Consider the following 72,089-nt stretch of genomic DNA (forward strand, 5'->3'; position numbering starts at 1 on the left):
GTGTACAAAAATCAGTATTTTTACATACCAGCATGGGACAGCTGCAATTTGCAATGTTAAACACAATTGACATGAAACAGTAAGTTTAGTAAAATACATCTAAGACCTATGTCCTGAAAACTTTTATAAAGCACTGCTGTGAAAAAGACCCAAATAGACATGCCTTGCTCATATACTCACTGGAAAATTGAATATTGTTAAGATAAATATTCTTCCCAAAGTGATCTACAGATTTCTACTATAAACCCAGCAGAGTTTTGGGTAGAAATTGACAAACCGGTTCTAAAATGTTTCAGAAATGTAATCATGAACAAAATTGGAGACTTATGCTATGCTACCTCATTTCAATTTACCATAACAGAAATTATGTGGTACTGGCAAGGGAAACAGATCAATAAAACAATATAAAGTCCATAAATCAGGCTAACACTTAAAAAGCCATTTGATTTTTGATAAAAGCACCAAAGCAATACAACAGGAGAAGTGTTTTCAACAAATGGTATAGCAAAAAATGGCTTAGCTCTATGGGAATACACAAATCTGCTTTCAACCAGACACCATACAAAAAGTAACTCAAAGAGGATTATAGATCCATGGATGTAAAATCTAAAATTATAAAGTCAAAAGAAAAAATGATACTATATTCATGACACAGTAGACGTCCAGTGTTTCTTAGGACACAGAAGACCATTAAAATGATCATTAACTTACAGATTTATTTATGCAAATATATTTTGGGAGAATACAGTCACAAAATATATCTGACAAGAGATTTATATGCAGAACACATGAAAGATAAAACTCAAAAATGAAAAAACTGACAACTGAAAAATATGGATATATGAATGACCAGTAAGCAGGTGAAAAGTAGTCATCAGGGAACTGCAAAAAACCACAATGAGAGCACTATGTACCTATCCAAATGGTGAGAAACACCAATTCCAACTGTTGACAAAGCAAGCAGAACCATCATCACAATGTATGTACAATGACCCTAACACTTCGGAGAAAGCTGTGTCACCTACACTCCTGTGTATTTATCCTAGAAATTCCACTCCCATGGATTTTTACCCAAGAGAAATGAAAATCTCTACCTAAAGACTAGACACCAGCATTGTTCACAAAGCCCCAACATGGAAACCAGTGTATTCACAGAGGACTAGTTAACCATGAAAAGCATCACATTACATGTAATGATGCAGGTTAATTTAAAGAATGTGCTGCCAAGGCTTTAAACAAAGGCCTAAACACTTTATGGTCCATTTCTATGAAGTTCCAGGACAGGCAAAACAATGCTGGAAAAAACTGGGTGGTTCTGGCGGCTGAGATGACATGCATGTGGCATGAGGGAACTATCAGATGGCAACAGTCTGGGTTAGACAGATGCATGCATTTGTCAAAACTTACCCAATTGTGTTATTAAAATTTGCAGCTTCATTATATGAAAATTTTTACCTAAAAAAAGAGCAAGCAATGTTAAATCATCATGGTAGCTTTTCAATGACTTCAAACAGTTCTAAGGAGACCCAGAAAATTGCCTGTTCAGTTTAGTTCAGTAACTGACAATTATCAAACTTTTAAATATATATCACATACTGTGCTAAATACTTTGTGTGGCATTCTCTAATAAAAACCCAATGAAAGTAGGACCCATTATTTGCCCATTTTACAGATGAGAAAATTGAGGCTCAGCAAGGGTAACTTGTCCAGTATCAAAACCCTGCATACAATTTGGATTTTTTCTGTTGATGATTATCTCCAGCCCACTCAAACTTGCCAGAAAGAATAATGTGCAATCTACACAATAAAGACAATTGCTATTTGGCTGAATTCTTATCGCCTGATAGTGGCTTGTATGTTTGAGTTTTTACCTAGGAGTTAAATCACTTTCAAGTGTATACAAGAATGAGTATTAGAACACTATTTGGAGAGCTTGTTTTTTTAAACCAGGCATCCTTTCAAAACTTTTTTTCTTCATATAAAATCATATATGGAAACCTTTAAAAAATACAGTTCAAAACAGAGGGTTGAGGGCCCCAAAGACTTACCTGTTCCATTTATCCCATACTTCCAACTTCTCCATACACTGTCCTACGGGAGGGAGCCCAGTCACTTAACTTCCAGAGCTTAGTCTCTCAAGTGGGAGATTCACTGTGGGATGCGCACACATTCCTCTCCACACTCATGCAGGCACACACAATTTTACAGAAAGATACTTGTAATATCCCTCTACTTCATGATGCACTTTTGATACTTTTTGTGATAACCACCAAACTGATTTAGTGAGTGGATAGTTCAAGAAGCATCTTTTGAAAAACTGCTCTAAGTGCTGCCTATACTTCCTGAACTTGTCTTTGACATCACCAGTGCAAAATGGAGAACCTCTGAGAATATATGCAGGCAGGGGCTGAGTAAATGACTTACAAAGAACAAGGTCGCATGGACAACACATCTGTACTCTCCATAAAGTCTTAAGTTTTACACCAACAATGAGTTATCCCAATTCTTCTTTGGAAAATAGAAATCTCACTGAAGCCTTTCTAATAAAAATAAGGTTGGTGTTTAATTATTTTTAATTGAAATTGGAGGCAGAGACTGATGAGGTTGTAAGCAGACATTTTCTTAATAAGCTTACTTGCTTTGGATTTCAAGTTGCATAATTTTCTAGGCTAAAGTTCCTTTGAAGGAGTAATCAATCCTTTTCTTTTTATCCAAAGCAGGGAGGAAAGGTCATAAATGAATGTGAGGTAGCGTTGAGATTCCAGAAGCTGCTGTTGTGATACAAATACCCAAACCTAAGCAGGCCTGCCACTAGCTGCTGTGTCTATACTGCTCTTCCAGCAAGCTAAGGCGGCTCACCACACCCTTTCAAAATGCTGTTTCATAGTGGTTTGGCCAGGTGGTACTACTATCTTCTCATTTCAAAATGCAGAGGCCAGTCCTAAAGTTCACGATCAGAGTGTAGCACCACCTAACCTAATACTGGAGAAGACAAACACCTCAAGGGCAGAGTAACAAAATTCATAGGTCAACCTCAGAATGATTTATATTTTATCTGGCTCCACAGAGGTGGTGGAAACAAAATCAACTACAAATAGACAGGAATCCTGAAATGTAAAATTTTTTTAATACATTTTAAAAGCACACAGAGGTCTCTTGATTTATAAAAAAATAAATACATAACATGACACAATTATTCATGATCGTGGGGCTCTCATGAGGTCAAATTCTTTAATGGATGTGATGTGTCAATGTAAACACACATGATCTGTTACACACACACAAGCATATTCCAGTTGTAAAAGCAAACTCCTTCAAGGATCAGAATGAATGTAGATCAGTCTTCTACAGCAGAAAGCAAATCCGGAGCAGGGTGATGAGGTTGGGGGCCCCGGCCTGGTGTCTTTAACCAGTCAGCTTCAACTCCAGGAGCCAGGGTGGAAGGCACAGTCCTTCAGTGCATAATGCCATCCTGCAGGGGGCCAGGCCGCTGACCACCATACCTTGGGCAATCCCTGCAAAAACACCAGTCACTACTGTGACTGTACAGCACAGGAGGGACTTTTTCCTTGCTTGTGGCACTGTCCTAAGTTTGGCGCTGTCCTCAGAGAAGAGATGGTGCACTCATTAAATATTTCCATTATAACACTGAATGGGATTTGTGATCCTGGCTGTGAGCACGGAGCTGAGAGAACACGAGAACCTCACACTGAGCTGAGTGCTGTGAGTGTGCACTTCTGACGTGGGCGAGGAAGAAGTGCTGTCTCCAGCCGACATGCTCTTCGGGTGAAGAAATCTGGCCTAAAATATTTGAGGATGCTGAATCAAGAAGGGATTTGGGAATCAAGTTTTTGCCTCTGTAAAGCACAACATAAAAAACAACAACAACAAAAAAAAAAAACAACTCCAGTCTTGTTAGTAGATAGCTAAATTTTGATCAAAACCTGAAATGTTTTTGTGTAATTGTCAATAGGCTGGAATGTATCTGATACAGTTTAATTTGTGGATGTTTCTTTGGCTATCTTTCAGTTAGATCTAGAAATTGCTCTGACACGCTCAGTCTGTTCTCTAACTCACTTAATTCCTTTAATTTTTATTTCCTCAGAAAAGAATTAATTCTTTAGTTTCCTCAGAAAATTACCCACAGCAACCTTCCTAATAGTGAGGGTGTATTTCTGAGTAGAAGAGTCCTTCGGCCGAAATGGCATCGCCAAGGCCCACAGTTCGAACGGGATCTTTACATACCAACACTGGTGTGAAGTAGAAGGATATTCCCTCCCTGTGCCATTCTACTACTGGCTCATTTGGGTTAAATATGACCCTGGAGCCCTCCTCTGAGTGGGAAGTCAGGAACTCTTGGGGTGCCCTCAGAGATACTCGGCTGGCGTCGATGGTTTCTGTCGCACAGGCCTGTGTCCCAGCCACACGTGCACCTGCAGCCACAGCTGCCAGCTGGTTGGCCCAGTGCCCGTCCACAGTTGCCAGGATGTGGTAGACCAGTGTATGAAAATGGATCCTGGTGAGGTCTGAGGCTCTGCTCTTACTCCGCCCATGTTCTTTCAAGATCCAAAAGAGGATATCACTGACCATGCCCACATCAGGAACACCATTCCAGGAGGAGAGAGAGGAGTGAGGTCCAGATGCTGACTGGCTCAGAAATAACAGCTCCTGTTCATTCAGTCCAAGGGAAGTCACAGCAGGAAAGACCTGCTAACAAAAACAAAATGGTAGGTCTCTTTCTGATGGACACCTAGCTCTGAAGACATCTTAGGACACAGCCAAAGACTAACATTAGCATTTTTCTTCGTTACCATAAGACCCTGCCCTGAAGCCTGTGGTGGGGAGGTGACGATCACAGTGCACTGTTTTGTCTGGTAAACCGCTGTCTCCACCTTCATCATCATCACTTGGGTAAATAAGAAAATTGCAGTGACACTGTTGGACACCAGCCTCTCTTCACATGTGAAGCTGAGACAAAGCGGGGAGATGCACTTGTTTTCTGTGGTGCCAAGCTTTCACCTTGGCACACACGGTTTTCTTGCTACTGAGGGGACTTGCTTCTCAGTTCCTGAAGGTCAGCAAGGTTTCGGCTGGTGCAAAGGTGAAGGCCCCAGCTGCACAGCCAGGGGCATGACGGCTCTGTGTAAACACCATCAGAAAGCAAGCAGCAGTCTCGTGTGAGGGCTAAACCTCTGAAGCATTTGTGGGTCAGGAAGGCTGCATTTAGCAGTAACATTGTGAAAAGTGGTACCAAACAGGAACCACTGAACCTGTTATTTAAGGGGAATGACTATACCTACCTCATGCTCTTTTTTACTTAGCACTTTCCTTAAAGCCCGGAATGCATCTAAGGTGAATATGCAAGAGGTGAACCCTGTATGCAGCATGCAGATAGGGCGTGCGTGCTAACTATCTTTCAATTGATGACCTACACCTTTGCCAGTGTAACAGCCACTTCCATTTACTCCATGTTCAGTGCCAGGCACTGAGTTGAAGGTTTTATTTAATTCTTACAGTAACCCTCTGAGGGAAGAAGGGGTGACCTCCATTTTGCAGATAAGCAACTGAGGATCAGCTAGATTAAGTGGACAGTTACATAGAAAATCAAGTAAAAATGGCTTGTTTTTAAAAAGGGAGAAGAAATTCGACCTTAAAGAGAGAAATGCAAGTAAAGCCATACTTAAAAACACCAGGAGTGACACTAATGTAACCAGGGAGTTTGGGTGGGAAGATCTATCAACGTAGGCTCCTGACTGTATCAAGGTACCCCCCAGAGCAGTGGGCATTGACAAGAGGGAGACTGCAGGTGTGTGGGGCAGTGGTATATGGGAACTCAACATTTGTTCAATTTGGCTGTGAACCTAAAACTGCCTAAGAAGTTAAGTCTATCAAAGGGAAAAAAAAAAAAAAAAAAACACTTCTGAAATACCATTTTTCACCTGCCAGATTGGTAAGAATGTATATATTTAAAAAAATTTTTTTTTAAAGATTTATTTATTTATACAAGAACTGAGGTACAGGTCAGAGGCACGGGAGGGTGAGAGAATTCACCAAAGAGAGGGGGGAGCAAAACAGGCAGACAACTGAAATACACTGCTAAGGGGGGCAGCTGGTGGGACAGAAGAGGCTGCCACACCATGTGGGTTTCTCCCTGGCTGGCTGGGAATCGAACCCGCGCAGCAGAGGCTGCGGACAGCTTCACAGTGCAGTGCTCAACCAACTGCGCCACCAGGGAGGCCCCAAGAATGTATATTTTTAATTGTATTTCAGTGGCAAGGATATGAGGAAATAAGCACCTATAGTTGTACAATCCTCATATGGGTAACCTCAAACTTACAAATGCTTTTTAAGCTCTAATCCTGCAGCTGTACTTCTGAGAGTGTACTTCTATACACATAGGTACTTGCTCATGGGCAAAACAAATTCATGTACAAGGTGATTTGTTGCAGTGGTGTACGGAATAGCAAATGATGTAACAACACAATGCCCACTAAGGGGGTTTGGGTTAAAAAAACAGGCACACCCACATATTCCTTTTACCATGTGATGACACAGAAAAGATCTCCGAAATGTATTCATTGAACAAAAAGCAAGTGCACAATAGAGTGTTTAGAATGCTTCTACTTTTTGTGGGTAAAAAGGTAAAATAAGGATATATTCCCACATTCGCTGATGGATGTACACAGTAATTCTGGAGTCTACGGATGAAACTAACAGGGAGACATGGGCACAGAAGGGAAGAGAGAAGGATATGTTGTTGTATATCTCTTAATGCATTTTGGGCTCTAAATCATATAAATATATTACCCATTTAAAAAATGTTAAATAACAATAAAATGTAAGGTTTAATAACTTGTCTAACTTCTCAAAGCAGTGAGAGTGCCAAAGTTGGTACTCCAACCAAGTTTCCCAAGTTGTGTTCTTAAAGCCTCATGGTCCTGGCCTTATCTAATCATCACTGTTGTCCAAAGGCAAGAGCTGAACACCTGATGCCTGGTGCTGAGGGAGTCAGTTCCCCAAGTTTTTTTTTCTCTGAGCTTCCTGAAGTTCACCTGAAAGCAACCAAGCCGGGTTTTCAGTTTTCCCCCTTGAGTTCTACTGCAATCACTTCTATCTTCCCCCTTTCAGAGGGAAAAACATGGCCCATGAACGCATCGATGACACTGCAGGATTTCTAACCTAGTAGGAGAGCCTGCCCCACAACAGCACTGGCTCCTTATCTGGATCTCCATGGACCAAGGTCTGAGCGACATGATATCCACAGCTTGGTGAGGTGGCCCTGAGCCGAAACACAAAAGTGGTTTTCCGCAAGGGCCTGTGAGGGTTAAGGCCAGAGAGTCCTCCATGCTCAGCCCATGCGGTTACCTGATGCACAATGTTGCTCATGAGCTCCCTGTTGGTCATACTGGCCAGCTCCAGATGGATGGGAATGCCGGTCGGGATGTCAGAGATGGAGGCCACGACCTGCAGAGAGGTGAGGACAGCACCACCGTTAGAAACAAGAAGTCAGGCAGAAATGAAGATGGGACCAGGTCCTGAGAGCAATGCCTCCTGGCACTGCCTTCTCTGCCTCAGCGAAAAGCAGAGGTTTGCTTTTCCCAACAGGGAAGTAAGGCTCCGCAGAGCATGAAGAGTGGCTCTGCACACTCCCACAGCCAGCCCCTTCCTGGGGACTAAACCCACAGTACATGAATCTGCAGGAATGCAGTGCAGCTGATGTGACATGAGATGATACAGGTAACACGAAAGACAAATTACAAACACAGCAGCCGTGTTCAGGTTAGCCCAGGATGCAGACTCGGGCAAGCGGTTCCGACCTGTCCTACTCAAGCTGCTGCCCAGGACTGAAAGAAGACTGTGAGTTGCCTCGCTGGGGCAGGAAGCAGGCTTTGGAGCCGGGTGCCATGATTTGTCCTTGGGACATTGGGGCTGCGGGTCAGGCAGCACAAGCTGCAAAACCAGGAGAGGCAGGAATCAGAAGGAAACACAGCTGAAATCTGTGAAATTCTCTAACAGTGCTATTACCTCAACGAGTCTCTTCCTCTGGAGCTCCTTGCTTTGTCCCTCCATCATGTGCAATCCAGAGAGGACCACCAGGTCTGGCTGAAACTCCTCCAGGCTAGACACAAACACCTCCAGCATATTCATGGCCCCGTTGGAGAGGTCGTGGGAGAAGATGAATCGGTTGGCATGGGGAGCTTTTAACTGGCCCCACTCCTCCCCTAGAAAAGCCCAGTCAACACAATGGGAAGAAAAGGAAGAGGCTTTAAGTCGCTTAGCTGGTGGAGGTGCAGGGTGAGGGGTGTACTTTCAGGGGCCTCACTGGAGCCTCGGCTCTGGGTAGGCTGGTCCTTGGTGATGGACCCTGGCCACGGTGGCCCAAGGTGTGCACAGGACTGCATCCAGGAGGATGGTGGGCAGTAAACAAACAAACCAAAACCCCAACCCGACAATAAAATAGTAAAAGTGCTATGTGCCTTTGTTCAGGGCTGCCAAGTAGCTCCCCTCCAATCCCAGGAAACCTCTACTGTCCACTGAGCTCCCAGAGACAGGGAGGGAGGAGCACCGCCTCCACAAACCAGCACACTATACTGGGGCATGCGTCCCAAAGCATGTCCACTTCACAGCCACTCCCTGAGATCCCTCGCTCAGCCACGGCCTACATGGGGGTTTACAGGCACTTGATCCAGAGGTAAGAGTGTCTGGCCTCCTCCAAGTGAGTTGCTTGGGAATAAGGACTGTTCGAGACTGAGCTCAAGAGCTACATTCCCCTAAATCGTTGCTGACTGAGTCTGAGGAGCATTTTCACTATTCAGAGCATCCACAAGGTGGACTAAGGAAAATGATTAATCATTTTGCTTTGAGTTCTCTCTTCTATTCTCAACTCTACTTGCCACAGATTTGTGCCCCAGTTCTTTAAAGGGCAGGCAGGATGTCTGACTCTTGTCACAGTGCCCACTTGACATCTGCTAATCTGACCCAAGCAGAGGGAGACAGCCCCACCTTTGTGGGTCTTCTGGCAGGGTAGTGGAGTCTATGCACTTACAGGAGAGGTTCTCAGCACTGGCCACGCCATCAGACTCTACTGACACAGTGTGTGCTGTGTGAGTGGCAACGCCCCAGCGCTGGAGACTGAGGGGCAGATAGGTGGAAACTACTGCTTAAGACCCCACGCAGCAAGTCGCAGAGGAGCGTGCCACTGCTGAGTCCTGAAGCAGGGAAGCAGTGTGGCGGCCGAGGGCTCTTGGAGCCCACCTGGTGAGGCTTCATGAGCTCAGGCGTTCCCATGCAGGGCTCACACCTTTCTTTACAAGACTTGGCAGAAAATCTTGAAGTTTAGTGAGCCTAAGGGTTGCCTCTGCTCTGCTACCATGTAGGGCAAATCCTAAACGAGGCCATCCCTGAGCACCAGAGGGAGCAGGTCCCCACCAGCATGGAAGTGGAGGGATTTAGGTCCCAGACTTACACAGCTTTCCTTCCACTAAAGGGTCCGTCCCATTTACAAAATCGAAGTCTGTATGTGGCAACCTGGTTTTTCATTGGTTCCCAGCATACATATTGCTATTTCCTTCTGAAAGTTTCCCCTCAAACAGGGTTTCCTCATAATGCAGGTTGATCTACCAACTGCAATTGGCAACCTGCTTCCCCCTTTCCAGAGCGTCCTCTTCCAACAGAACCCTGCCTCTCTGGGGAAGCGTGCATGTGTGACTCTTCACAGCAAGGGTGTCAAGGTTGGGAGAACCCATCCTTCCTCTGCTTTGGGTTTAGTTTTACTGAATCTAATCCTGTGAGAGATATCTGAGTCATTTGTATACAAATCTGTGAAAGCAGAAAAAAATGTTACCTACTTACTAAACTCCAACACAACAGTTATATTTGCTAACATACCACATTCCTTTCTTACCTCCTGGCCCCTGTCTCATTATTTGTTCAGAGGAAATGCCCAGGGGTCATGAGAGCAGAATCTCAACTCTGCTTCATCTCTACAAACCCAACACAGGACAGCCTTCCCTGTGAAGGCTTTCCTAACCCTGCCACCCCCCAAGAGATTTGATCACTTCCTTCAAGCCACTGCTGTACCCTATTACAGGACTTGGAACATGATTTAGCAATAATTTGTGTAAGAGTCCATCTCTTGCAGTAAATGGTGAGCTGAGGACATCGTCCCGGTCTTCATATCATCATATTGCTACTGCCTCACTGTTCCTGGTATATAATTATACAACTGAATTAGCAAGACGAGTGAGATCAGACTGATGACTTAAATGCCTGTGACAACAAATATGGGTATAAATTTCAAATGCAACATTTCTTCAGCAACGAGACTCTGGAGAGAGGAATACACAGGACATTAGGATTCTCCACTTCTAGGCAAGACCTGGAAGTGGGCTTCACAGAGTGAAACACTAAGAAGCACTGCCTATCTGAACCTAGCAGGAAAGAGCCACAACATTCAAAGTCAATTCATTTCCACAGGGAAAAAAAATGACAGAAGCAAAATCAACAGACTTCAGCAAGGCAAAGACAAGCAGGGATGTGAAGAGCTGGTCACTGGCTGTTTCCACAGACACAGGGCTGATGTAGAGCTTGAGAAGCAAAATGACCAAAACTCAGACAGGGTGAACCTGTAATGACAGATGCTGCCCTCTTTCTCACAGAGCACTTCATTTCTGTAAGTGCTCCCTTCTCTCAATTTATCATCCTGCCCTTGGGTTAGTAAGTTCACAAAAGCTATACAGTGACTCATTGGATCCCCAGCCCAATGCCTGAAAATAAATTCCTTGGGGGAGGGCTGGAAGGAAAAAAGAGGTGACAATCCTCTCTGGGAATTGACTCATCCATGAGGAGAGTAGCTGGGGACAGAGCTGACCAGAGGGTGGCTACCCCTAGACTAGGTTCCCTCCTGGGGCTGATAACAATGTAACTTCACAGGAATTTTAATGAAAGTCCACTGTTACATACTGAGAAAATGGGGCATAGAAAAGAAAAACTGAAAAGTGAGCTTGTCATTCCAAGGGTAGAAACAACTTCCTTTCAGGATAAGCTGTGCTGTCTTAATTGCACCCAAGGCACTGTTTGTCAAATATAACAGCAAAGTCTCCTGGAGGAAACTAGTCTCCACTCTACTCACCAGGAAAAGTTACAGTAACCAGGCAGGTCCCAAGTTCATGGTGTGAGTGCTCACAGCGAAAGTGAGATGAACCTGGACCTGCGAGTAGCAGCAGGCACCTCCAAGACACATCTGCAGTATTCCAGTCCCTTCCAGGCAACAGCCATTCACGCCTTGCGTTTAGGCCCTCACGGTACTGAGACACGATGATCTCTCATCCTCGCTATTTCAATCTGCAGGCAGTAAGACTATGACTTCCCATTTGGGGAAACTAAACTGGAGAGAAACTCAAAACTTGAGCATCTTTAAAAGTGAACTGTCTATTCCAACATTCTGTCCCTGATTTTCAGACCCTTCCTAACTTCCTCATTCCAGTAAGTACCCCAAAGAGAACAAGAAACAAGAAGCAATTCTTTGTACTTAGAGAAATCACTCTATTTCACATCTTATTTTAAAGGTAATGGCTCTAGAAGGCGAGATGCTCCTAATTGTCTGACTTGGAAGCAGTTCACTGAAGCGTGTGAAGTGCTGCTTTAAGGAACCAATTGGTAACATGCTGAACCAAAATTCAAGAGTCTGAGTTCTGAGTAAAGAAAAGCTATAAAAGCAAACATACAGAATCAAATAAACAGAATAAAATATGTTCAGGTATTCAGGATTCTCTCAGAAATTAGATCTGCAAGTCTGTATAACACAAAATCTACTGGGATGGGCTGATTTGATTTATAAAATCAGAACATTATATAATGGGAAATAAATTAAGTGTTGTTAAATACAAAACACTTCCACTTTCATACACACACAAGGAAAGAAAATGCTTCAAAAGAAGTTTGCAGGTGCCTGGAATCAATCTTAATCAGCTTGTAACAGCTGACCAGCAAGGCCGAGGGCAGAATCCAGCAGAGCTGAGCAGATGTCATTGCCCTTCTCTTTTCTCAGTAATAAGGAAAAATATTGGGCACGCGTGTTTAATGCATTTTCATTTTTATGCGTGACACCTGCTTTCCTACAAGCTGATTTCTCTTGGGTTAGGACTACTGTGGACCTGGGAGTTTTGGGCAGTGCTGCAAGATGCCAGCACTCTTCCTCCAGACCATGGCCAGTAGCAGCTCAGCAGTACCACGGGGTCAGACAAAAAACGGGTCTGGTCTGGTCTGGCAAGAACGGAACCCTGACAATTTTCAAAGATAATTTTTACACCCCAATCTGACAATACACAATCCCCTGACTAGTCTTACACCATTACTTACTCATTTCTCTTACCTGCTTGGTACTCTAAAATGAGGTGGAATTCATCCACTTCCTGCAATGACTCTGGTGGAACAAATACGTTGTCATCAAGAAGTTCGTGCAGCTTTGGACCAACTGGACCACAAAGAAGAACCTGGAGACAAACAAAACGAAGTCTATGAGAAGACCCATGCCTTTACCCATGGAATCTGGCATTAACTGAAAAGGTATATCCAAGCCATGTCTATTCACTTCAACAAAACAATGAACTCCAAATCTAATTTTGAAAGCTTTTAGTATGGAGGAAGGTAGTAAAAGGCTATTATCAGGGGTCAGGACTCCAGAGGATATGAACCCAGAAATGAGAGGCCGACAAAAGACTCAAGTCACACAAGTTATACAGGTACCAATGCAGCCTCCAAATTCTATATACCCCATTAGGGTCTGAATGTTTCTATCCCTCCAAATTCATATGCTGAAGCTTAACTGCCATGTGATGGCATCTGGAGAGAGGGTAATTAAGATTAAATGGGGTCATCTGGATGGGGTCCCAACCCAACAGAAAAGGAGGTGAGATCTCTTTCTCTAGTATATGCACTAAAGAAAGGGCCATGGAGGACACAGTCAGAAGGTGGCCACTGCAAGCTTTCATCAGACACAACCCTGATGGAACTTTGATCTTAGACTTTCCAGCCTCCAAGTTGTGAGAAAATAAATTTCTGTTGTTTAAAACACTCAGCCTATATTGTGGCAGTCTATCCGACTAACACAATTCTCCTCCACTTTCTTACTCATAACCTGTATAGTAAACAGATAGGGATGTTATCTGCTGAAAATTGCCAATGAAAACAAATGTTTGAATTTTATACAGCAAAGAGCCTCAGGATGGCAATACCCTCAACAATCAGACGGCCTAATCTGTGGGATCAACCTCTCTACTACAGTTATGTTAACAGGCTTGCCTTCCAAATATGAGAATTAAAGAGCATCTCAGTTTGGAAAGTATGGGGGAAAGTGTGCTGTAGCTTTTCCAAAACGTTTTTCTTCAACTCCAAGTTGGGCCTCTCTGTGGCTATTCTTTCTGGAAGCCATTTCACATCTGCTGTGTGTACCATGCCAGTTCTGTGCCCCACTCACAGTCAGGCTAACAAAGTTGACACCAATGCGCAATGAGGGCTTGGGCCAGGATTTAAAGGAAGTCCCTAGAGATGACCAACACCATTTCAGATTTATACGCCCTACCCAGAAGCCTCGAGAGCATCTGGATTTGCTAATTAACTGCTTTTTTTTTTTTTTCTGAAGAGGCATGTTCACATTTCTAAGAAATCCTAGCTTCTGGGTAAAAATATATCTGCCTCCCTTTGACCTCTCCCTTTCTAACTTGACACATGCCCATATTTGCCACTTCTGAAAAGTCCTGACCCTACAACTTTATTTTGTTCCCATAGGAAAAATCTAGCTCTAAGCTAGATTTTCAGTTTTCAGGATGAGATAACAAGGGTCAGATCCACCCTCCTAGCCAGACAAAATAAACAATGTTTTTAAAAAATTTGGACACTGGGCAACAAAGGACAGTGATTTATGTATTTATTTTATTATTTAAATTTTATTTTTATATTCCCCTTACAATTACAACCCCCTTATTTTGACCCTAAGCCTCCTTTCCCCGCCCCCTACCCCACATAGAGTGTCTCTGGTTCATAGTTGTTTGTTGATTTTGATATTTTCTTTCTTATAGTTATTCTTTTCCCTGGTCCCTTATTTAAGTTTTCAAGATTCCTGCTATGAGTGAGACCATCTGGTATTTTTCTTTTTCTTTCTGGCTTATTTCGCTGAGCATCATTGATCCTTCCAGCTCCATCCATGTTGCTGCAAACTGCATGTGTTTATCTTTTTTGAATGCGAGTAATATTCCATGCTGTATATGTACCATATCTTCTTGATCCAGTCATCTATTTTTGGGCATTTGGGTTGTTTCCAAAGCTTAGCTATTGTAAATAGTGCTGCTATAAACATAGGGGTGCAGGTGCTCTTTGGAATTGATGTTTCTGTGAAAGGACAGTGATTTCTAACCAACAAGAGGAAACTGAGTATGCTCTACAAATGTTCAGTAAATTACCTTTTTAATTTCCAGATACACAAAATTTGAATTAATCACCAGCAGACTTGCATTACAAGAAATACTAAAGGAATTCTTCAAGCAAAAGGAAATGATACCAATGGAAATACAGAACTACACAAATGAAGAACACCAGAAATGCTAATTCTGGATAAGGACATAAGGTGTTGTTTAAATATATTGGATGATTAGCTGCTTAAAGAAAAATATTAACAAGATAATCTTAATTTTACAATATATGTAGATGTAAACTACAAAGCAGTAATAGTACAAAAATGGAAAGCAGAAATGGATGCACATTACTGTAAAATTCTTATGTTACACGTGGCGATACAGTATCACTTGAAAGTAGACTGTGATAAGCTAAAATTGTACACTATAAACCCTAAAATACCACTAATATAACAAATTAAAAATAATAAAAAAAAAAGATAATGTGAAATAGAAGAAAATAACCCAAAAGAATGCAGAAAAAGAGGATGAAGAGGGGGGATAAATAGAAAACAAATGCCATATTTAAAAATCTAACCTAATAACATCAATAATCTTACTAAATGTAAGTAGTCCAATAAAAAAAGACTGTCAAAGTGGATTAAAAAGTCCCAATTTTATGCTGTCCATAAGAAGTACATTATAGTTATACACACATGTACAATGTATATATGTGTACACTATATTATATACAATATACATATTACATAAACACAAACAGGTCACAAACAGAAGGAGTGAAAAGATACATTATGCTAACACTAATCAAAAGAAAACTGGAATGGCTACTTTAGTCAAAACAGATTTTGGGGCAAATATTAGGATTTCTTTATCTCTGGCAATGATAAAGGGATCAACTAATGAAGGGGATGTAACAATCAAACATTTATGCAGCTAATAACAATTTACAAATACACAAGAAGCAAAGTTATAGATCAGGCAAGGAAAATATACAAATCCATAATACCATGGAGATATTAATACCTCTTAATAATTGATAAATCTAGAAGACAGAAAGCAGTAAAAAGACAGAAGACTTTGAACAACACTATCAACCAACCTAGTCAAATTCAAGTAAACAAACTGGTGAAATAGAAAAGAAGAAGACACTTAAGAACACTTCACTCATTAACAGCAGAATATACATGCTTCAAGTGCATGTGGGCCTTCAAGAGAGATCATACTCGAGGTCATTAAAACATTTCAATACTTTTATTAAGAGTCAAAGAAACATATTCTGACCACAAAGGAATTAAGAGAAATCAATAAATGAATGTTATCTGGACCCTTGCCCCAAATATGTAGAAACTAAACAACACATTTCTAAATAGCCTATGCATAGATGGACCCATTGCAAGAAATGTGATTAGAAAGCATTTTGACCTGAATGAAAATTAAAACAGTGATTGAAAATCTGTAGGATGCAGCTATAACTGTATTTAAGGAGAAATGTATAGCACTAAACACCTATAACAAAAAGTAACAAAGGTCTCAAGTAAATGACCCCAGCCTCTCCCTGAAGAAACTAGCACAAGAAGAAATTAAACAAACCAATGATATACAAAAGAGGAAAACAAGAGAGAAAAATCAGTGAAACAGAAAGCTCATTATTGAAAAGATCAGTAAAACTGATAGACCCCTAGACAAATCAATCAAGAAAAAAAAAAAGAGACATAAATTACCAAGATCAAGAAAGATAGTATTACTGCAGTATCTACAGATCTTGGAGAAGGAAATATTATGATTAATTTTATGCTAATTCCACAACTTAGATGAAGTGGACGAATTCTCTCAAAGATAAAACTGTTTAGAAACTCACTCAAGAAAGAGAAAAAATGAATTTTTCTATATCTATTAAGCAAATCAAAGTTGTCATTAAAAACCTTCCCACATGAAAAACTCCAGGGCTACAGGGCTTCATTAGTGAATTCCATAAACATTTAAGGAAGATACAAGACCAACTCTACATACTCTTTTTTGAAAAAATGAAACATTTCCCAACTTATTCTATGAAGTCATTGTTCCCCCAATGCCAAAAATAACAGACATACACAAAAATAGCAAAATATAGATCAGCATCCTTCTGGGAAATTGATACAAAGATTCTAGACAAAATGTATTAAAGGTAATCCAATGACAGAAAAAAGGATAATACATCAAAACCAATGGAATTTGCAAGGGATGCAAGGTTGGTTTAACATTTGAAAATGAGTGTAATTGCCATACACCAAACAAAAATCATAGTCATCTCAATTGATGCAGAAACTGCATTTGACCAAATCCAACATTATTCCTAATTCGTGGCTAAGTCACACAAATGTACTTCCCAAAGGCACTGCTCCCAGCCATGCAATCTTGCTTTTATTCCACCATTCGACTAAATGTCTCTTTGCTATAATCACCATGATCTATTTCTGAGACATACTCTTTAAGACTAGGGACTCTGGGGCTCAAATACTTGGATTAAATCCCAGTTATAGGCCTTACTAGGTGTATGAAGTTTCAATTTCTCCATATCTCATTTTTCCTATGTACAAAATAGACATAATAATAGGATTTCCCTTACAGTATGTTGTAAGAATTTAATGAGCTAAAAAATATGTAAAGCACTTAATACAGTGCCTCGTATATAGTAGGAACTATATTAGTACTATTATTGTGATTATCTTTGAAAAATACCTACTTCTAATTTTGGGTAGTTTTAGATGATTACTTTATCCAGATTGAGAAGTACTTCAGAAAATTAAACTGAATCTCTGAGAGAGAGATTATAAGAGGTATAAAAGAGGGTATAAAGTCATGGCAGCACCTGGCACTGGAACCCTGGCTCTGTCATTTATTGGCTGATGACCTCAGGCACATTAATCTCTCTGGATCTCTTTATCATCTTTATTATTATTTTTTTAAAGATTTATGCATACAAGAACTGGAGTATAGGCCAGAGGTGTGGGGGGTGAGAGAATTCAGAGACAGAGTGGGGAACAGAACAGGCAGACTGACTGAAATACACTGCTGAGGGGAGCAGCGGGTGAGACAGGAGAGGTCTGCTGCACCATGTGGGTAGCTCCCTGGCCAGCCGGGGATTGAACTCGTGCTGCAGAGGTTGTGGATAGCTTCACAGTGCTGTGCTTAACCCCTGTGCCACCAGGGAAGCCCTCTTTACCATCTTTAAAGGGGTGATGATATCTTACTTATCAGACTGTTGTGAGGACTGCAAAATAGAGTCCTTTTTATCCCCTCAAACTCCAACCAAGGTCAGGTTTGTTTAACCACAATGCTTCTGAATCAAACCAGTCCCAGGCCCTGCTTCTCCAGAGACCAAAAGCAAAAGCTGGTCCCTGGGGTGTCAGTGTGGAAAGTTCAATGTTGTCCTCACCTAAGACTTCCAGGGTGTTGTCATCCCAGGGTACCAGAATTGGTTTTCAGGGTCAGCAAGGTGGCATTTTAGGGACCTATACAGATGTCCAGGATTCTGCAGGGAAGGGCCTGGGCTCTTTCTATGAAGTTTATAACCAATTTTTTTGTCTCTTCTATCCATTAATAGTAATATTTCTGAAGCCTAGAAATATTCTGAATATTCTGAAGCCCTAGAATTGCCAATCTTCTCTATTTGGGAACTGCAAAGAATCATGCAAAGATCATGACTGCAAAGAATCTATTTTTTCCAGCCTAATATTTCATGAGAACTTTAATTCTTATTAAAATGTGAATATTCAGACCTTAATGTGCTTTCCACATCTAAGTATACTGTGGCTCCACAGGAATTCTTCCCCTCAAACTGCTGCTCATCTATCTGTATTAATGGGTCCCTCTCTGGGTTTTGTTTTTGTGCTGCTAATCCATATTTCTATTTTTAGGCTGCTCCCCCAAACTAGAGGACTATTTATGATCCCCTTGATCATCAGAGCCACACCCATCTGTACATCTCAAGCTTATTTACTTTGAATCATCTTCTTAAATCTATCTCCTGTGCCCCCATGTATAGTATAGCACTGAGTGATTCCATTTTAGTAGGTTTTAGATAGTTCTTTTGGTTGCTGTAATCTAAACTTTAATCATTCTGCACCAGGACCACAGCAATAACCTCCCTGTTGGTCTCTCCACTAGGACCTACTGTCATTCACAGAAAAACAAAAAAAAAAACAAAAAAAAAAACAAAAAAAAAAAATCTTACTCATATGTTATTTTGAAAAGAACAGTAAATTTTTTTTTAAAGATTTATTTATTGATGCATACAAGAACTGGGGTACAGGCCAGAGGTGTGGGGGGTGAGAGGATTCACCAGAGACAGAGTGGGGAGCAGAACAGACAGACTCACTGAAATACACTGCTGAGGGGAGCAATGGGCCAGTCAGGAGAGGTCTGCTGAGCCATGTGTGTAGCTCCCTGGCCAGGGATCGAACTTGTGCTGCAGTGGCTGCAAATAGCTTCATAGGTTGCGTCTTAACCCCTTGAGCCACCAAGGAGGCCCCAACAGCAGTAATTTTTAAATTCTAGTTAAACCAAATTGTTTAAGACTTAAGTTTTCACTGCTGATCCCTCATCGAATGGCTTCCATGTTGCAACACTCGGGATGCAGGCTCACCAATACAGCCAACTCTTTTCTGTCATCACTGCATAATCTCCCGTCTCAGGCTCTTTACTAACAAACCTTTTAGTACTTATGAACATGGAGTCTAGTGTGAGCAGTTTCATTTTTATTCACTGTAAACCTCTCTATGCCTCAAGCTTCATGCACAAGGAGAGACAGTAACAGCACCAACAACAGTACAAACTAGCCTTATGAGTTGTTGCAAGGATTAAATGCGGTATCTAGGCACCACCAACATCAGACACACAGAAAGTACTCAGGAAGTATCAGCTATTACTGCTTTCCTACAATTACTATATTGCCTCCTAGTAACAGGTCCAGGAGTTGGCACACAGTAGGCGGCTCATAAGTTGAATCAAGGTGCAGAAACTCATTCTTGCTCCTAAAATTATTAAAACTAATGAAAGGCATGCATTTTATCTGGGAATTTGACCTACCTTTAAATCTGGGTTGGTTGCAAATTTCTGTCCAATTAAAGCTGCATTTCCTCCTACATAGTGCTGTAAGAGAATTCAAGGTTTTAGACAGTATTTTAGCACAACTATGTTACCCAAGTTTAACACTTTTTTCACTTATTGTAGTTTTTTTTAAAAAAAGTTAGTGACTTTACATCAAGGACACACATATAAAGACAGTAACACATTAACCCATATGCTAATAGTCAATAATTTATAAGGAAATGTGAAAAAAACAAACATGTTAACTATGAAAATTAGTATAATTGTCTGGACCACAGATCAAATTTGGTTTTGAGCTTCCAGGCAGCCAGAACAAATGAAAGAGAAATGAGAAGTGTGGGCAGGTCTTCCATGCTATAATCCTTCTAAAATGAGTATAAAGGGCCTCCCCGGTGGCGCAGCGGTTGAGCGCTGGGTTGCGAAGCTGCCCGCAGCCTCTGCAGCGCCGGTTCGATCCCCGGCTGCAACCTGGCCACCGGAGGAGGGTCCCACATGGCACGCAGACCTCTCCTGCCGCCCGCTGCTGCCCTCAGCAGTGTACTTCGGTCCTTCTGCCTGCTCTGCTCCCCACTCTGGCTCTGGTGAATTCTCTCACCCTCCCGCGCTTCTGACTGTACCCAGTGCATGTATAAACAAAAAACCAACCAACCAAATAAATAAATAAAACATGCATCTATTAAAAAAAAAAAAAAAAAAAGGTGGAGGAAGTTAAGTGCATTTTAAAATAAAATAAAATAAAGTGAGTATAAAACTATGTTGCTGTCCTCTGAGACTCACTGGGTAACTACTATAATGAACAAAATCACTCTTCTGAAACATACAGGCCATCTGCCCTCGACTCTCCTTTCAACCTTCATCTCTTTCCTTCTGTGCTGCACTCCAAGTAGGCTTTCTTCTGTGCCTCAGGGCCTTTTGCACACTCTTGTTCTTTTGACTTGGACACCTGCCCCTTCTCAGACCTTGGTAAAACCCTGCCCACGTCTCAACTGTCAGTTGCAGTGCCACTGCTGTTACGCCTCCTGTTCCCTGCCCCCTTACAGGTCTCTTGACGCCTGCTCTCTAAATGAGTACCTCTTGTTCACTTGGGCTATTACCCTCAGGGTACATGACTAACTTTTGCAGGGTAGAAACTATCTCAATACAACAAGTGCTCAAAGGAGGAAACACAGAAACATCAGAACGCACCAAGAATTTCCTGGAAATAAATATTAAAAGTAATGGGTCCTAATAATGGACAATGTTTTCTCCTTAATATCCCATCTCTTTGGCCTCCCCGGTGGCGCAGCGGTTGAGCACAGGGTTGTGAAGCTGCCCGCAGCCTCTGCAGCGCCGGTTTGATCCCCGGCCTCCGGCGAGGGTCCCATATGGTGCGCAGACCTCTCCTGCCACCCACTGCTCCCCTCAGCAGTGTATTTCATCTGCCTGTTCTGTTCCCCGCTCTGGCTCTGGTGAATTCTCTCACCGTCCCGCACTTCTGACTGTACCCAGTGCTTGTATAAATAAATCTTTAAAAAAAAAAATCCCATCTCTTAGCTGAGGACCTTGCAGGGTAGAGCAGGTATTCAACTGGTATTCTATGTCACTGACTAAGGATGGATCCATATGTTTTGGAAACCTGACCACCAGAAGAAAGGACTGATGTTCTGTGAAAATTGAGAAGCCAAATCAAGAGTCTTATCTGGGTGGAATGCTACTACCTTACCTTCCTAGTCCTCAGTTCCATCCAGAGGCACAGACTACAATAATTCATTCTAGATGCTGAACAAGGTTTATTATGTCAACTTCTGGATCAGGGAGGGATAGTAACAGCTTCCTACAGATTCAAAACTTTCCGTATATCTGCTGAATTATGGCCCTAATTAGTTGAATGATAAGAATTTACTGAAAATCTCGGGGGAAAATATTAAGACTTTATGATGTGGATTTTTCATATAACAGTTATACACTGCTGTTTATCAGCCAATCTGCCTTCTACGTTAAGGGAGTTTGAAAAGGCACCAAATGAAATGTCACTGTAGTGAAAGGTACATATCATATGTTAGGTTTCACAATTTTTTAAAAAAAAGATTTATTTACTGATGCATACAAGAACTGGGGTACAGGCCAGAGGTGTGGGCGGTGAGAGGATTCACGAGAGACAGTGGGAAACAAAACAGGCAGACTGACTGAAATACACTGCTGAGGAGAGTAGCGGGCAAGTCAGGAGAAGTCTGTTGTGCCATGTGGGTAGTTCCCTGGCCAGGGATTGAACTCATGCTGCAGTGGCTGCGGACAGCCTCATAGGTTGCGTCTTAACCCCTTGCACCACCAGGGAGGCCCCAGGTTTCACAATGTTAAGAAATAACTCAGGTGGTCAAAAAAACTAGATAAAGTCTGTAAAAATTCTGTTGTCGCATCATGAAACAAAAGGCAGAGTTCAAGGTAAAAGAGAACAGAAATCAATAGGTGATTTAAATACAATTGTTATGTTAGAATGATGTAGGGTCTTAGAGGAGATCAGCACCTCACTACCGAGCTCAATAGTCAAAATGATAGTAACTTAAATTTTAACAGTTTGCTGCTTTGGAAACTCAGCCGGATTAAGCCTGTGCTCATTTCTAATGTTCAAATGGGCAGCTTCAAAGGGGAAAAAAAACTTCAAAGGGTGGCCTGAGAAAGGTACCAATTAAAAATGGCATTAAAAGCTTCCCCAGTGAAAACCACACCCAGACTGGGGTGTCCATGCAAAAGATTATAGGTGAGTAAGAATGGAGGCAAGGGGTGTTGGAGAAATGTTTAAATAAACAATCCAAAATGCTTCTCACGGGGCATGAGGGCACTTGCAGCAGCAGATGTGCCAAGTGAGGGCACAAGCCCTGGCAGGTTGCTATTTCCAGCACGGCCTCTTACTCAGTGTGAGCCTCGGGAGATATCTGGACCTCGCCGGCCCAGGGCTTTGTGATCACCAGGCGGGCACAGACACCCCCTTCCCACAAGATTCTCTGTCTCTGACAGGTATTCAGAGATGCACACCTCAAAACAAGGCCCTCGAACCACCAGCATTAACATAAGTGAGTAGGATATTTGCTGGAAAGATAAATTATTGGGTGCCATCCCATATCAACAGATGCAGAAACTCTGGGAAGACTCAGGAATGTGTTTCAAAAAACCCTTCAAGTAATTTTGGTGCATGCTCAGGTCTGAGACAATTACAACCTGGGACAATTTTGTTTCCTTCCCTCTCAAGAGCCTGGAAACATTTGAGGTTGCATGGAGACGTGTTCAGCTGTCACAACTGTTGACTAAGGGTAATGCCACTCATCTAGCGTGCAGAGGCAGACATTCTGCAAAATGCCTCACCATGTGTGGGACAGCCCTCCCAACAAAGAATGATTCAGCCCAAAATGTCAACAGTGTTGACATTGAGAAACCTTCCTCTGGACCAGCTTACTAAGAGCAGAGGTGAGAACCCAGTTCCCTCCTTCCCAGGAAGACTAGAACCAGTTCTTGGTGGGTTTGATCTTATTCTCCTGCTCTAAGAACTCAGCCATATCAAGATAGTGCAAGTCACCACAATACAAACAATACCCAGATGAGTTAAGAATACATACTTTCCTAGCTCGAACTTGGGTAATATGAAAAGAAAACAATTTAATGGATGAATCAGAACCAAGGTTTTGGTAAATATGCTTTTGAAGTGTTGGCTGAATTGAAGCAGTACGATTCATGGAAGATCAGATACAGTTTTACAAAAAGGGAAGACGCTGCAGTACTGAAGACCCCTTCTGGTGCAAACTGGAGGAAAAAGTTGTTGGGTTGTTTCTAGGAACAATTATCTTCCACCAGCCTAAGGCATCCTAAGCCAACAGACCTGGGCTCCTGGGAACTCTGAGGCCACCTGGGCAATGTCGTGGAAGGCTTCCTTATCGCTGAAGAAGCGCTCCGCAGCTGCTCCCTTCCCCATGAAGTGAATGAAGGTCTCTTCTAGATGGGTCTTTGAATGCAGAACAGTGTGGTCTTTCCCATTCCCAGGACTCAGGCCAAGGGCCTGCAAGAGCTTCACCCCCGAGAGCACGACATCCACACAGGCATTGACTCTGGAGAGAAGGTGGAAAGAGATGGTGTGAAGGAAAGCACTAGGGCAGCTGCTCTGCATTTATTGGCAGAGAAATGTTTCTGAGAGCCATATTCCAACAGAAAACAAGATGTAGCTGAGCTGAAACCGGAACTGGAAAACAGCTTGTAGCAGAAGGAAGATTACTTTATCTGAAACCATGTCTCAGTAACACAACACAGTTTGAAAACTTTTACGCTAGTTACAAAGAGGTGCTCAGCATTTCAGAAGGAAGCTTTCTGATGGTACAAATATAAAGTTTCTGAGAAAATGCCAAACTATCTGAATTCACACTGGTTGTGTGACTTTGGCATCGCACTTCAATTTCTCTGTGTCTCAGTTTCCTCATCTATGAAAGGATATGAGTATTTGACTCATGGAGCTGTTGTGACGAGTAAACAACATATGCTTAGGAACACTGCTTGGTGCAGAGTGAGCAAAATAAAAGTTTCGGTCAAAAGCTAAGTATCACACTCCTTCCTTCCAAAGACCCATGAGGGTGTTGGTAAGATACACTAAGTACCTAAATGTTGAAATACTCCCAGCTGAAACTCTTAAGAACTGGGTGGTGCCTTAAAGACTGAGGCCTTGAAACAACTGATCAACTGGCAGGTATTTATGGGACCTGTCTGTGAACTTTACAGTTAAGAAGCCAGTGCTGCATACTTGTACGGTAATCATAAAGTACTAAGGCATACTGGTAATGTGTGCATGAAAATGTTCTGACTTCTATGTTCAGTGTCTTTTGGCTTAAATCCATCCTTAAAAGAGAAGGGTCAAATAATGAGGGTAGCTAGAAGGTGTCTTCCTGCGCTTGCAGCCACCTCTGCCTGCTGGGGAGGTCATTCACAGTAGCAAGGCAGGATGGCCATGTAGGTGGCTCCAGCCTCAGAAGAGCAGGCTCATAGCAGGCTAAGAGAGACAGCTCCTGGTGACCAGGGTGGCTGGGTTTCTGGGTTAATTCAGAGCAGTTCTGAAAACAAAGTAAAAAATTAATGAAGAGGTCCCAAGGGACTGGATTTTAATATATGACATATTAGCTATTCAGTGGACAATATGTTTCCCTTCTGGTCTCCTTCAAAAATTTCTTGTCCCCAAAATATTGTAATGTAGCAAATCTAACAAGGGAAATGAGACTGGAGTAAAGGAGAGGAATTTCATTTTTTATTAGACACATTTCTAAATTTTACAAGCACGTGTTACCTTTATAGTTTTTAAAAGAACAAACTATAAAAGGCTCAAGTGTAGGCTAGATATTGTCAAATTACTCAAGGAAGGCTGACAAGGGCAAGGGAAAGACAATTCCTTTTTAAAGCACAACTGACTGCATCCTTATCATATGGATCCCAGGTTTTTGAAAAGTTTTTTGGATACTGAACAGCATTTAAATTCTCAATCTTTTACAATTCTTTTCAACTCAAAGACATACAAACAGACAGACCTCAGATATACTGCAGGTTTGGTTCCAGACCACCACAATAAAGCAAGTGTCACAACAAAGCAAGACACAAATGTCTTGGTTTCCCAGTACATATAAAATTTATGTTTACACTATTCTGTAGTCTATTAAGTGTTCAGTAGCATTATGTCTAAAAAAAGTATACATTATATGTGACAGAGACATGAAGTGAGAACGTGAGGCTGGAAAAAATGGGCCCAATAGACTTGTTCAAGGCAGAGTTGCCACAAACCTTCAATCTATTAAAAAAAAAGCAGGATCTCCAATGTGCAATAAAGAGAAGTGCAGTAAAACAAGGTCTGCCTGTAATTACTCTGGCCAACTGGAAAGGCATAATCTACAAGTTGCTATGCCTTTCACTGCATAAACACACTGGTGAATATGGGGCAGGTGCTTTAAAAAATGTTAAAAACACATGCCGTTCACAATTTTGCATAATAATCCAACAAACCTGGTTCAATTCTACTCCCTTATTACTCCTGAACACAGCACTGGATGTCTGAAGGGTAGAGATCTCAGCAGAAAACCTGGTATCTAGGACTCTGAGACTCCAATAGGTTCCTAGGCTTTACAGAGTATGAGTCTGGATATCAAGAAAACCATTCCCACCAAATAGCCTATCTAGAAAATGTATCCCAATGGATTTGGGGCTTGATTCTGGTTAGCAAGAAGTTCAGATACAGAGGGAACTCATATTTGGAAATTATGGCCTCAATAACTATATCGCCTCTACTCTAGTTCTGCTGAGACCTTAAGAGTTTGATTCTTTAAAAATGAGGATGGGAGAAGTTTGCAAAAATTACAAAAAAAAAAAACTAAAACAAAAAACTAAACTAAAAGGAACAGTCAGCACATTTTGCAACAAAATGAAACTGAAAAGAACTAATGCTGAGTTAAATAAATAAAGTTATTATTGGGAGTATTCTACAACCTAATCATATCATGAATAGCAGGGGAAAAAAGTCTTACAGAGGAAAAATTTTTGATAACTCTAATTAAAGATCATTGAACATCTACTATGTGCCAGATACCAATTCAAGAACTTCTATATGTTATATTTTACTTGCTTTAACCAGAGCGAGATTCCTTCTCTGTACTTACCTCGATTCAATAACATCCCAAAATGTAAACTAGCACATTATCTTGGTGCTTTAGTATCAGGGGAAATAAAAAATGGGAGGAAAAGAACCAGAAAGCAAAATTATGCTGATTTGATACACAGGCCAAATTTCACATTTCCATAAGACACCAATAAAAGATTATGATTTTGGAGACAACACAGACAATACAAATGGAAAGTAAAGCAAAGCAGTGGACAAACAAGAGGCTGCAGGGCACACTGAGAGCCCAGGTTTCCAGCCTCAGAATATCAGAGACTTTGAGGGGGCTGCGAGAAGTGGTTACAGTTCCCTCTTCTAGACTGTAAGTTCTTTAAAGGCAAGAAATGGTGAATTTTAACTCCCTTTTGCTTCATCATTTATGTTTCCTTAAGTTCTTTCTAGCTTTAACCCTGTACCTGAGATACTGTGAGGGCTACTCATAATCACAAGATACAGAACTGCTGGAGAGAAACTCAAAAGGGCCAGGATAGTGGTGCCTGGCTGACCCTAGGCCGGTGCTCTGAACAGCGAAAGAGGGGTGGCGTTCATCAAGTGCCGACTGCTACGCGGGCATCTGCAAATGTCATAAATTTGCACAACTCTGTAAGATGGGGAAGTAGTCATTATAGCTTTCAGATGAGCGAGGAGAGGCTGGGGGTTTATACTCCAAAGCCCAAGGCTGGAGGAGCCTAAATTCAAAACCAGACTGACCTGCTGAGGTCTATGCAGGGAGCACACACAAGCAAAGATGTGGAGGAAGGGAGTGACCTTGTATACAGACACAAAAGACTGCTGATCTAGTTAGAATGAACAGTTTAAACAGTGGAGAAGAGCAAGATAGGTTTGTTTCAAAGGTCAGGGTGAAGTCAGGTATGCGAGAACAAATGCTAGGATGAGGGGTTTATCACTCACCAGGGAGGTGGCACGTGAAGGATGTAGTGGACTCATCACTGACCATTTTCTTAAAATGCTTCTGATCCCTTTTTGCCACCAGTCCCTTACATGCCTTCCAGTCTCCTAGAATTGCCATTTCCCTTCCCTTCTTGTTCTCTTTCCAGGTGATGCTATCCAGTCTCTGGCCTCAAAGCTAACTACTGACATCCCCAAAGTCTGCAATTGTGCTCCTCAAAACTCCACCCTCTGGTTGTCAGCAGCTGATAGCTCAGCATCTTCTAAAGTCCCACAGAATGTATATTTTTCTTTCTCTGAAATCAAACTGATAACCTTCTGTAGGGTAAGGAAAAAGTATCAGGCTTTTCTGCCCTCCCGCCATTAGGACAGATGAGGGAACCCTGTGGTTCTGAATGTGTGCCTGATGGCGGGCACCTGAAGTGGGTACACCTGGGCTGAGAGACTGAGTTTATAAGGGCGGCCGTCGCAGGGACGCCCGCAGAAGCCAAGAATGAATGGACCGAGAGAAGAAGAAGAGAAGCAGAGAGAGGGCCAGAGAGCCCAGATAGAGGATTTGCTGGGAGCTGGGAGGACTGCCAGCCTCCCAGCCCCCCAGCACCCCTGCCTGCCGTATGCCTGGTAAATCTAAATGAAAGATCTGCAAAAGCCACTGAGGACTCTGACTCCTCCTTTACCCGGTCTGCTGGATCAGAAAACCTGCACTGTGGCCTGTCCTGCCCCTACACCTTCCATTACAAACTTCTTTTTTCTTAATTTCTCTTAAGGGCCACAATGTGGCATGAACAGGGAGCCAGGAATAGGCTAAAATTGTACCTCTGGCACTGACAGCTGGGTGATCTTAGGCAAATCAATGTTTACTCATCTGTGAAAACGGATTTATAGTATCTGTATCTGCCTACATAAAGCTGCTGTAAGATACCCAATACTAAAAACCTATTATTTTTGACCATCTGTCTTTACCATATCCAACTTGTTACCTCACCTCTTTTGCACCACTACCACAGGTTCTTTTTCCCCTTCACCGAGACCCTACAACGGCCTTTTAACTAGTGTCAGGATTTCAAGACTTTCTTCCTCATGAATCACATTGTTTGAAGCAAGTATTCTCCCATGTAGTCAAAGTACCACAACCAACGTGAGATTCTGGCACAAGTACTGTATGTCTCCCTCCTCACCTTAGCACACCACATTCTTTACACTGGGAATTTCCTTGAGAAATGAGAAGTATTACCAATGGGTGGATGTCTGTTACCCACAGAAATAACTTGAAGCAAACAGGTGAGAACTGCGGCTCAAAATCGACCTTTTACATTCCCACCAGCTATCTCTGGCAAAGAACTGTGCATCATTTAGCTGCATATAAACCTGATGGCTTCCTCATCTGCTACTCTGACAGAAAAGGCCCTTTCAGCATTATCCTTTGACATCTCTTTACCACAAGGTCCCTGCCCAATATATAGGGCCAACTTGCTGTTCCCAAACAAACAATATACTTTTTCATATTTGATTCTCCCCTACCTTCAAATGGAGAAATCTCATTTTTTTCTCCATGGTCTGTCCCACACAAGTCACTGTAGCAGACTTTTTTCTAAGATGGTCATAACAAGATGCCCCATCTTGTTATGGCTCCCAAGCATATCATCCTTTTTACCATGTGATGACAATCCTTCCACCAGCTCTTCCCCCTACCCTTAAAACCAGTTGGACCTGTGAGTGCAGCAATAAGGTTAGATCATAATAGCAGCAAGCTTCAGCCTGGTCTTCTTAGGACATTTTCTATCCTAACCCAGTTACGCTGCTGTTAAGAGGATACTCATAGAACATACTATGCAGAACATCCAGCTGAGGTTATAGCTGACAACCACAATCACCCTTTAGGAAGACTCTGGGACTGGCCATCAACTGACTGAAACTGCACAAGAAAGAACTGCCTAACCAAGCCCCCTCAGAATCACGACAGGATAATAAAATGATCGTTATTTCAAGCTACTAAATTTTGGTGTGATTTGTGATATAGCAATGTGAAGCCTTACCCCAAATGTGGCTGTATTTGGAGACTATTTTAGGAGATAACTGTGGTTAAATGAGGGCATAAGCCAATAGAATTAGTGTCCATATGAGAGGAGGAGCGGCCAGGAGTGTGCATGCACAAAGGCCATGCAAGGCCACAGATAGAAAGCAGCTGTATGCAAGTCAGGAAGAGAGGACTCTTAGAGACCAATCCTGCCGGCACCTTGATCTTGTCCTATCAGCCTTGAGAACTGTGAGAAAATAAATTTGTTGTCTAAGAACCCATTCTGTGGTATTCTATTATGGACCCCAAGCAGATGAATATACAAATGAAAACATATGTTTTCAACAAATGAGGTAGGAAGGTTGCCTCACCCATTTTGGTGTCCTCAGAACAGTGCAGACTTGACATATACCATGTCCTTGATGAATACTTGTTGACTGAGTGTGCAAAATACCAGGGAGGACAATTAAGAAGTTGCTAAGTGGTGAAAGGCCTGAGCTTGAAAATAATAATAAAAAAAAGGAGACATACCTCAGAAGAAACAATGTTAACTGATAAAAAAGTACTACCTAACATTTGAGTGCTCTTTAAAGCAGACACCACGCTAGATGACATGGGTTATTTCATTTACTCTTCAGGATAACTTTATTCCACCTGACTCTTCCTGACCACAACACTCAAAACTATTAGAGTTCTTGGTAGAAGGCCTGCTTTTGTTTGGTGCCTGTGATGGCAAGGCAGTAGGTCGAACTGAGTAAGGGACTACAATTAGACTAAAGGGAATAATTACATTCCCAGCGAGGAATACAAAAAAGAGGTACTGTGATTTGGGAGAACCTTAAATATGCAATGTCACTGAGTCAGGAAAAGAAAAGGCTTGTAAGTAGAAGGGCGTGTTTAACGCAAAGAAGACTGCAGAGTGCCTCCCCGGTGGCGCAGTGGTTGAGTGCTGGGTTGCGAAGCTGCCTGCAGTCTCTGCAGCGCCAGTTCAATCCCCGGCCACCGGGTGAGGGTCCCATATGGCGCCAAACCTCTCCTGCCGCCCGCTGCTCCCCTCAGCAGTGTACTTTGGTCCTTCTACCTGCTCTGCTCTCTGCTCTGGCTCTGGTGAATTCTCTCACCCTCACGTGCTTCCGACTGTACCCAGTGCTTGTATAAATAAATAAATAAATCTGTAAAAAAAAAAAAAAAAAAAAAAAAAAGAAGACTGCAGAGTTCATAATGAAGTTGGGAGGGGTAGCAGCAGGATTTGAGAAAGGAACATATCACACAGCTGAAACTAATACAACGTTTTGTCGATTATACCTCATTAACACCCCTCCCCCCACACACACAAGTCCGCGGTGAACTTCGAGGAGTTTGTCTAGTGGGGGGTCTTCAAATTATGACATTAAGGAAGGAGAAACGAGGCGTGAAGAAATAAAATTCGGTAGCTAAAGGCTAGAACCTTCCTTCAAGAAGTTCAGACGTAGGAGGAAGCAGAGTGGTCTTTGCAGAAGGGCAGTTACCACAGGAGTGGGAGGAGCTGAAACTGGAAAGGAGGCTCGAAACGAAGGTGTCAGACTGAGCGGGATTTCCGCCGAGTTGAGAGAACAGCAGAGCCGCTACTTTAGCGGAAAAAGCAGTCTGGGAGTCCTAAAGCCGAGACCCACGGGATTCATCCCAGGCGTCTGACGCGTCTCGCCAAAAAGAGCGTGGACACCAGGGGCCTCTAGGGACCTCTGGAGACCCGGGTTTCCGCGCGGACTCTACCTCGCTGCTCCCAACCCTCTCGACCTCCGCCAAGGTGGCCCTCGAAATGGCCGAGGCGCAGGCCCCACAGACACTCACCCCACAGCCACGCGGCGCCAGCGCCGGGCTGGCCGCACGATAAGCGCATCCCAGGCGGCCGCCAACCGGCTCTCGGGGGAGCCAGGTCCCGGGGGCACGGGCCCCAGCTGTAGCGAACTCCACAGAGAACGAAGCGCCGAACCCGGCAACTGCGGCTCCAGCAAGAAGACGCAGCCAACGGCCAGCGCCAGAAAGCCCGCGTACGCGGAGCCGCGCCACAGCGCCATGGGGACCGAGGCGCCTCAGCAGCGCCGTTCAGCTCCCTCCTCAGCTACCGCACTTCCGGGCTCGGCGCGCCGACGTCGCCACCCGTGCGGAGACGTCACGCCCGCGCGCCCTGGACCCTCCCCTCGGGGGCGGGGCGACAGCGGTGGACGGGCTAGGGCGCCCTCTGCCGACGCCCTCTGCCGGCGCCCAAATCCTGGCGCTTGGGGGCGCGGTTCCTCCGCCCTGAAGGACGTGGCACAAAGGCCGTAGTGCCCGCCTGGGAGCTGCATCCGGTCCAGGGACCCCAACCGTACCCGAAAATAGAGGGCGAAGATATGTTTGCTTTGTCCGTGAGACGAAACGGACGGTTTATGAAGCAGCGGACAAACCTCACGTTGCTGCTTGAGCGGTAGGTGTCCCCGTGTGAGCTGCGCTGGCAGGTCCTCGGAGGGGCACGAATCACACGCCCCTTCTTTTAATCCGACCCTCCTCCTGCGTGTCCATCCTCTGTCGTTTATTAAACTCATCCTTTTTGAGACCCACAGGTCGGCGTTCCCCGAGGGATCCGCTCAGAGGCCAGCAGCGCTGCAGCGAGCTCTTGAAGCGAGCGGGCCAGAGGGGTTCAGCCCTTTGGAGGGTGGTGGAGATGTTTGTGTGTCTGTAGTAGAGTATTCATAAGTCCCTTTAAAGCGCGCGGGTGAGGACCCACAGCCAGGAACCCGTTTAATATCGGGGCTGCTCTATAACAGAGACCTTCAGCTGCCCAGGACTTAGGCTGAGACTGAGGAAGCCTGCAGTGATCGTCCTCGCTGGATGAGATTCAAGCCTAAAGATAGCCCTTGGGGAAGGGGAGGTGTGCCCTTTAACAAGCGCAGAAAATTGCACAAATATACACAGTCTGTACAGTATAGGGAGTTTATGAACCTGAGTGAAGAAACCCTGGTTTCTCCTAGTCTCCCTTGATGGTAAGGTTTAAACCCACGCAGGTCCTGTTTTCCATATAGTGACCCTTTTATGTGTGAGCCTAGGTTGCGGGCCAGGGAAGCTAAGCTTGCTTCCAGCTCTTAGCTGCCACCATGCCCAGCCTAATCTTGTTCCCTGGACTGCTTCCATTTTTCCAGTTCTACTGGCTTCTGACCTTGGCTCTGTGTTCGATTTTCCACCCTGCCACTGACCTTTGGATTTGGCAGGGAAACCTTATTTCCTTAGCTTTGATCTAAGGTATTAATTCAGCTTCATTCCTTCCACTCACACCTCACCAGTACTTCCCCATCCCAGTCATCTACCCTCCCCTGGCTTACCCAAACTACCTGACCATACTATTCTCTTCAAAGGAATGTTCACAGAGGAAGAGATTTGGGCTGCTCTGTTAAAGAAACAAGGAGCTGTTGAGATCTGTGTGGAGCCATGAAGCTGTCGTCACAGAGTTGCTGTTCCTTCTTACCCCTTGAGGGAGACATGTCAGTATAGGGAGTACCCAGAGAAATGCTCTTTTCTTGGACCCCAGTGGGTAAGTTTTCCTATCACCCCAGAGGGGACGGAAGCAGCACCTAACTCAAAAGCAGCAAATCTGACTGGCCAAAGACCACTTCTGTCTACTGAGAATTCCCATAATAGTCAAGAGTTCCTAGCTAGTTGGTTTTGGTTGTGCTAGCTCATAGGATGAAGGTCAGATTGGGCCAGTTAAATATATTTCCAAAGTGAAGTTTTGGGGCAGCAGAGGAAGCTGAGCTGTGGGAAGCCCACGGAGCAGACAGGCCTAGAGAGCAGGGATGTGGAGAGAAAAGTCATGTAGGGCCTTCCAGATCCCAGGAGAGCTGCTGAACTGTCAGTACTTTTACACCTAATTCTTCTGCTCTTTCTAGGCTTGCCAGAGTGCCTCCTCCACCCTAGTTTTATTGAGATATAATTGACATATAACATAGAAGTTTATGATGTACAATATAATGATTTGATATGTATATACAGTGATTAACACAAACTTCATTAACACTCCTCACCTCACATAGTTACACATTTTTCCTTGTCATGAGAACTTTGAAAATCTATGCTCTTAGCAACTTTCAAATATATCATACTAGAACTTTTGATTTGGCCATAGAGGTAAAACAATAGCAACTTAAACAATGGATGTTTATTTCTGGTGTAAAAGTCCCAATGGGGGCTGCCAATTATGGCTACAGTAGCAAGCATGATCCTGTCTGGTCCTTAAGGAGGCTGCTCTGGGGCTCATGCTGCTTGGTTACTTAGAGTGGGTTGCCTTGTGGGTGATAGCTGTGCTGGACAAGAAACCCAGAGCCAATCTCAGTTCCAGCAGAGAACTAAAGAGGCAGGAACAGCAGGAAGGGAAGAACTCAGAGACAGTTTCCAGTCATGGTGGTACCTCAGGTGGCTTCCAGTCACACATAGTCCTAGTGCCTTAATTGCTTCTCAGTCCTCAACAGGGGCTCAGAGGCAGACATTCAGCCCTCTTGGTACTACAGACCCTTGTGAAATATTTCCTTAAAAAAAATTAGTCATTGGGAGCCTCCCTGGTGGCGCAGTGGTTGAGCACTGGGCTGCAAAGCTGCCCGCAGCCTCTGCAGCACCAGTTTGATCCCCAGCCACCGGCGAGAGTCCCTCATGGCATGCAGACCTCTCCTGCAGCGCCCGCTGCTCCCCTCAGCAGTGTATTTTGTCAGTCTGCCTGTTCTGCTCCCTGCTCTGGCTCTGGTGAATTCTCTCACCCTCCCGCACTTCTGACTATACCCGGTGCTTGTATAAATAAATAAATTAATCTTTAAAAAAAAATTAGTCATTGCAGATTATGACCATCTATCTGTTTAGAATCTGGAATGCTTTGCAAGCCAATTGTTGGATTTCTGGGAGCAATTATACAAAACAGCCCTGAATGGGCAACTGTGGCTCTATTGCCTCCACTGAACAGAGAGAAAGAGCTGGGCATGCCAAAAGGTGCCCCCCTCCCACCTCCGTGCAATTGCTTCCAGACATAGCCTTTGCTATTGGTTCTCCCTTCTTAGACTGGGGTGGAGGGGCCGGGGGGAGTGCAGGAGGTGGGGGGGAGAGAAGCAATTCAGTTCCAGAAACTTCAGAGGCAAGTGGAGGCTCCAGGTGTCCCCCACCCAAGCCCCTGATTTAGACAGCCAAGGAGCAGATCCCATATTTACACAAGGAATTAGCAGAGTCCTGTCAGGTCCCAAGTTAGCCTAAGGTCTTGGCTTTGACACAAATACTAGTCAACACCCACATGATCTGAAGGGTTTTAAGAAAAGTTTATTCCCATGTTGGAACAGAAACTAAAGTGGGACCAATTGGTCCTTAATGAAAGTTGGGCTAACCCACTTTTCCCCCAGCTCCAGGCCTTCGGGTTTCATCCAAGTTGCCCTCTGAAGCACTCACTGTATTGAGGCCTTTGCTGATGGCAGGGACACAGCCAACCACAAGCCACACTCAAAGAACAGTGTTAGGCTACACTCAAAGGCCAGAGGCAGAGCACAGCTTTGAAGGTTATCAACAAGTTCAAGGAGACACAAGAGTAGGAAAAAAGAATCCTAGGATATTGAAAGAGAAAGTTTTGTGTCTGAAGTTACAGCCTGGGCAGACATCCTCCTTCCTAGTCTGCTTTTAGGAGGGCTCTAGAAGAGTTAGAAGGATGGGTTGTCAAATGGGGAGCAGCAGGGTGTTAAAAGCACAGGAGGCAGGTGACAAGAATGTCAGCAGCAGCAGTGAGAACATGATAGTTCCTTGACAGTAATAGAACTTCCTGCACAGTTTGGGGGCAGAGACCTCTTAACTTATGGGATGGCCCTGGATTTATACTTTAGACCGGGTGAAAGTGCTGAGCATGGGAAGTAGGAGGGAGAACTGTTTAGCTTCTGTCTGACAACACCTGTGAGCTTCACTGGGCAAATGAGTAGGGGGCAGGGTGAATCATGGGCCTGGCCACAGTGCTCTCTCCTGGATGCTCCAGCTTCCTGGAACACGGCTGTCACACTGCCTGTGGAGGCTTTGTGCACTCACGCACCCTCCTGCTTCCTGCAGGTTGTGTAAACCGGTTCTGTTTTAGATCCTGAAAACTTTGTCATCTGGAATATTTGCAATGTACATTTGGAAGGAAATGTAAAATTCGCTGTCCAACTGCATTTTTCTCTTGATTCAAGAACCCTAGCTGTTCTAGATCCACATAGTCTAAGAGTTGTTTTCCAAACTAAAATAAAGGAAAAAATAAAATAAGCAGAAGCAAAAATGTCCAATTGGGATTGCAGGCTGTGCTGTTCTAGAAGCTGGCAGGGGTGTAGTCTTGATCATTCATTTACTTATTCACCTAACTGTCCATCCATTTGTCCATCCATCCATCCATCCATCCATCCATCCATCCATCCATCCATCCATCCATTACTCTGCCATGCCTAGGGTGACAGCACAGAGGAAGGGGTATGACATAACAAAACTGGGGTTCTGTAAGGAAGGAGAGGTGGTGAATGGTTGTTGCAAGATGATCAATAGTATCTATTTTAATGGAAGGAATGTGGAATTTGATGGCTAGTTTTAAATCTACTTCTGCCATTCACTGTGTAACTCAAGCAGTCATTTAATCTTTCTGACCTTCAGTTTCCTTATCTACCAAATAATTCCTACTCTACTTCATAGTTGTGGGAGGTAAAGTTACCTTTAAAGAAACTTGTACTGTGTCTGCAACATGTTGACACAAGCCAAAACACATTCTGCCATCACTATGGCTCTCAAGTTGGCTCTGAGAACTATATTTAATTTTCTTCTCTGCTCTGCTTGTCTGTCTCACACTATAAAGGGGACAGACACTTGTGCATAGATCACTGTGCACTGCTTTTTGCTGCTCCTCACCTATGTAATATTCCACTAAATGAAAATGCTAAAATTTATTCATTTTACTATAAATAGAGCATTTGGAATTTTCTCAGTTTTTTTTGCTGTTATGTACAATATTATTATGTACACACTGCTAGTAGATGTGCACAGAGAGTGTAACTAAGTGAAATGTCTGGGTTGCATGCTACACCTATCCTCAAGTTAACTAGATAATGTCATTAACTAGATAATGTCAGCTACCAGAGTGGCATGTCAGCATGCCCCCCACAGGCAGCATGAGTGTTCCTGTTGCTTCACAGAGACTCCCACACATTCGTAAAAATCTTGCCATTCTGTGGGATGTGTAGTGGTGTCTCATCATGGTTTTGACGGTTAGTTGCAAATATCTTGTCTTCCATCCATCATTTGTCTTTTCATTTTCTCTATAATATCTGTAGGGACAAATTTGAATGTAGTTCATAGTTTGTTCCTTTTTATTGATGCCTTTTCTTTTATTATTAATGCTTTTTATTATGTGTCTCCCCAAAAATCTTTCTGGGGCATGAAGGTAGTGTCCTGTTCTACCTTCTCAGAGCTATATAGTTTTGCATTTCATGTCTAGGTGTTTAGTCCATCTTGAAATTGTTTTCTGTGAATGGTGGAAGGAATCCTTATAGATAACCACTGAACCCAATGCCTTCTCTCTCTTTCTTTCTTTCTTTCTTTCTTTCTTTCTTTCTTTCTTTCTTTCTTTTCTTTCTTTTCTTCTTCTTTCTTTCTTCTTCTTTCTTTCTTTCTTCTTTCTTTCTTCTTCTTTCTTTCTTTCTCTGTCTTTCTCTCTTTCTTTCTTTCTAAAAAGATTTATTTATTTATGCATACAAGAACTGGGGTACAGGTCAGAGGTGCAGGGGGTAAGAGAATTCACCAGAGACAGAGTGGGGACCAGAACAGGCAGACTGATTGAAATACACTATTGTGGGGAGCAGTAGGTGAGACAGGAGAGGTCACTTCCCTGGCTGGGGATCTAATTCATGCTGAGATGTTACTTACAGTTTCATAGTGCTGACGCTTAACCCCTTGTGCCACCAGGGAGGCCCCCAATGCCTTTTCTTTGGCCATTTCTCAATGACTTTATTCCCACCTCTGTCTAATGTCAAGTGTCTGTATGTGAATCTGTTATGGGCTCTTTATTTTGTTTATCCCCCTATCAGAACCGCACTATCTTGATATCTGATAATATCAATTCTTTTACCTTATTTTTCAAGAGTGTCTTGGTTCTCCTTGGCCTTTGATTATCCCATATACATTTTCAAATAAACTTGTCAAAAAAAACCCAATCAGAATTTTGGGGTTTCCTTTTGGGACTCATTGAAATCTTTATAATATTTAGTTGTCCAAGCTAGGACTTTGGTATATCCCTTTGTTTATTTATATTACCTAAATGTCTGGCAATAACATATTAAGCTTTTATAGATAGAGGCTTTGTACAACTTCAGAATGCTTTATTTCTAGGCACTTCAAATTTGTAATAAATTCATTGATGTAAAATCAACATACAATAAACTGCATACTATGTAAAGGATACAATTTGATAAGTTTAACACATTTAATAATAAAATTTAACAATGTGATAGAATTATAATTACGCAACATATTTGTGCATATACAACACAAAGTAATAAACATATCCATCACCCCTGAAAGATTCCTCATATCCCTTTGTAATCTTTGCCATCCACCCTTCCTGCTCAAACATTCCCCTCCTTACTCTAAGGTGGGAATCCTTGATCTACTTCCTGTCACTATAGATCAGTTTGTACTTTCCAGAATTGTATATAAATTAAGTTGTACTGTGCATATGCCTTGTGATCTGACTTCTTTCACTCAGTACACTTACTTTGAGATTCATCTAGATTGTAGTGTGTAGCAATGATTAGTGACTTTTAAAAAAACCTTTACTTTTAAAATAGTTCTAGATTCACAGGAAGTTGCAAAAAATGGTACAGAGAGATCCCCTGCATACTTTACCTGATTTCTCCCCTTGAGCTTTGCATGCCTGCCTGCTTTCTGTCATTCATATCTCTGCTCAAATACAATATGTCCCTGACCAACTGATATAATATAATAAGCCTGTAGGCTCCACCAATTCTCCCTCTTTTATTTTCTGCCTAGAATATATTAATATCTGATTTTTCTCATCTTCTTATTTGTTTGTTTATTGTCATTTCACCCTATTGGAGTATGAATTCCATGTGAACAAGGACAGTCTGTTCCAATCAGTGCCTGGCACTTAAATAATTGCTGACTAATAAAAATAATGAATCTTCCAGCAACCACATAATATGGATATTGTTCTCTCTGCTTTACAGATGGGGAACTGGACTGGGAAGGATTAAGTGACTTGCCGAAAACCACAGTTTCTGTTAGTGGTGGTAGGGATGTTTGGTGCTGAAATTCAAATCTCTGATTTCTAAAGACACGCCATGCTTTCTTTAAATAAAAAAAAAAAAAATTAGGGCAGACTGAAGATGGTTTCATCTATCTCCTTCTATGGTAATGACCAGTCTTTATACCACAGACTCAGACTATAATGGCCAGGCCAGAGGTGGGTACACCCCAAGTGGCCCTTAACAGCAGCAGCAAGGCCTTTCTTCCCAGAAAGAGCAAGCAATTCATTTTCCCCATCCCCATTCATGTATGGTTTTTAATAATTAATACTTCTAGCAATTTTTAAATCTTTCTTTAAAGGGATATTACAGTTCATTACAGTTTATTGCAAACAGATTTCTTTATACAAGTCAGTCCTGATGTTGAAACTATAATAATACATGTTTTTCTTAGTTTCTGGCACAATTTACTTTTTGAACAATAGAGAATAACTTTTTAAACAAAAATTGGATACTACTTCACTGGAAAAATATTCTAACAAATAATATTTTGTTTACACACCAAAAACCTAAATATCTTTACTTAAGGTTATACTACCAAAAAATTTCCAAAAAGATACAAGCCTAAAAAGTCACGATGAAAGTTAGCTGGGTTTTCTTAAGAAGTGAAATTAAAAACAGACTGCACTGCTTACTTTTCAGCAAATTTCACTTTGCCAGGTTTTGAAGGCAAAAACTTAACAGTTTTCAGTGTTGTCTCCTCGCCCAGGGGAAGCTGGAGCATTTGCTCCTTTCTGCCAACCTGCTGTCACCAGTCACCAGTCACAGCTGAATCCATCAACATGATGGCTTCATACAATATGATGGCTTCCCATGTGGACCGTGCACAGATTAGTGCTGTAGACCCCTTCCTGGTGGAGCAGATAAATCCACTACCTCTTCACTGGAGTGTGGATTTCAGGGGTTGATCTGTATGCTCCAGACAATTTGCATGGAACCAATACAACAAAGAAACCACATGGTGCACGCTGGTCTACTTTCTGGAACAAAAATCTAGCATGTGGGTTGATATACTGCCCATCACAACTTGAGAAGGTACCAAGTTGCAATTTCTCTTCCAGAATTCCTGATTGATGACCAACTGAATGATCAACCCATTGGGTCAAATTTATTGCCATTGTCATATTCTTCAGAAGGAGTAGCTTTTTGGTGACCAAGATTCTTGTGGTTGTCCAAGGATTGGTGAAAGGAAATGCCTCACCAACCCCCTTTCCTATTTCCTTGATCCAGCTTTTTAGGTTGCTGTCTTCTTGGGATGCGACCAGTAGACACTGGTCCTTATCTGCTCAAAAAACAAAACAAAACAAAACAAAAAACACAAACAAACAAACAAAACCAACAATAAAAAACAAAAAACAAAAACAATGGATAACCAGCACATCATTTAGAAAACATAGAAAGGTACAAATACCCTTAAAGAAGCTCTTAATTCTCTTGTTAATATTCATTTTTTGGTGTAGATCTGGGCAGACTCTTACTTTGGGATGTGCACACATGGAAAAATATAATGAAATTTTTGATATTTCACTAAATTTTTTTCCAACATGATTTTTCATGGTATCATAGGCTACCATTTCTTTAACCTACCCGCAGTGTTAGACAGTTCACAAGTTTTGGCTATTACAAACAATGAAGGATAACCGTCTCAGAGCAGAATCTTTGCTGAGTTTCTTGTCTTAGGATAGAGTGAAACAAGTGTTCAAGGGCACTTCCAATGCTGTTGTCAGATTTTCCTCTAGCAAAGTTGATGGACCTGCGCCTTAGGTAGTAAATAGGAGCAGTGGTACACGCCTGTCCACACCGCAGCCCCTCCAGCCAGCCGGCTCCAGGAGACTTGGCGCTGAGAAACTCAGGAAAGAGGACGCTGTAGGGAGCATGGCAAATCCTGGAGACTGTGGCCACACCTAAATGCTCCTGGGCAAAAGAAGGGGTCTCCAGGGGGAAAGAGACCAGCGCGGGTAAGAACTGGTCTTAGGGTCCCAGAGGCTCCCCTAAAAGTCCGTGGATGTATCAGGTTCTGTCTTTGAGCCTCGGTTTTCTCATCTGCATATTGGGACTGAGATCCCATAGTGATGGAGACTGTGGACACCGCGTTCTGGGGTGCACGGAGCTGAGCTCCGCCTGCGGGAGCGACCCGACGCCTGGAGGGGACCGAGGACCTACCGCTTGGCAGGCAGCCAGGGGCCTCCCCAGCCCGCCACAGCCGCCGCGCGGGCTAGCAAGCCCCGGGAGTGGTTAGGGGCCCGCAGGGGGCGCCGCGAGCCCACCGCCAGAGCCGCTGCGGCACAGAGGGGTCCGCAGGGGCACCCTGGGAGGAGTCTTGGGGCCGTGGGTCTGCAGACTCGGGGGGCGGGCGGAGGTTCCAGGCCGGGTGCTGGGTCTCCACGCTGTGGGATTGCTTTCCCCTTGCAACAAATACGCCATTAGCTTAACTGGCCGCGTCCGAGGCCTGGTGTTCCCCTCCCTCCGCGCCTTCCTGGGCTTCAGAGCCTTGTTTCCGGATTTTCCAACTTCAGAGCCGAGGTCTCCGCCTCCGGGGAGCCTTACAGCTCTTTACTTCGACTCATGGACAGGTTGCACTAGGCCGTGCCTTGTTCTGAAAACTCCCTTCCTATACCCGGTTGCCTCTGAGGACGCGCCGGCTTTGCCTCCCTCCCCGACTAAGCCCCTTATTGCTGCAACCCAGGGCCACTTTGCCTGGCGCTGAGTGGGTGTAAGCGAGAGCCACCTCTTCTCTCTGCAAGGCATAAGCGAGGGGGGCGCTGGAAGGCACCTTGATGCATCCCCAACCTTTTAGCCCCCAGATGCTGGAAGAGCAACCGTGGGGGTGCGGGAGGAGGGTTGTGGGGTAGGGAGGGGCAATAGAAGAGGAGGTGTGGAAGCCGGGAGAGTGGCGTCCTGCAACTGTGTGGGAGTTTACCCAGCATGTCAGCAAGGCCTTCGTGCATTTATGAGTGTATCTTTGTAAGAAAGCATCTCTAAATTAACCGTATGTAGGCATGAAGTAAGTATTCAAATCATATTGTAAAGGATTTCAATCCTTGATACTTGGTGCATTACAGATAAAATAGCCAAGAATTTTGAGGATCGGGTTGGTACTGTATTTGCAATGGGCACCTAACCTTGAGTAATCTCTTTGTCAACCAGACTTCATTGTCTCCACTCTGTTAAAAGATAATTTTTCTAAAGGAAAAATCATGACTCATAAAAGTGTAAGAGGAACACGTGTCAAAGATTTTACTTAACTCATTAATTAATGAGGAAAACAGTGATGTGTTAAAAACTGGTTCAAAGGACAGTGCATAGGCCAGATATGCATTTTGGCAACCAGGAATAATGAAAGGAATTTGTTCATTGATACAAAATTGGCTTCTCTCATAGTGTGGGGGGAAATCAGTTGCACCTCCATCTGGCAAAGTCATTTGCACTGCTTTGGAGAGCAATCGTTTGTATAATTTTTAGTTGTCTACAACTTACAGGCTCAAAGACAATGAAAGATGGAGACCACTATAGAATTAGATAAAGTGGAGGTGGATAGAATCACAGAATTCCATAGAGTAATAATGCTTATCTCCATTTCAACAGTTACAGTTTCCTTTTTGGTCATTTGAACAATAGGGTTGGGTTTCATAAGGTTGGAGTTTAAAAATTTTTAGTGATGGAACTCTTTTAAGTGAAATCTTACAGGAAACCTTAATATATATATTTTTAATTCAGTTAAATTCTTCTGCAGTTAATCCATACTCATTGTAAAACTATCAATACATAAGATTAGTAAGTGAAAATTTAGTCTCCCTTCTCTTTTTTCCCTCCTTTCTCCCTCTGCCATTTCTGTTCCAAAGCTAGTTTCTTTCACACCTTGTAGAAACCGTCTATATGGAGACATACACACTTAGAATCACAAATGTGGTAAAGACTGTTTTGCTCCTGATACTTTACATTTTCAGCTAAAACTTGCGTGGACATCGCTCCATGTGAGAACATAGACGTCCACCTTGTCGATTAAAATGACTGAATAATACTTCATTGCATTGATGCCCTTAACTTGCTTGGCTAATTTTCTATTAATGGATATTTTTTACTTGTTTCCAGTTTTATGGCATTTTTTTAAAAAAAGATTTATTCATTTATGCATACAAGAACTGGGGTATAGGCCAGAGGTGTGAGAGGTGAGAGGATTCACTAGATACAAAGCGGGGAACAGAACTGGCAGATATACTGAAGTACACTGTTGAGGGGAGCAGTGGGTGAGTCAGGAGGGGTCTGCTGCGCCATGTGGGTTGCTCCCTGATGGGCCAGGGATTGAACTCGTACTGCGCTATGCTCAACCTATTGCACCAACAGGGAGGCACCAAGTTTTATGGTATTTTAAACAAATGCTTCAGTGAACTTTAATCAGTATTTTTGTGTGGAGCTATATAGAATTTTATAAGTGGAGTCACTGGGTTTAATATTTTGTCATATGTTCCATTACCTTCCCCAGAAGTTGTGATCATTTACTTATTCTGCCAAATAGCCTATCTTACATCCCTACCAACACTCAGTATGATCAAACTTTTAAATCTTTGCCAATCTGATAGAGAGAAATGGCACCTCATAATTTCAGTGTACTTTTCTACAATTATCTCTAGCAGTTAAAATCTTCCTTTTGGTGGAAAATTGCTTCATTATTTGTGTGACTTACTTCTGCAGAACAACTCCCACGAAAATAGTTTGAAAACGTTTATGCCAGGTTGATTTTCTGGGCTCTCATATTTCAGGAGGCAGGCTTTGGTTCTGTTCTGTGTAATGTGGAGCCTGTGTGTGTGTGTGTGTGCGTGTGTGTGTGTGTCTGAGTGCCAATGTGTTCATGTCAGTCAGTGTTCATGTCTCACTGCCTGTGGGGACACACTACACATGGAAATGCCAGGGGGTGACAGGCAACCCCGCACTCTGTCTTTCTGGTATTCCCTGCTTCTCCAGGCTCTGCTCCCTTCTCTCTACAGAAATATCAACTTGCCCGAGGGCCCAGCCAGCGCAGGCACCCTAGTCAGATTCTCACTACCTTTCAGCTAAAGAGGTTATTGCTGCCTTTATCAGTGACTCAGTTTCCCAAGAATCAGCCATTTCCCCAGTATCACTGGTGAAGAGAAACAGCCACCAGAGGGCCTGTTTGCAGGAACTGAAGTAATGACATAAATCTCTGTTATTACATGCTCCATTATGTGGGAAGTGGCTGGAAGCTCAATTCTCTGTACACTGGCTGTTCCAGCAGTGTGTGTAGAAGAAAGAGCAGGAACTCAGAAGGGACATGTACCTGAATTCCAATTTTAGCTCTTACCAGTTGTGTGACCAAGGCCCGCACCTTGATTCCTCTAAGTCTCATGCCCTCATCTGCAAATTGAGGTTAATAGTGCCCACCTTACAAAATCTTTATGAGGATTAAATGAAATAATGCATATAATGGATCTTAATAAGTGCCTCAGCCAACACTTCCCTAAGAGTGATATTTTGATAATCACACCTTTGAGACTTGCAAAGAACATCCCCAAACATCAGAAGCAGAGCCCTTCTTCCTTTGGTGTGCCTTTCAGTAGCAGCCTGGCATTGCTTTTGCAAGAATGGCAAGATCAGGGCCTGTCTGCCCTCTTGTGCTGCTTGCTGCTGTGCTCTTCCCATCTTAGACACACTGCTCTGCTCTCCTGTCTTTGCTCATTAGCTAGGCACTCAGCCTGGAGTGCCACCCCCCCACCCCCACCCCCCTCCACCTCTGCAAATGTCTATTTCTATCTCAAAACCTATCAGGGTATAGGCTACATTATTTAGTCTGGCACACCTGACTTTTTGTCTAGAATACAGTTACTTTTTTTTTTTTGTGGGACCCTTGCCGGTGGCTGGGGATCGAACCAACCCAGCGCTCAACCGCTGCACCACCAGGGAAGGCCCTAGAATATACTTACTTTTTGTCTAGAATAGAGATAAGGGGCCCCCCTGGTGGCGCAGGTGGTTGAGCACCGTGCTGTGAAGCTGTCTGCAGCCTCTGCAGCACCGGTTCTGACTGGTGAGGGTCCCACATGGTGCAGCAGACCTCTCCTGATTCGCCCGCTGCTCCCCTCAGCAGTGTATTTCGTCAGTCTGCCTGTTCTGTTCCCCGCTCTGTCTCTGGTGAATCCTCTCACCCTCCCGCACATCTGGCCTGTACCCTGGTTCTTGTATAAAATAAATAAATAAATATTAAAAAAATAGAATAGAATTAAACTAAACTCCTATCTTATCATATACAATAATAAAATTTCAGATGGATTAAGGGCTTAAAATGTGAAAAATAAGATATTACAAATCTGGCAAGATGAATCACAATGCCACACTAGCATATACCCAGAAGAATGGCTAAAATGAAATAGTCAGATGATACTAGGTGTTGGGGTAAAAATAGAGCAACTAGATGTCTCTTACATCACTGGGGAGAGTGTAATTGGTACAGCCACTTTGGAAAACCAGTGACAGCTACAAAAGCTGAACATATACATACCCCATGACCCTGAAATTACACTCTTGGGTAATTATTCAACAGAAATGCAGACCTAAATTCACTAGAAGACATGTACAAAACTGTTCATGACATCACTATTTGTAATAGCTTCAAATTGGAAGTAACTTAAGTGTCCACCAACAGTGAAAAAGATTAAGTGTAGCATATTTATATGAAGGAATTTCATACAGCAACAAGAATGAATGAACCATATGAATTACTCTTGCAAACAAGTTATTGAGCTAAAAAAAAAACAAGTTATTGAGGTAAAGAAGCTAGAAACAGCAGAGTACATATGGATGATTCATTTAAATAAAGTTTAAACACAAGATTATGGTGTCAGAAGTGAGGGTAAAGATTAATCTTTAGGGAGGCTAGTGACTGGAAGGAGACACAGGGAGCTCCTGGGGTGCTGGTAGTGTTCTGTTTCTCTATCTGGGTACAGTTATGTGGGTGTTTTCACCTTGTGAGAATTCGTGAATCCATAAACCATGTGACTATTTCGTATGTGTGTTAAATTTCAACAAAAATTTTGGCAAGGATGTCTCACATACTATAGGGGTTAGAATACTTTCTCGACCAAGGTCAGAAATATAGATGAAAAAAGTTGGTATTCTTGCCTTTATATATATGCATTTCATAGATATATATACACATATATAACTCTATATATAATTTTTATGACAAAAGATACTGTACACAATGTCAAAAGATAAGCCTAAGCTTTGGAGTAAAATATTTGTAAAGCAGATGATATCAGCAAAGGTTAATAGTTATAATATACAAAGAGCTCTTATCAATTGATAAGACAAACAACTCAATAGAGAAATAGACAAATGATATGAATAGATATTTCAGAGAGGAAAAGTAATATTCAACTATATGGAAATTTACTCAACTTCATTGAAATTCAGGGGAGTGGAAATTAATAAGGAGTTTAATAATAAGACACTAGTTAGCATCTTTCAGGCTTGCAAAAAATTAAAAAGAACTGGGCCTCCCCTGGTGGTGCAGGCGATTGAGCGCCACGCTGTGAATCTGTCTGCAGCCTCTGCAATGCCGGTTCAATCCCGGCTGGCCGGCGAGGGTCCCACATGGCGCGGCAGACCTCTCCTGTTGCGCCCGCTGCTCCCCCCAGCAGTGTATTTCGTCAGTCTGCCTGTTCTGTTCCCAGCTCTCTCTCTGGTGAATCTTCTCACCCACCCACAAATATGGCCTGTACCCGGTTCTTGTATAAATAAATAAATAAATCTTAAAAAAATTTTAAAAAGAACTGCTACACCTATTGCACGTAGGGTAAAAGTGTGCTCTTAATCATTGATGATGGAAATGTAAATTATTACAGCCTTTTTGGAAATCAATATGGAAAAATCCATTAAAATTAAAAATACATATGCTCTTTGACCTCACAATTTCACTCCTGGGACTCTACTCCAGAGGAAAAAGAGCATCCACCTAAGGGCCCATGTACCAGGGTGTTTATTGCAACATTGATCATAGGGGTGCATCCTGGTACACACACACTCTCTCTCTCTCTCTCACCCTGGAAACAAAGCAAATGCCTCTCAGCAGGGAAATCATATCAATGATTGTGCTTTCCCTCAGGGGTCACAGTCCAGAGGCTAGGAGCCGAATTTCATCTTTTCGGGCCACAAGATGTCTTATCTGGAGCATTGGACAGGTGGACAGTTGTGGAGGACTGGAAGCCTGCCTCCTCCTGCCCTTAGTCAACAGCATGGATTCCAGAGCAGGATTTGGTGGTATGACCATCTGGGACAGAGGCATCTCCATTCCCCCTTTTGGCAGGGCTGGGACCCTGTCTGTCCCTTTAGAATCAAAGACGGGACACCAACGAAGGAGGATCACAAAGGCTGCTCTTAACAGACATTCACTGCCGATCACACCTACAGTTAAGTCACTGTCAGTCTCAAAGATCTGTTAATTGAAGGACAAAAGAGACATGGGATCAATTGCAAACAATTATTTCTAAAAATCAAGTGCCCCTTCTGTTGTTTGTGCTCAAGTCACATCCCCATCCACCTGAAGCACTCGCTCTCTCTCTCTTTTTTTTTTTTAGATTTATTTATTTATGCATACAAGAACTGGAGTACAGGCCAGAGGTGTGGGGGTGAGAAGATTCACCAGAGACAGTGGGGAACAGAACAGGGGGATCAGGGGGATTGACGGAAATACACCGCTAAAGGGAGCAGTGGGCGAGGCAGGAGAGGTCTGCTGGGCCATGTGTGTAGCTCTCTGGCCAGGGATCAAACTCGAGCTGCAATGGCTGCAACAGCCTCATAGATTGTGCCTTAACCCCTTGCCCCAGCAGGGAGGCCCCTGAAGCACTCTTTTAAGTGAATTAAAATGTGCAGTGGGTGTACTGCCCTTCAGCCATGTTGGGCACTCTGGCCTCCCTTAGGAAGGCAGCTGCAAGCAAGTCTTCATACAGTAGTCCCCCTTTATCCTCAGGGATCCCTCCCAAGACTCCCCAAAGAGGTCTGAAACACAGATATTACCAAACCCTATATAGACTATGTTTTCCTATACATACGTCTATGATGTTTAATGTCTAAATTAGGTACATTAAGAGATTAACACTGACAATAATAAAATTGAACAATTATCACACTATACTGTAATAAAACTTATGCAAATGTGGTCACTCTCAAAATATATTGTAAGTAATATTTTTTGGATGATAGTTGATAGTGCGTGGTAGTGAAACTGAAGAAGGTAAAGCCATGGCTAAGTAGGACTACTGCACTAAATGGAGGCCTATACTGTATGTATGTCAATATTTAAATTTATAAGCCAAGTCAACAAACTATTAGATTAAAAATATTCTGTCTCCTGCCTTGAAAAAATCATGATATTAAAAAAAGTTTTTGAAAGATAACAGTATGTTTTTTATGTGAAAGAAAGTTGGTAAAGCAGTAGAGATGATCGGATTTAATTATTTTCAAATATATTTGGATATGCTATTGATTGATAAGTAATAAAATCAAGAATACATATGTAACTTTTCAGTACCTTAATATTCTTGCTTTATTGCAAAATTATTTTTTTATATTGTTATAATCAAGATTTTTGCATAATTTCTCTTCTTTTGATGATACCAAAGTAGACAATCTTTTTTGGAGTCACTGTAAATCTTAGGTAATTTTAAAAATGAATTTCAATTTGGAGAAAGTTTCAGAAGTAAGTGCAATTGTCATCAAAATCTTAAAAGCAATAGTTAAATTTGGAAACGTCATGAATTATACATACCCTATTCAAATATTTTAATGGAGTTGCATAAAATAAATGAACATTATTGGCCCAACATTACAAAATATTTTAATTTATCAATATACATTTCTACCTATCATGTCACAAATTTCATCATCTCTTAAAGTAGTATCTAGATTCATGCAGTGGTGAGAAGAAATAGCTTCATACACACTACATCTATACTTACATACATAAGATTTAAAGCAAAGTGTTAATATTGTGAAATGTTCCTCAGTCGCCATGTGCAACTGTTAATACCACACTAATTCATGGGCACCCCCTGGACCATAAACCGGAGCACACAGAGAAGTATGAAAATGGACATGTGGCACTACTGGGAAATGGTACTTCACTCTGCAAGAAACTCTACACTCACGCTAGCTGGGAAAAGGGTTTGACAAGTTAATTAATTTGTCTTTTTTCTGACCTAAGTGCTTCTGCCACTCAAATATTCCTCTTACTCCGAAGCAGCGCCTGTCTCCAATGTTGGCAGAAGCATCACACAGAAACCTTTGTGACATTCACGCACAGTTGCTTTTTGTGTTAAAGGCTTAGAGCAGCAGAGGAGGAGCAGCCTTTCTCTGAGCGCCGTTGGTACCAGAACGGATGCTCAGGTTGCAGATTGTGCTATGCCAGTGCTGAGAACCACACGCTGCATTCTCTTTAATCAGTTAATTTTTTTGCGTAATTGTGATATGTGGGGCCTTCCAAAACAGGGCTTCTCAAACCATTGATGGTACAAGATTGGTTTTTAATTTTCCAATTCAATACAGACCAGTTCTGTTGTGAAAATCCAATAAGCACAAATCACTAGAAAAGTGAAATGAAAAAAATCCATGCAAAATACAAGGTTAATTTTTTTTAAAATAACAGGCATTCAACCTTTCTTTTTCCTTTAGTAAAACTTGTGAATTTTAATCAACTGGAATGACATTTTCAGTAATACTTCATTTTTAAAAAAGATTTATTTATTTATGCATTCAAGAACTGGGGTATAGGCCAGAGGTGCGGGGGGGGGGGGTGTGTGAGAGGATTCACCAGAGACAGAGTGGGGAGCAGCACAGGCAGACTGACTGAAATACACTGCTGAGGGGAGCATTGGGAGAGACAGGAGTGGTCTGCTGCGCCATGTGGGTAGCTCCCTGGCAAGCTGGGGATCGAAGTCATGCTGCAGAGTCTATGGATAGCTTCATAGTGCGGTGCTTAACCCCTTGCGCCACTAGGGAGGCCTGAAAATTAATTTTTTAAAAAGATATAAAATTAATTTATATTATACTAATATATATTAAATTATACCTCAGTTTCTGTGTGTAACTCAAGAACTAGTAATAGACTGTAATGGCCATCTCGGAGTGCTGTTCTAAGTCAGCGCGCCTAGGGTGGTGGTCCCTCTTGCCTATCTCAGGTCATATCAGTAGCTGTCAGGCGGAACCCTACCCCAGGCTTTTTCCAGTCTCTGTGAGTACTTTCTTCTGTGTCATGTGGCTTTCATTTCATTTCTTCTGTTCTCTTGCTGTCCTGACACAGTTGCAGTTCCCTAAATCCCTTCCATCTCTGGAAGTCTCTATAGTCTCTTCTTCATCCTGAATCACCCCATAGTGGGGCATGATGGGAGACCCTGAATGTCACACCCGGAGCAGAGTCCTCAAGGACTCTGAGAGTCAGAAGTCACTCTGAGAGTGTGATACTGTTGTCACTCCAGTCGGGACCTCTCCTGGGTCTGGGCCTGGTGGTCAGCTCCAGACACTATTGGACAAGGGGTCAAATGCAAAAAGGCTCCTTTGTTCCTAGAATGTGACTACTTCTCTGCTAGGGCCACCTGCAGCAGGTGGGTGCATTTATGGAGCAAAGACAGGACCATTCTGTCATTACTCATAAGAGCTGAAGCCAGAACTTGGAGCTGTCTTGTCTCACTGCTGTCTATGCTGGAGGAGCCAGGCTGCTTGGTCCAGGGTAAATGATCATGCATACTGCAGAAAGCAGGGGATGTTTCATTTGAGGTGTTTATGAATATTAGACCAGAAAACCTACAGTCAGGTCCCAGACATGCAGCTGGTGAAAGAAGTCTATGCAGAGCTGGTCAACGATGATGTCCCCGGTGGGGGAGAGAGTAAAGAGGAGGAGAAAGTTTACCAGAATGCTATGTGCTTTCTTAGCAGAGGTAAGACCTCCCACCCCATCTGGGGTCAATAGCAAGGCCAGAGTTCATCACATACATCCTAGAAATCCTGTAGAGGACCGATACATACTTTTAAAATTATCCAGGCTATTTTTTTTATCACCTACAGATTTTTTTATGACCCAATTCAAATTTTCTGTCCTTGTCATTTATCCTTCTCAAAGATATTTTTACAGTGGATTTAGCTTTATCCATTACCAACTACTGGCAATTTATTTACACTTTCTCTTTAATGTTTTAACATTACAAGAGGAATTCAGAGGTATAAAGTGGGATTCTGTCTTCATCATCACCCCTTGTGCACTCACTTCTACCCCTAAGAGTAAAGACTTTGACTAACTATTAATAGTGTGTCCTTCCTAATTCTTGCCCACAAATTTGCAACCACCTGTTTCTCTCATCACTCAAGCTGGGGGAAGGAGTGTCATGAATAAGCCCATGGAGATGCCCAAGTGGGGAAGAATTGAGGCTGCTGGCCAGCAGCCATGTGACTATGTTTGGAAGCAGATCCTTCAGCCCTAGTCAAGCCTTCAGATAAGACTGCAGCCCTGCAGCCTCTCTCCACCTTCAAGAGAAACTCTGAGAGAGGATGTCCCCACCCTGAGGAATTCCTGACCCTCAGAAAATGTGTGAGATAATAAATGCTTGTTGTTTTAAGCTGCTAAATTTTGGAGTAATGGGTTACATAGTAACATAATTACTACAATTTTCATTTCTTTCCAATTACTGTATCATTTTTTTTAAAAGATATATTTATGCAAGCACTGAGTACAGTCAGAAGTACACTGCTGAGGGGAGCAGCGGGTGGCAGGAGAGGTCTGCACGCCATGTGGGATCCTCGCCAGGGATCGAACCGGTGCTGCAGAGGCTGCAGGCAGCTTTGCAACCCAGCGCTCAACTGCTGCGCAACCAGGGAGGCCCTACTGCCTCATTTTTAGTTCCCCTCTCCAGACAAGCTCTAGAGGGTTGTTGATAATCACATTTTCCTTCCTTCCCTACTGTTTCCCCCGCTCCCCACCACTATTTGTTATATATTAGCCAAGATCTACTACCTATGTGAGTAGGATGTGACAGGGCAATGCTGATTAGTTGAATTTTTCTCATGGCTCTCTGTCTTAGGTACCTGTTGTAGACTCTGAAATGAAGGTTCATGTGCAAGCGATTTATTTAGGATGAGCTCTCAAGAGAAATTTCAAAGAGAATAGGGGAAGCAGGACAGGAAAGAGGAGAAAGTGAAACCAGGGTGACATTCAGGCTAACAGCAAGTCTCAGACAGATCCTGGACAACTCTGGAGAAAACCACACCTTAAAGTTTGCTCCACCTTGTGGCAACAGAGCTGGGCTTTCATAGTCCTAAGTTGGTCAGTCATCAGGCAGGCAACCCCCAGGACGTAAACTCCCAGACACTTCTGACTGTTTGCATGTACAGACAGAGCAGTTCTAGGGCAAGCGTCTGAAGAAGACCGCAGGTGCAAGCTGTCAGGATCAAAGCACCTAGACAGAAGCTGGGGGAGGAGCACACAGAAGCATTTAAGGGATCCAAGCAGATCTGGGCAGAGTGCAATGTTTGCTATAGCCAAGCTTCTTAAACTTTAATGTATCTTCAATTCAATTCATCAGGGACTCTTGTTAAAATGCAGGCTTAGTAAGCCTGAGATGGGGCTGAAATTTTGTATTTCTAACCAACATCCAGGTGGCTCTCAAGCTTTTAGTGGCAAGGAGATACAGGTCCATTCACAAGAACTTAACATTGTAGGAACCAATCTTTGGGTCAAACATCACATATGTTCTAGGTAGTAGCTATTGCTTGTATCAAACCACCCCTAAAACAGAATTGTTTAAAACACAATGTAATGGGCCTCCCCGGTGGCGCAGTGGTTGAGCGCTGGGTTGCGAAGCTGCCCACAGCCTCTGTAGCCCCGGTTCGATCCCCGGCCACCAGCGAGGGTCCCACATGGCGCGTAGACCTCTCCTGCCACCCGCTGCTCCCTTCAGCAGTGTATTTCATCAGTCTGCCTGTTCTGCTCCCCACTCTAGCTCTGGTGAATTCTCTCACCCTCCCGCGCTTCTGACTGTACCCAGTGCTTGTATAAATAAATAAATAAATAAATAAATAAATAAATAAATAAACTTAAAAAAATAAAATAAAACACAATCTATTCTCTTGTGGGCTGATTGGGCTCAACTCAGTGATTTTCACTGTGGGTCTCTCAAGCATTTGCAGTCAGAAGTCAGCTGGAGCTGTGGTCTTCTGTGCTGACGGTCCAAGAGGGCTCATATACATGGCTGGCAGCTGACAAGGTGGTTGGCAGGGATGCCAGAAGGCTACTGCTTGGCATGCTTTCACATGGCCTCTCCATGTGAACTTGGACTTGTCATAGCTCAGAGGAAGCTGAAAAATACTCAGGATTTGTTTTAATCAGGTCTAGTGAGACATGCAGAGATGGAAATGACTGTCATAGAGGAAGAAGTTTATACTTCCCGACCTCTAGAAACAGGACCATGCCAGGAAGCACACCCAGGCCAGTCAGAAAGCAGAAGTGGGAGAGGAGAGCATGACTCACAGTCTTCATTGGAATTTTCTGAGGAAGGAATAGGTAAAGCATGGTAGGTACACTGGCTATGTTTATAATTAGATTGTTGGAATAATTTTAGTGGGTTCTGGGCTATTAGCATGGCCCCAGGGTAATGGAGGGCAGGGCGATATTGGCTTGGTATGTGAAAATTCACTGAAGGGAGGGTCAGAAGGGTGGGCTCTGGAATGATTGGTTTGTATATCAAAGGCACACTAGCAAGAGAATCTCTAGGAGTGAGCTATCTCTGGAAGGGACAGTCTATCTAGGCTCAAGACTCCAAATGCCACAATATCAAGAAAGCAGAAAACAAGGAAATAAAGCCAACACAAGTAGTTGGGTTTTGAAAGGGTAATTCCAAGATTAAGCATGCCAAGAAGCAGGAAGCAGAAGCTCCCAGGACAGTTAAAAGCTATGCCTGGCACAGGATTACTTTTTCTGTCTTCTGTTGATTGAAGCAGTCATTGGGCAAGTCAGATACAAGAGGGGAATAAACACCACCTTGTGATAGGGGAGTGACATGTTTACATCACAGAAGGACATGTAGGATGGCTGATATGTGGCCATTTTTGGAAAGTACAATCTGGCATTTGCATGTCTTAGTCAATGTAAATATCTGACAACATCCAACTTGACAGATTCTGCAGAAAAAATGCTCTCAAACAGAAGTATCTCAATGTATGGCTCTTCTGCACCCCCACCAATCTGAATAGCAGGATGCTCAGTCTTTCTAAGGGTTTCCTTCCTTAGCATTTCTAAAATTTCCAGTAATGCCCAAGTCAGCCTACAAACCACTGCAGGATCTTGATCATTTTTGCACCGCCTGACTGGCAGGTCAGATATTCAGATACTTCCCACCAGCCAGGACTCCAAACCATCGCCCTACCTCGCCTCAGGCCCTGGTGACTCTAAATTACAGGCTTAGACTCAAATGCCATTAAGATGAGTCCCTTCTAGGGTTCTGAAATGAAACACCCCATAAGGGTTCTGTTTGGGACCGCCTCAGTCCATTCAATATGTATTTACCTTCCTCTGTGGAATGAGAGTACTAATTATTTTTCCCCAATGCAATGAATGGGCACAAATGGATACTAAAGACTCAAGTTCAAGTCTACTGCCAGAAGCTTTAGGGCCCAAGCCTGTGGAAACAGCTGTATTGGAGGGAGTGTGTTACCTGCCTTGGATTGCTATGGTAACCCTGGCTTTCCCAGGTGGAATTGGGTGGACAAGGCTTAAAGAGCAGAGGAACAAAGCGTTTGTTTTCTTTCTTTAATGCACTTGTACACCTAGAACCACCCAATCAGAATGTCCTGTGATTAGATTTTATAATTTACAAAGAAGCTGCCCTCAGACAATCAAAGCATGATCGTGTTTTCATATAAAGATTGATCATTCCACTCTCTTGCATCTTGTGGTAGATTTTTTTTGGAGGAACAAAAAGGAATGCTGAATCTTGCTTCAAGGCTGATGAGTGATGAATCAGAGGATCCCCCTGGGACCACCAGGCTGGGTTCAAGGAGCACTTGATTCCTCTACACTGTGTTCTCTGAATGTCTCTTTCTGTAAAGAAAAGAACATTTGAAGTAGAGAGCACAGCCAGACCAAAGCTGCGTTTGGAAAGGGATGAAAAGGCCCATGTGGGTGGGGACATGTGTGAGCATATTGGGAGGTGGGGTGAGGAACAAAGAGGCAGGAGATGGGGCTAGTGGGTGGGTTAGGGCTCTGGGTAGAGCCTTGTTTACCTTCCACATCAAGGGTTCTCCTAAGTATCCTACCAGTCAAAATCGTGAGGTAATCTAAATAAAACTCAGTGCTCCATGTGGCCCAGGCTTGATTCAGTATCACATTGAAAGCAGTGCAGTTCATCTTCATTCTGTAATCTCTACAAACTCTAATCATTCATTAACTTCCTCCAAATGGAAGTCTTGGTTCTACAGCAGACAAGGTTCCCACCCTGCTCTCCCCCTCTTTCAGGAGCAACCTCCCCTTGGACTTATCCAAAGTACTAGATAATCCTAGGCCCCCTGGACATTTGGTAGGCATACTCCAGTGCGAGGGGAAGTAACCCTGGAGGAAGTGTGTCCTGGTGAGCATGGGGAGGCTTTCTGGCCACCTCACTGCTCTCGCAAATGTCCCCAAAGAGCTTCCTGGCAAAGACATTTCATACGTTTTAACTACTTGGCAAGTGGTTTACAAATCCTTCTAAATACCAGCAGATTAGTCGGTGGAAATCCAAAACTTTAGAAAAAAATTAATTGAAAGAGCTATTGAATTAAGAAGGTTTTGCCTGAGTAAGTATTTTCTCTATGGAATTCTGATATATTCATTTAGTAATCCTAATTATGGTTTTGCTAATTTGGGGGTCGTTTCAGAGAAAGTACTTTATTCCATCAGGAGCCTTCACTAGGTTAAGAGGATTTTATTTTTCATTTGTGATATTTCAAAGGAAATTCATTCTTGCAACAACTTTGACTATTCTTTGCTTATGTCCACTGCCTTGCTGCTCAATGTTGACAAGAAAATACCTCGACTTTTGTAGGCCATGGCTGGTACCTTGTATGCTGGCCATGTTCTTTGTGTACAGGGTCCTCCTGGGGGGCTCATAGGAGAAACACGCACGGGTGGATGAGCTGCATTGTCCAGGAGTTTTCTTATTATTTTCAAAATGGTGACTAGACTACCAGAGCAGAGACCAAGTTCTCTTGGACCTGAAATGCTCTGTCTTCTATCCTCTTCACCTAGTTCTCTGTAAGTCATTCTTGGTTCTCAGTTCAGCTGTCACTCCTCTGGGAAGTCTTCTCTGACCCTTTGTCTACATCCATAGCCATGGAGCTGTCTTTTGAATACCAGACCTGTGGACTTATTAGTATCGGACATTTAGTTGGATTTCTCATAGGTACCTCAACATATCCAAACTGAATGTTTCATTGTCCTCTCCTTCCCACTTCCAGCTCTTTGCCCTCCTCTCCTCTCCGCCTGTCTTTGCAGTGTTGTATCTCCAGGTAGGGCACTGTTGGCCATAAAGTCACCAGTACAGAAACCCACAAGTTATTCTAGAATCTTCTCTTTCCTTTTTCTCATGTCACCTTCAATTCTGTTTCAATCCTCTATCCACTGGATCCCAACTTTTTAAAATTTAAAAATTTTTTTTTAGTAGAAGAACTGGGTTGTAGGGCCTCCCCTCCCCTGGTGGTGCAGCAGTTGAGCACTGGGCTGCGAGGTTGCCCGCAGCCTCTGCAGCACCGGTTCGTCCCCTGGCCGCCGGCGAGGGTCCCACAAAAAAAAAAGAACTGGGGTGTAGGCCAGAAATGCGAGGGGTGAGAGGATTCATCAGAGACAGAGTGGGGAGCAGAACAGGCAGATTTACTGAAATACACTGCTGATGGGAGCAGCGGGCAAAACAGGAGAGGTCTGCTGCACCATATGTCAGTTAGCTCCCTAGCTGGGGATTGAACTCAGGCCATAGTGGTGATAACACTGAGATTCAACCCCTAGGCTACCAGGGAGGCCCTGGATTCCGCCTCATATTTCTTTTAGATCTATTCTTTTCTCTTTTTTTAAGATTTATTTATTTACACAAGAACTGGGGTACATGCCAGAGGTGTGGGAGGGTGAAAGAATTTACCAGAGACAGAACGGGGAGAACAGGCCAACGAACCAAAAACACTGCTGAGGGGAACAGCAGGAGAGATAGGAGAGGCCGCATCATGTGGGTTATCTCTTGGCTGGGCCGGGAATTGAATCCATGCTGCAGGGGCTGTGGACAGCTTCACAGTGCTGTGCTCAAACCGCTGCGGCACTGGGGGAGGCCCTAGATCTCTTCTTTTCTTTCTTCTCTTATGGAGTGAATGTTTATGTCCCTGAAAAACTCACCCTAACGCCCAATGCGATGACACTTTAGGATGGGTGGGGTGTTTGGGAAGTAGTCGGTTACGACAGTGGGATCCTCATAGATGGGATTAGTGCCCTTATAAGAGTGGAAATGAGGGAGCTTGCTTCCCTCTCAGCTCTTCACCATGTGGCAGTACAATGAGAAGTTGGCCATCTGTAAAGCAGAATGATGGCCTTCACCAAAAACCTGGCCATTCTGGCCTTGGCCTTTAAGATCCTGATTGGGAAAAATAAATGTTTGAGTCAGTCAGTCACACAAGGCAGCCACAGAGAAGAGAAATTTGATTTGTGAAACCCACATAGGAAGGGATCAGTGGGTAGAACATCCAGGGATGCTGGTCTCAGGTAATTAAGAAGGTATTTGCAGTCATCAGATCCACCAGGTAATGGCATGAATGGGGAGGCAGTGAGCACCCTTAACAGCAGCAGGAGCTTCTAAACAGCTCTTGTTGGGGATGCTGCAGACGGGTTTTAAGCATTGGCTGTTTCCTTGCAATTTTGAGATTTTTCAGAACTTTTGTAAGTCACCATGTACTGAACGTCAGAGAAGGAATCATAGAAGAGAAGGAAGAAATGGAGTTTTAATTCCTTCCGTTCCTGTCTTAATTGGTTCGGGCTGCTATACCAAGTTTACCATAGACTGAGTAACTTGGACACTGAACATTATTTTATTTATTTATTTATTTATTTATTTATTTATTTATTTATTTTGTGGGACCCTCCCTAACCGGTGCTGCAGAGGCTGCGGGCAGCCTCGCAGCCCAGCGCTCAAACGCTGCGCCACTAGGGGAGGCCCTATTTTTTTTTTTTTGATGGTTTAGTATGTTTTATTTCAAAGCAAAAAATTTTTTAGCACTTTTTTTGGTGTCATTTTATGATTTCTCCCCTCAGGTGTGATCATTGTAGTCTCCCACCACCAAGCACTCACAGTCAGTCACCATAGTCTCCTGTGCTCTTCCCCACTTGCTTTCACCTCTTTCCTTGCTCCTCTACTCCTGGATGCCTCAGATCTAAAACATCAAACATTTTACTTCCCACAGTTCTGGAACTTGGGCAGTCTAAGATTTATTGAGAAGCTTCTTTCTGATTCATAGACAACTGTGTTTTTGCTGTGTTTTCACATGGTGCAAAGGGTGGGAGAGCTCTGTGAGGTCTTTTTATAAGGCACTAATCCCTTTCATAAAGGCTCCACTCTTATGACCTAGTAACCCCTAAAGGTATCACCTCTAAACACCATCCCATTGGAGGTTAGGATATCAACGTGTAAATTAGGAGAGGGCACAAACTTTCAATTCATAACAATTCCTTTTTCTTCTCTTATGAGTTCACCATATTCTTCATGTATCATAGTGTGGCTCCCCTCACTTCCTGCTATTTTGTACAAATTGTGCCCACCTGCTCACACACGAACAGTCATGTTCACACAAACACGCGCATTAATAGACCCACAGACGCACATGTGCACACATACATGCACACATGCACACACACACATTGCAATTAAGGCCCCTGAAACACACACCACTATACATATGTACATTTGCCCCTGTACAATCTCACACATATTCATATTGTGGGCCCAAAGAGTGGGGAATGGTGTGGGGTTCCATCTGGAAGGTTGCAGCTTCCTGATCCTCCTTGGTGTGGAGGTTTCACCTCTGAAGGTTCAGTCCTGTTGGCAAATTTAAGGGAAATGAGCCCAAATGTGCAGGGAGGTTACCGGCTGATTAATTCACCTCATCCCATAGGCCAGAGGTCTGAGCAGGCGGGAGAAGCCCTTGGCAAGCAGGGCTCTCCACTCCCACCTTGATTTCTCCTAGAACAAACCTTTAGCCTTTCCTGACAGGGGTCAGCTAATACAGGAATTTGGCTGGACAGACTTGGTCACTTCTCTTCTGGGCCTTGCACCTCCTTCACCCTACCTCAAGGCTACTCACTTTTCTGAGGACAAGCAGTGAGATGTTTGGGGAAGCAGCGTCCAGGGAGGGCTGCAGCTCTGACAGATGGAGCTATTTCTGTGGGTGGAGGTAACTGTGAGCCAGGCTGATGTCCTGTCCCCCTGGAGCCTGAGGGCAGAGTCAAGCAGCTGAGAAGCTCCCCAAAGAACAGTGGGCAGGGGATGATGATCAAGTTGTGGAGCAGGGAACTCAAAGTGCCAAGGAATATTTGGAAAGATGCTCAAATTGCACTAGTCATCAAAGACATGCAAATTGAAACAATGAAAGATTACTTTATATGCGTTAGATTGGCTAAAGAAGTAACAGCAAGTGTTAGTGGGGAGGTGGATGCTCTCACCACTGGTGAGAGTGTTAAAGTAGCAACTGCCTGACCCCTCTGCTCCCTCTCTGCCAGCAGACACAGAGGGAAGGTGCTGGCCCCATGCTCCTTCCCAGTGACCTGGGGGTAGGAGTTGTGCTGCAGGGGTGTCCTTGCTGGTTATGGAGGAAGACAAGGGACAAAAGGGTGCTGGGTATCTGGGCTGGGAGGAGCCTTCCCAAAAGAAGTGATGGGGACTCCAGGACAGAACTGCTACCAGGAGCCCTGCCCCACATACTTGCCCACTGAGCCCCCTCCCCGCCCCCCCCCCCAGTCTGCCCTGGGAGAGGAAGCACGATACCAGGTGGCTCAGTACTCTGTAACCAAACAATCTCAGCTTCCTAACGGCTGCAGGATGCAGCCATTGTCCAACAGGTCCCCTGATAGTTTGTTTTTTTTTTTAAATTTTTAAAGATTTATTTTATTTATGCATACAAGAGTTGGGGTACAGGCCAGAGATGCAGGGGATGAGCGGATCCACCAGAGACAGAACAGGGAACAGAACAGGTAGACTGACTGAAATACACTGCTAAGGGGAGCAGTGGGCGAGATAGGAGAGGTCTGCCTCACCATGTGGGTTTCTCCCTGGCTGGCCAGGGATTGAACTTGTGCTGCAGAGGCTGTGGATTGCTTCATAATGTGGTGCTTAACCCCTTGTGCCACCAGGGTGGCCCTCCCCTGATAGTCTGAACACAGGTCTAGATGATGCTTTCAGAAGCACTGGTGTGGAGTGATGTTTTGCAACCATATCAGGCTGGGTAGGTTCATCGTAGGTTCAGGCAGCTTAAATGAGAAACTTAGAGCCCTTAGCATCATCCCCAAAGGTTTTTTAAAATAGGACATAGAGAAAACAAGCCAGTAAGGAGACAGCAACTTGGGCCCCAGTGTGAATACACTCTTGTCTCTGGGCTTTCTCTGGAGTTCTCTAATGGTGTCTCCCTCTCAATTGCGCCTCCTCTTGTAGCCGTTTTGCCGCCTCTGAGTAACGCTAGCTTTACAGCCCTGACCTCCAGGCTCAGGTGTGTCCATGTACGCTATAGCTCCAGACCTGTCCAGGCATCATGGCCATGTCCACCAATGCAGCCACCCAGACATCCACCTGGGATGTCAGTCACACGCTAAAGGGGTTCCATTCCAAGCTAAGGTGTCTCATTCTTAGGCGCTGTCTGGTGCCCAGTGCCCACACTCCCAAGTGCCTTCTGCATTCAAAGCCACAGGTGATAGCCACAGACGCTTGTGTTGTAAAACCTGACCAATTCACTGACCCTACAGGAGGGGAGACCAAAGGCAGACTGTGGATGGAGAGGAAGGAGGGGATCAGGGTATAAATGGAGTTAAAAGGACCTGGGGAGAAAGAGCCACCACACTGTATGACAAGGAGAAAGAAAGAACATAGGAGACCATAGTAAATTTTTTCCCTCATGATATAAAAGACTGAATTGTATTTAAGCATGATTGAAAATCCCGATATCTGATCTTTAACTAAAATAGAGGTGACTATTTAGACTTAGGTGCCCCTAAGTCTGACATGCTTATTCAGGAAAAAACCAACAAGTTAAGCATAAGTTGCACTAAACATATTGTCCATAAAACCTTCATTTGTGCTTGTAAGGGCTAGTGTTGTGGGTTGAAAGATTGCTCCGGTCTTCCTGATGTCCCAGGCAGTAGTAAAGCCACACATGCTGACGCAGAAGCAGCAAAAAGCTGTAGGAAAGGGGACTGACTGTTGCTGCAAGGGGTCTCTGCATTTTTTACCTCAATCAGATTTGTGTGAGGCACAGAACCTTCAGTATGTGACTGCATGTTAGACCTTGGGATTTCAGGCAAGTTTGTTCGTTTGTTTTAAAGGGAGGCAGTATCAGTGGGATATTTTTATGTTGTTAAATAAAGCATGAAAAAAAAACATCTTTTCATAAAAGATTGGAAGGACATAACTACAAATAAAGGACAGCCCTACAAATGGAATACCTTTAGCTTAGGTGGAACCCCAGGTGTGACTGCCTGTGTATGTGTAACAGGGTGGTCTTCAGGAAAGGGGGAGGTTCCAGGTTCCCTGCCCCATCCAAGGGAGGGTGGAGCTGAGCAGGGAGAAAAGAGGCTGCAGAGGAGACTGAGGAAGGAAGGAAGCAGGATGGAGAGCCAGAAGAAGACCTGGAGGAGGCACGTAGAGCTGAGAGACACATGAATATGCTTTAGATTTGTGGCAGGCTTTGGGGCCTTGCTCTGGACCAGTCCTATTTGGATGGATTTTACCCACAAGGGGACGAGTAACTTTGGGTGCTTGATTTAGAAACTATATTCTTTACTTTTCCTGTATTGTTTACTAATTGTATTACAGTTCCTTCCCATTAAAGTCTCATGTTTTGTGTTAATGCAGCGGATGGCAGAACCTATTTAGAGCAGGCAGGTTTGCAGGATCTGGGCCGCCCCTCTCCCTGTCCTGTAACAGATTTGGCGCCTGATGTGATTTAGGACAGAGCCATCCGTGGTTAGTCATCCCCATGGGGAAACTGGGCTTCCCTATGGCACTGGCTACCATAAGCACAAATGTGATCTTTGATTTCTCTTAGTGTGTTTCATATGTAGATTTGCTGTTGGAAAACTGGCTTGGGCTTTGTGACGATTCTGTGTGTCTGTGTGTAATTTATTTGTAGTGACTTGGTAAGAGATTTTGTTGTAGAGCAACCCCAATACAAAACGGGGTGCCTGACTCTGGGTTTGATTTTGTGGAAATTGTTCTGTGCAACAGTTTTACTCAAAAGATTAGGTAGTAGGTTGGACCATGTGGCCAGATCAAAGATGGCGTCTGAGGCCACTTGGCAGGCTTTTGTAAAACTCAGATGTTCTTGTTGCTAGGGCTTGGGACCTTTTTTTCTTTTTGTGATCTCTGCTGTCTCATTAGCATTTCTGAAGGCAATAATGATTCTTTAGTGATAATGTTGCTTTGTCTTCGACTACTTCCTGACCTCTGCCTGAGGGGTTTTGCAAGCCAGCTGTGGATCTGTGGTGTTTAAATTAGCAAATGTATACCTGGGTGTTAAGGAAAGAGTTGCCTTAAGCTGTAACTGGTTATCGCTGGAAATAACTTAAATTTTTGCAAAGTCTGGATCAGAAAAATTAAAAAGATTTTGTCTGAGTCTGACAGAATTTGTTGCTGTGAATTTTGTCTATGCAATTTATTTTGGGCATGTTTGCCATTTGAATTCTGGATTTAATTGCTGGTGTAAGACAAGATTCTAAGTTTCTGCTTCCTACTGAGGAAGGTCTGTTGTGGAAAGCACTCTTATGGTGCATCATGTAACTGTAACAGGTTTTCATACCTGTGTTGTTGCTGTCCCTCCCTAGTGTGGGGGAGGTGTAATCTGTGCTTTGATGTTAAATCTGCTCTTTCAGCTTCTGTCCCAGAGTGGCTAACAGAAGTAATGAGATGACTCCTTTTAATTGAAAGTTAATTGCTGATATTTTGATTTTGCTTTTTCAGGTTCTGTTCCAGGAAACCCACGTATTGCCTGCTTGGTGGCTAACAAGAGATGAGTCCTTTTGCTTAAAAGTTAACTGTTGCTGTTATAGGACAGGGAGAGGGGCAGCCCAAACCCCGCAAACCTGCCTATTCTAAATGGGTTCTGCCATCCGCCGCATATCAACACAAACATATGACACTTTAATGGGAAGGAACTTTAATAAACTAGGAACAATACAGGTAAGGCAAAGAGTCTAGTTTCTAAATGAAGCACCCAAAGTTACCCATCCCCTCGTGGGTAAAACTCCATCCATATGGGGTCGGCCCAGAGCAAGGCCCCAAAGCCTGCCACAAGTCTAAAACATCTTCCAGTGGGGACCCACAGAAAAGGGTCACAAACAACCGGACAAGCCCGGAAGGAAAAGAGCAAAATCAACATCTAAATAAAAGCTGCCATTGTCACCTCCCCATGGGTCTCACCCACATTTGTGTCACCCAGTCCACGACCAAAAGACAAGCGCAGTTTCTTTACGTGTCTCTAGGCTCCATGTGCCTCCTCCAGTTCTTCCTCAATCCCTTTCTTCTCTTTCTCCTCTCCCTGCTCAAGCTCCCACCCTCTCTTGGGTGGGGCAGGGAACCTCCCTTTCCTGGGACCAACCTGTTACAATCCCCCCTTTTATTTTTATTCCACCTATCTATGGTGGCACAATCTCAGGGTGTAGTCTTAGGAGACAGTCTTTTTTAGGGTTACAATGTGTGTAAGAGAAGCAACAATTAGTCAGCAGTATTGTCTATGAATGTCCAGTATGACAGTTATATATTATAAAATATAGTCCATTATCCAAGCCAAAAGAAAAAAATTTGGAGCATTGGCTAAAACAAGCAAATATATCAAAATCACAGTAAAAAATGTTAAAATGGTTCAACTGATGTAAAACAAAATTTTCTCACCTTGATTCCCAAACTTTTAATCAGCCATGAGCAAAAGTTTGCAAATTTATTTATTTTAAACCATTTTTCTATTTTTGCATAAATCACAGAGTAGAAATAACTAACAGCAATTTTAGCTGGCTTTGTTGAAATATTCCATACAGGATCAGAGCGAACCGGCGGCATCCAGTCAATGTAGGCTTCAGGTATAAAGTTGGTCTCATCAGACTCCACCTGGGCTTTCCTCTTCTCGAGGGTACCAGGGCATTTTTCGTTGGCCGGGTTGTCCAGTCCTGCCAATGGAGGCAAGCTTCCTCACCTTCTTTGGAGGTCTCTGGAACCCTACAAACAAGGCAAACAGGAGGTGACAATGGCAGCTTTTATTTAGATGTTGATTTTGCTCTTTTCCTTCCGGGCTTGTCCGGTTGTTTGTGACCCTTTCTGTGGGTCCCCACTGGAAGATGTTTTAGACTTGTGCAGGCTTTGGGGCCTTGCTCTGGGCGACCCATATGGATGGAGTTTTTACCCACGAGGGATGGGTAATTTGGTGCTTCATTTAGAAACTAGACTCTTTGCCTTACCTGTATTGTTTCCTAGTTTATTAAAGTTCCTTCCTTAAAGTGTCATATGTTTTGTGTTGATGCGGCGGATTGCAGAACCCATTTAGAATAGCAGGTTTGCGGGTTTGGGCTGCCCCTCTCCCTGTCCTATAACATTGCTTTTGCTCTTTTGGCTGCTGCACAGGATACCCCAGGATTAGCTTGCAGCGGATGGCAGAACCTATTTAGAGCAGGCAGGTTAGCAGGGTCTGGGCACTTCTCCCTGTCCTGTAACATCTACACTGGAGCAAGACTCAGCATTGGATTGTTATAGGACAGGGAGAGGGGCAGCCCAAACCCCGCAAACCTGCCTATTCTAAATGGGTTCTGCCATCCGCCGCATCAACACAAAACATATGAGACTTTAATGGGAAGGAACTTTAATAAAACTAGGAAACAATACAGGTAAGGCAAAGAGTCTAGTTTCTAAGTGAAGCACCCAAAGTTACCTGTCCCCTCGTGGGTAAAAGTCCATCCAAATGGGATTGGCCCAGAGCAAGGCCCCAAAGCCTGCCACAAGTCTAAAGCACCTTCCAGTGGGGACCCACAGCAAAGGGTCAGAAACAATCAGACAAGCCCAGAAGGAAAAGAGCAAAATCAACATCAAGATAAAAGCTGCCATTGTCACCTCCCCACGGGTCTCACCCACATCTGTGTCACCCAGTCCACGACCAAAAGACAAGCGCAGTTTCTTCACGTGTCTCTAGGCTCCATGAGCCTCCTCCAGGTCTCCTGGCTCCATCCTGCTTCTTTCCTCAGTCTCCTCTGCAGCTTCTCCTCTTCCTGCTCAGCTCCACCCTTCCTTGGGTGGGGCAGGGAACCTCCCCCTTTCCTGGGGACCACCCTGTTACAGGATCACAACCCCTCAAAGTCAAATAGGACTCCACAAATCATTAACAGGTGATGCAGATTTTTCCTGAAGATTTGGTGAAGCAGTGGGACAGAGGGTGATCTTGCAAACAGCAAAACAGAACTAAGTCAAATATCACTTTGTCATCTCTGTTCTACCCCCAAGCTCTTTGTTGGCCAGGTCATCATTCATCCCCCATCTGCCTCCACCCTTCCTAAGTCCCAGAGGTTAAAGTAGATGCCAAAATGCCAGTTTATTGCTTTACAGATTTCTCCCACTATCTCAAAGTAGAACATGGTACGATTGAGTACATGGTATGGTATGATTTTTTGGGTGTAGGAATGCTGTTATCACTTATTGTATGGAAAAGTTTTTGACATTCCCAGTTCCAAAAAATAACCCACCCAGTCACACAGTAAGAGGAACATGTGGGGTTCCTGGTTTGGGGGTGTTCTGGGTCATTTGTCATGCTTGACTCTATTGCATCCCCCTCAGCAACTGCACCTGACTATAATGTCCTCTCCAACCTTCCACATAACCTCTGCCTGTGGCTCCTCTCACTGCCCATGATCACTGCTGCCTCCCATGCTGCCTCAGCAGCACCCTCTGTGATCAACCCCCACTCCTGTGGCAAGTTGGGTCCTGGTTCACCATTTACCAATGTGCTCCCAACTCCAGTCTCTCATTGGAAGGACAATGCCACCTTTCACAAGCAGCTTTTGGACTATAGACACTATATGGAGTAGGACAGAAGGCTATTTGCCATCTTAGGAACCCTTTATCTCTCCCAATTTCCTCCCATTGTTGTCACTCTTGCATTGTTTCGGTCAAGCCCTATAATGTAAGTGTTAGTGTTAGGGGGAAAAGGATGTCCCAAAGCAAATTCCATACAGGCTTTGTGGACTCCACCCCCACCCCAGGTCAAAGCCAAAGACCCTGGGAACTCCAAATCCCATCACCACCAAAGGGAAGGTGGCTGGGACCGGAGGGTGGGGTTAAGCAGCCAGGTGGATACAAAAGGCAGACACGTGGGCTTTGGGGGCTCTCCATTTTTGGGCTCTCGGCCAGCTCGCAGTGTCCGGCCAGCTCTGAGAGTGACTTTGGGTTTCCAGGTCATCGGATCGGGTAGGACGCATTAAAGACTTTATTTCCCTATTTTCTCCCTGAGTTGTACATTTTCCTTATTTCTTTTTCTCTTGTAAATAAACCTTTTATTAACCCTTTTGTGTGTGTCTGTAGTAGAGTATTCATAAGTCCCTTTAAAGCGCGCGGGTGAGGACCCACAGCCAGGAACCCATTTAATATAGGGGTGGCTCTATAACATTAGGGGGAAAGGATGTCCTGAGCTAATCCCATACAGGCTTTGTGGACCCCACCCCCACTCCAGACCAAAGCCATCAGGACATTGGGAAAGACAAATCCCGTCACCACCAAAGGGAAGGTGGCTGGGACCTCAGTGTGGAGTTAAGTAGCCAGGTTTGGTATAAAAACCAGACTCGTGGGCTTTGGGGGGGGGGGGTTCCCTTTTTTTGGCTCTCCGCCAGCTCACGGCTCTCGGCCAGCTCTCAGAGTGCCTTTGGGTTTCCAGGTCGATGGATCGGGTAGGATGCATTTAAGACTTTATTTCCCTATTTTCTCCCTGAGTTGTACATTTCCTCATTTCCTCTTCCCTTGTAAATAAACCTTTTATTAACGTTTTGTGTGTGCCTGCAGTGGAGTATTAATAAGTCCCTTTCAAGCGCGCGGGTGAGGACCCACAGCCAGGCAACACGTTTTATATCGGTGCTGGCCTGTAACATAAGCACAAGGGTGGACACACCAATAGTGACAATTCCCCTGGTTTGCATGGTTTCAATACCAAATAAGAATGTTCTACCTTTGGATAGTGGGAGAAGCTTGTGCCATAAAAATTTGCAGACCCAGAGAGTTAATCATGGAAATCTGTAACTCAGAAGCTTCAGCATTCCAGCCTTCTAGGATATACTTTCAGCTGGCATCTAGGTAAGTTTACTCCATGTGCTGTGGGAAAACACTGCGTCCCCCAGGGTGTCAGCTTGGGAAAGGGACAAAGGGGGAAGGCTGTGCCCCTTGCTTCTTGCTGGCTGCCTTTTTCCTCCTGCCCCTGACTCTTCTTGCTTTCCCGGGGACCCCTTTCCTAAGGCTACCTCCTGGGATTGTTCCAAATACTGGGAGTTTATTATGCAGCGCAATTTAGCTGCTTCTTTGTCTCATCCTTTCCAAGCAGAGCAGCCCTGGGGCCGCTCTTTGAATAATTAAAAGATTCATTAAGGTGTTTTCCCAAACAAAAGAACAGCTCTCTTTCTCAGAGGAATTCTATCATCCTCTCAGGACAAAGTTTCTGACTTCAGATTTTTAAATAATAATAATAATCACACATATACATACTCATCAGGGAGAAGGGCGGGAGACAGGGAAGAAGGCAGGAAAAGAGTGGGGGAGAGAAAGACAGGGAGAGGGAGAGAGGGAGGGAGAGAGAGAGAGAGAGAAAGAGAGAAAGAATAGCTTTAGACTTATTCTCCTTGTGGTCCATGTACAGGTGAGAGCAGCAGCTGCTGGGGTACATTTACCGAAACTCATAAGGCAGGATCATGTGGCCTGTACCTTGTCTCTGTGCTTGCAGGCAGACAGGGAGCCAGAATGTTTGGTGTTTGGTGCTTCCATCCCCTGATTAGAGATGGCTCACCTTCAGGCCTGGAAGTCCTCATTCCAGCAACCCCAGCTCACAGCCCCCTGTGTACACCTGCATATACCAACCCTCAAAGGCCATGGGCAAGACGTCTTTCTCCCCACACAATTTGTATGGCCCTGCCTTCACTTCCTTCCACTGCTTTCCTGGCTCTGGCATTTTCTGTTGACACTCTTTTCTAGTTCCCCATTGAAAAACTGACCCCAAGGCAGCTTAGTGCCTTGATAAGGATTATGGATCAGAGAGCCGGGTCCTGCCCTAGATGTCGTCCCTCACACTTGGGGGAGGGTCCCACATTTGTTGTTGAGCTGGTGTCATGGCTGAAATAAGTTGGTAGTGTCTCATCAGAATGCTCAGTGTTGACAACCTGATACCCCGTGTTACAGCAATTTGACTCCTAAACTTAAAGTAGCCGGAGAAACGGTGGCTGTTTGCAAGTCTGAGGCATTTGTTAAAGATTGGGACCAACTAAATGACCAACAGTCCCAGTACACTCAGACTGCCAGGTCCTGAGATGCTCCTGGAGGGAAGGATTTCCTCCCATCCTCTTAGGTTCTGTGATTGGCCTAAGAATTAAACTGACATAAGACAGATTAATAGGAGTAAAGCACACAAATTTATTTATTTGTATTGTCACTTGTACATGGGAGTCTTCAAAAGGAAAATGACCTGAAGAAGCAGTGAGGCCCCGGGCTTATGTACCTTTTTACACAAAGAACAATAAATTGTGAGGTGTGACAAGACAAAGGAGCTAGGGCTAGGGGTAGTAAATTGTGGGACAGTGACTAGGAAATATATGGAGGAACTAATGGAAGATAAGGGTTATTTTAGTAGTTTGCTTGTACGGGTTCATTTCAACATCAACTTCCCGGCTGTGGCGATAAGGATATTCTTTCCTGGAACCAAGAGGGCATATTTCTTGGGAAATTTTATGTGCTGCTTTGGGTATAAGGGGGAGGACAGGGAGCTGTTTTTGCATCTGCAGTTTTTCAAATGTCTTCAGCTCAGGATAATCAATCTGCCATAGCTGCATATTTGGGGGGTGGCATGTTCTGAACCCTTTATTCTCTCTGAATCCCCAAGTTGGGGATCATAGCCCTGAGCCAGTCCCAGGGTCCTCAGGGCTGGGGACCTGCCTGCTGTCACAACTTCCTCTCACTTGGGCTGCTGCAGCTCAAACCTGTTCTTCTAGAGACCTCTTGTCTCCCAAGAACCCTCTTCAGTCTGCTTGAGAAGGACTCAGGTGGGGATGCTGTGAGCATTACTTTTGAGAAGAGTGTGTATATTTGAGTGATGTCCAGAGGCTGACTTTACACTTCCCTATGTATATGTAAGCTGAAGGGAACAGGGTAAAACCTTTCAGGACATGTCACTCAGGACCTGACTGAAGGGGAAATGAGTTGGGGTGTGAGTTACTTGGGAAGCCGGTTACTAAAGCTGCAGAGTGATCACTCCTTAGGCCCTGTCCCCCAGCAGCAGGGTAGGGGCTGGGGAGATTGAGCCAGGGTCCCTCAGATCTGGAGCCGGGCCATGGGGAGGGGGTGGGAGATGTGGAATGTTGGTTTCTAGCCTGGGTCAGTAATGTCTCCTTCTAAGTCAATAGTCTTCATTTCATATGGAAAATGAGCTGGTGGGGTACAGGTTGTGGGAGTGGGGAGCACTGAGTCTGACCTCTTCCCTTGCTTGGTTGTCAGCCTCCCAAAAAGACCTGCTTTGGGAGACAATGTTCTTGGACTTTGGGCCACTTCAGGTGGAGCCAGTGATGAGCGGCTCCAAGTTAGGCCTGTGCTTTGACATGAACAAAGTGTTATCATTACTTATGCCAGTTGAGCACATACTTATATATAATGGGCCTCCTTGCCTGAACCCAAATATTGCCCCTCTCCAGAAACCAGACAAGACCTGAAATAGACATCATTCTATGAAATAGACATCGTAGAAACAACATCTGGCCAGGGGTTGACTGCAGTTAGGACAGTGCTCCCAATTGGCTTCAACGCCCTCTTCAGAACGCACCCCTGTTGCTAAGCAACGAGTTACTGTTTTTGGCAATAGTGCGGCAGCATGCTTTTGTGTGCACAGTGGTGCTTCTGGAAGGGTCCTCACCCCAGGAAACCATTTGCCCAGTGGAGGCATAAAGGGGCAAAATAGCTGTGGGTTTAGGCTAGCCTCACTTTCCCCCACTAACACTCAAAGGCTCATGTCTAGATGCTAAGGCATAGGAGAGGGAATGTTCAGAACTAAAATTCCAAAAGGCTGTGGGGTCCAAGCAGCCCTGCTCTGGATCCTGCTGACAGTGTGGCTTAGAAGGACAGAGGTTTTGCCCCACTTTGCATGGCTGGGGGGCAGCTTTGCATCTGGGCACAGGCCCTGGCTCCACAGTGGTGGAGGCAGGGTCAGGTAGACATAGTGGCTAATGGAAGAGAAATAAATCTGCAGCTGTCGCATAACACATGCAGGTCAACTCTTGGGACTCCTAGAAACACCCGGGGAGATTTAGCAGGCAGTGGTATCCTGCTTGAGCCAAGGAACTCCCTTACTTGTTTGTGTCGTCCTTTCTAGGGCTTGTCAGCATCCTGGGAGTTAAGTGAGAAGCAAAAGAAACTAGGCTTGCTGTTTTAAGAGAACAAGACCCCATTTTTGTGCAAACAGATACTTCCAAGCAGCTGCTGTCTGAAGGCTGGGTCTCTGGCTGCTGGCCCTGCTGTACCCAGGGCTGGGAGGTTGTCTGGAAGGGCTGTTGGGGTCCCGGGCTTGCATGCTGTGTGACCTGACCCCGCATTGCACAGACAGCCTGGCCCGGGCTGGGCTCATGGAGTTGGCAGCAACCAGCACCAGCAATTCCTCAAGGTGAAAGCTTTCTCTAGCGGGTCACTGGGGCTGCATCTGAGTGGTTTTCTGTTCTCGGAATCATTTATTTCTGGTGTCAGGGAGGCCCAGGGTGGCTTTTCCCACTGGCTGTAAATGGTCTGAGTATCATCGATTCCTGTGCTCCCACCCCTGGAAATCTGCTGGAGCTGCAAGTCTGTGTCTGGGATTCCTAGAGGGGGTGGGGCAGGGCAGGGCCGGGGTGGCTCTGGTTCCCTCTCAGCTGGTGGTGGGTGCTGAGCCTCCTGGGAAGCAGATTCTTGGTTTGGATGCCGTGCTGGAGTTTCCTGGTCTGTTCTGGAGTGCGGTTAGTTGTATACCCCCAGACTTGTAATGCCACCTAGCACTTCTCTTGGGACCTACCTTGTCTCAGGATCACTGCATATAGCCCTGAGCCTGGCTAGGGTCACCTTCAGAATGCAACTTCTTCCCTTCAAAGACGCCCCTAGACTTTCATTTCCCCTCTTCCTGTTATAGGCTACAGCCCACTCATACAGGGCCTAACACTGAATGCCAGACTATAGAATCACTGCGGTATGAGCAGGGGACTTGGTGACCTCATGTGACCCTGTCTGCATATGTATGTGTGTGTGTCTGTATGTCTGTGGTTTATGTGCGTCTTCATGTTCTCTTCGTGTTTTCAAATGATCCTGAATAATATGGTTGTGACTTTGTGTGGGCATTTGTGTGTCTAATATGCAGTATGAATTTGTGTCGGTGCCTGTTCATTGTGTGTGTGTGCCGGTCTATTAGTGGGAGGTGTAAGGCTGTGTATGCATGTGTATGAGGGTGCCTGTCTCTCTCTGGTCCTCCCCCATTCTTCATAGTCCTTTTCTTCCTGTCATCCAAGGATTTATGGAAAATCCTAGGGAGGAGATGGTGGCTGGGGAGGGGATGCCCTCAGATATGGGTCTCTTTGCCCTCTGAGCTGATCTGGAGCCAGAGGGGGCAACATTTCCCAGGCTCTAAGAGCCTCTCCTGAGAGAAAAACATCAATCTGCTTGTCAGAGGGAAAATGGCTATTTGTCCATGTCTGGAAGGACCCGAGGGCAGAGCTGGCTCTGAGTCATCACTGTCTCTCCGGCCAGCACAGAGTAGGGGCAGGGAGAATGACTGATGAGCTTAGGGAGTGGGTAGGCTGGGGAGTCTGGGGCTGACACCGGTGGGCAGTCTGGTGGGGGTTGGCTGCGGCTTGGTGGAGACAGGAGGGTCAGGAGAGGTGGGGGTGGAAGGAATGGGGCCTGGTCAAGTTTATGTCAGGGCTGCCTCAGTTGGCAGCTGGCAAGAGGCTAGGGATACTGAGTGAGTGTTGATGGTTGGAGTGAGGGCAGCATTTCCTTTTGATGAATCATGAAGAACATGGCAAGCTCTGGGCCCAGAGACACTCCAAGGCCTGGCCTACTTCACAGGGATCTTGCTGACAAGTAGCCTCGGGTGGGGAGAGGGTTTTACTAGGGTGCTCCCTGGAGAAGGGTCAGCTTCCTCTCTTTCTTATTTTGTTTCCTCTGCATCATCTCCTCAAGGCCTGGGGCAAGTTCTGAAGAATA

At 44.0% G+C, this 72,089-nt stretch overlaps 1 protein-coding gene and 1 long non-coding RNA gene across 4 annotated transcripts; one reads left to right on the forward strand and one right to left on the reverse strand.

Annotated features, from left to right (window-relative positions):
• Positions 1-1,474: 1,474 nt before the first annotated feature.
• ADPGK (ADP dependent glucokinase) lies at positions 1,475-31,200 on the reverse strand. Of its 3 annotated transcripts, XM_054688647.1 has the most exons (8): positions 30,908-31,182; positions 23,350-23,575; positions 19,479-19,541; positions 12,374-12,494; positions 8,026-8,222; positions 7,366-7,464; positions 4,588-4,710; positions 1,475-3,801 (listed from the first exon to the last, which is right to left on the reverse strand). In XM_054688647.1, exons 1-8 carry the CDS (start codon positions 31,132-31,134, stop codon positions 3,628-3,630), a joined length of 1,230 nt encoding a protein of 409 aa, XP_054544622.1. In that variant the 5' UTR covers positions 31,135-31,182; the 3' UTR covers positions 1,475-3,627. The 3 variants fall into 3 exon arrangements, with proteins under 3 accessions (XP_054544622.1, XP_037358786.1, XP_037358785.1); XM_037502889.2 differs by having other exon boundaries at positions 3,764-4,707; positions 30,908-31,200; XM_037502888.2 differs by having other exon boundaries at positions 3,764-4,710; positions 30,908-31,200.
• Positions 31,201-31,760: 560 nt separating this feature from the next.
• LOC119238165 (uncharacterized) lies at positions 31,761-38,458 on the forward strand. The gene is made up of 3 exons (XR_005123503.2): positions 31,761-32,079; positions 32,449-32,624; positions 38,311-38,458. It is a non-coding gene; the product is annotated as an uncharacterized LOC119238165 (long non-coding RNA).
• Positions 38,459-72,089: the final 33,631 nt, after the last annotated feature.

This window comes from Talpa occidentalis, unplaced genomic scaffold, assembly GCF_014898055.3.
Source record: "Talpa occidentalis isolate TD23 unplaced genomic scaffold, MPIMG_talOcc4v2.1 talOcc4.11, whole genome shotgun sequence".
NCBI classification, from domain to species: domain Eukaryota; kingdom Metazoa; phylum Chordata; class Mammalia; order Eulipotyphla; family Talpidae; genus Talpa; species Talpa occidentalis.

Excerpts from the sequence above, each read along its gene's own strand:
- ADPGK (XM_037502888.2), bottom strand. The coding sequence starts at position 31,134 with ATGGCGCTGTGGCGCGGCTCCGCGTACGCGGGCTTTCTGGCGCTGGCC. Across the intron at positions 12,495-19,478 it reads CAACCAACCCAGATTTAAAG|GTTCTTCTTTGTGGTCCAGT; the intron begins GTAGGTCAAATT and ends GTTTGTCTCCAG. Across the intron at positions 4,711-7,365 it reads TGAGCAACATTGTGCATCAG|CAGGTCTTTCCTGCTGTGAC; the intron begins GTAACCGCATGG and ends TGTTTTTGTTAG.